At 42.5% G+C, this 60,948-nt stretch overlaps 5 protein-coding genes across 9 annotated transcripts; 4 read left to right on the top strand and 1 right to left on the bottom strand.

Annotated features, from left to right (window-relative positions):
- The first annotated feature begins 3,444 nt into the window (after positions 1 to 3,444).
- LOC132710065 (uncharacterized) lies at positions 3,445 to 9,050 on the top strand. Of its 2 annotated transcripts, none has more exons than XM_087884394.1 (2): positions 3,445 to 3,500; positions 6,150 to 9,050. In XM_087884394.1, exon 2 carries the CDS (start codon positions 6,807 to 6,809, stop codon positions 8,145 to 8,147), a length of 1,341 nt encoding a protein of 446 aa, XP_087740520.1. In that variant the 5' UTR covers positions 3,445 to 3,500; positions 6,150 to 6,806; the 3' UTR covers positions 8,148 to 9,050. The 2 variants fall into 2 exon arrangements, with proteins under 2 accessions (XP_087740520.1, XP_060541462.2); XM_060685479.2 differs by having other exon boundaries at positions 3,499 to 5,588.
- Positions 3,446 to 21,250, top strand: LOC132710067 (uncharacterized). 3 transcript variants are annotated; one of them, XM_087884398.1, is made up of 2 exons: positions 3,446 to 3,500; positions 17,939 to 21,250. In XM_087884398.1, exon 2 carries the CDS (start codon positions 18,596 to 18,598, stop codon positions 19,934 to 19,936), a length of 1,341 nt encoding a protein of 446 aa, XP_087740524.1. In that variant the 5' UTR covers positions 3,446 to 3,500; positions 17,939 to 18,595; the 3' UTR covers positions 19,937 to 21,250. The 3 variants fall into 3 exon arrangements, with proteins under 3 accessions (XP_087740524.1, XP_087740523.1, XP_087740522.1); XM_087884397.1 differs by lacking the exon at positions 3,446 to 3,500 and adding an exon at positions 15,058 to 17,376; XM_087884396.1 differs by lacking the exon at positions 3,446 to 3,500 and adding an exon at positions 15,076 to 15,152.
- Positions 21,251 to 24,212: 2,962 nt separating this feature from the next.
- LOC148115773 (uncharacterized) lies at positions 24,213 to 34,123 on the top strand. 2 transcript variants are annotated; one of them, XM_087884438.1, is made up of 2 exons: positions 24,213 to 24,540; positions 31,093 to 34,123. In XM_087884438.1, exon 2 carries the CDS (start codon positions 32,223 to 32,225, stop codon positions 33,183 to 33,185), a length of 963 nt encoding a protein of 320 aa, XP_087740564.1. In that variant the 5' UTR covers positions 24,213 to 24,540; positions 31,093 to 32,222; the 3' UTR covers positions 33,186 to 34,123. The 2 variants fall into 2 exon arrangements, with proteins under 2 accessions (XP_087740564.1, XP_087740565.1); XM_087884439.1 differs by lacking the exon at positions 24,213 to 24,540 and adding an exon at positions 29,059 to 30,774.
- LOC148115774 (uncharacterized) lies at positions 25,776 to 26,595 on the bottom strand (the record flags this gene model as incomplete). Its single annotated transcript, XM_087885244.1, has 1 exon — positions 25,776 to 26,595. A coding segment is annotated over one exon (603 nt), but the record flags the coding sequence as incomplete, so codon positions are not given.
- Positions 34,124 to 34,220: 97 nt separating the features above from the next.
- On the top strand, positions 34,221 to 56,533 carry LOC148115772 (uncharacterized). The gene is made up of 2 exons (XM_087884252.1): positions 34,221 to 38,905; positions 45,388 to 56,533. Exon 2 carries the CDS (start codon positions 46,050 to 46,052, stop codon positions 48,090 to 48,092), a length of 2,043 nt encoding a protein of 680 aa, XP_087740378.1. The 5' UTR covers positions 34,221 to 38,905; positions 45,388 to 46,049; the 3' UTR covers positions 48,093 to 56,533.
- The last annotated feature ends 4,415 nt before the right edge of the window (positions 56,534 to 60,948 follow it).

Genomic DNA, 60,948 nt, shown 5'->3' with positions numbered 1-60,948 from the left:
AATGTTGAATCTTTTGCAAATGGTATGGACCAGACTCATGCTGTAGCTGTCTCTGCAAGAAGAAGTTCGATGGGCACGTTCCACAATAGCTTGTCCTTGAGAATTATAGGGAATGCCATGGACTAAGGTTATTTCCCATTGCTGACAGAAAAGACTAAAGTCTTTACTGATATATGCAGGACCATTGTCAGTTTTAATTTGAACAGGGCGGCCCATGATTGAAATAGCGGCTAAACAATGAGTGGCGACATCCTGAGCCCGCTCGTGACGGGATGCAGTAACCCAAAGAAAATGAGAATAGGTATCAATCATAACATGTAATTTATCATATGGCTTGAAAGAGGAAAATTGTGTTACATCCATTTGCCAAATTTGATTGGCAGAGGTACCCCTAGGGTTGACCCCACTAGGGAACGGAATGGCTGACTGTTGGCAGGAGGGACATGCTCGTATAATATCCCTGCGCCAAAGGAATATGAAACTGTTTTGCCAAAGATTTTGCATTTTGATGAAAATATGAATGACTGGTCACCGGATCAGAAAATAAAGAAGCAATTTCCTTAAGGGATTCATCTGCAATGCGGTTACCTTTGGTTAGGGCATTTTGGTAATGAATATAAAACTTCTCCAAGATAATTGGAGAAGGCAATCTGATAACTTTCAGATATCATCATAAGATGATCATGCTCAATCTTTGTACGGGTGAAGGCAATGCCTATCAAATCTTGTCCAATCAGTTGCAAAGCACGCTTTCAGCCTTTTATAATCAATTCTTCTAAAGCAAACTGGTAAGGATAAATGTTTCTAGGTGTCACTCAGGCACTCGTCACTTCCCGCCTGGACTACTGCAACGCTCTCTACATGGGGCTCCCCCTGGGGTGCACCCGGAGGCTCCAGCTGGTCAACGCGGCCGCGCGGGGGATTATGGGGGCGACGAGGCGCTCCCATGTGACACCTCTCCTGCGCGAGCTGCACTGGCTCCCGGTGGTCTTCCGGGTGCGCTTCAAGGGGTTGGTGACCACCTTTAAAGCGCTCCATGTCTTAGGGCCGGGGTACTTACGAGACCGCCTTCTGCCACCAATAGCCTCCCACCGGCCAGTACGCTCGCACAGAGTAGGCCTCCTCAGGGTGCCGTCCGCCAGACAATGTCGGCTGGCGACTCCCAGGGGGAGAGCCTTCTCTGTGGTGGCGCCCACCCTCTGGAACAACCTCCCCCCAGAGATACGTACAATAACAGACCTCCGGATTTTTCTTCGGGCCCTGAAAACCCATTTATTTCAACTAGCTGGGCTGGCTTGAGTTAAGTTTTAAATTGATTTTAAATTGGGTTGTTTTAATTTACGGCCAAAATATTTAATTATTTTAAACTGCTTTTAAATTTTGTATGTTCTGTTTTTTACTTTGGCTGTTCACCGCCCTGAGTCCTATTTGGAGAAGGGCGGTATAGAAATAGGAACAAATAAATAAATAAATAAATAAATATTAGTATGAATATATGAAATATAAGGTTGCAGGGCAAAGGACTTACCAGCTGCTGTGGAGAATTGAATATCACGCACACTCTGCCAGGCTGGAGTTGAACCACCTACACCCCATAAAGAAGAAACTGACTTCTTAGGCCATTGGACAGGCCACTGTAAAGACGAAATAACAGTAACATCGGCTCCAATATCAAGCAACCCTTGAAAAGGTTGCTTATTCAAATAGAGAGTTAACAAAGGACGAAAGGAAGTAACAGACTGAAGTAAAGCCACAGAAGGAGAGGTAGAACCAAAACCAGCATCCCCACGTACCCCTGTGCCAGAACAAGGGACTTGATAGGGAAGCAAAAGTAATTGAACAACAGAGGATTGTTCACCCAAGCCTGAATAAAAAAACATTCCAGTGTAATCAGAATCAATAACACCAGGGACTACAAAGCATCCTTTTTTATGAGCTGAAGATCGAGGCAAGATAAGACCCACTAAACCAGAGGGAAGAGGGCCTTTAAATTGAGAAGGAATCAATTTAACCTCCAAAGGAAATTTAAATTCCACAGATTCCTGAGTTATGAGATCGATCCCAGCACTACCTGCTGTGGCTGGGACTGCAGAGGAAAGGCTGTGGGGAGGAGACATTACTAGGGGAAAGGCACTCTTTTGGCTCTGGGTGGGTGCCGCACCCATTGGCAAGTTTCCCGACCGAAAACGGCACTGATTAGCCCAATGAAATCCTTTTTTACAAATTGGGCATTTTTTAGAAGGGCGATTTTGAGAGGCTGCAGGAGTCGAGCAGTTCTAATTATCCTCTGAAGTCTGGGTCTGTCTTGTTGGGTTGCAGGACCAAACCAGTTATAGAAGTGCAGATGACACACTCAATAATTCCTTTTTAGAACTGTATCAGCAGTTCCTTGGGCTGTTTGAGCTTCCTGAGTTGACGCCGAAAGAACATTCTTTGGTGTGCTTTTTTGATGATGTTTTTGATGTCAGGTGAATAATGTTCAAACATTATTTACATCCAAAGTTCTTTGCCCACTGAATCATAAAATGCTGTACATAGTCATCCTCCATGTTCCACTACAGTTTATAAACCTTAAAAATAGCACTCCCTTGGAGTATCTTGACTTGATGGGCCTGGCAGGTCCTAAAATCTTGGGAGCCACAGAAAATCAGTTTTAAACTTTTGGGATGTAGAGAGGCGTTGATCTCTATCGAGAGTCACCCCCTAAGATAGCAAATTCTGTCAAAAAAAAAAAATTCTGTCAATTATTATTTCAGCTTCAAGCACAACAATATATGAGAAAATAAGAGATACAAATGCAAGGTAAACCGCTCCAAACTCAATTGCAGAAAATACGACTTCAGCAACAGAGTGGTCAATCCCTGGAATGCACTATTTGACTCTCTGGTTTCTTCCCCAAACCCCCAGAACTTTAACCTTAGACTGTCTACTGTTGACCTCACCCCATTGCTAAGGGGTCTGTAAGGCCTAAGCGCACCATCGTCCCTGTCCTCATGTCCCTTTTTACTCTTATTCTTTTCATGTATTCCAATTATGTTTATGCTTTTATATGTTTTCTTATATATGCTTTACAAATAAAATAAAATAAAATAAAAATGTCATGAACTTTCAGGGCTCATAACTAATCTTCGTAAGCTTAGTGGTATCACATTTCACTCTTTTGTTTGGGTCAGTTGCCAGAAGTCAAAAATGACGGTAGCATTTAATCAGTGAAAACACATTGCAACCGCCTTAGATAAGAGAGGGGACAAGCGTGTTTTTCTGCCTGTCTGGAGATGGCGCTCAAACAGGCAACACCGGTGGCTAGAAAGCGGACAGTACAGCAGGCGGCGTCTGTGGTTGTGTATAAGGAGTTAAAATCATCAAGTACTGCATTGCTAGAAAGGCTGGGAGGAGAGGAGACGCGCAGAGGAACTTCCTCTTCCGGATGGCTGATGGGAGGAAGTTGGTGTGCAGAGCGGCTTTTGTGCTGTTTCCATGGTGGAAGCAGCAGCTGGCAGGTGAGTGGAGGGCAGCAGGTGGGAGGAGAGTCCGGGAGCAACTTGGGCTGGAAGCGGAGAAGCAACTGGGCTGAAGCCTCTCAGCTGCGGCTGCTGCAGGTTCCTTCCCTCCCCAAATGGAAGCCCACTGGTGCTGCAGGCTGGGAAACTGGGGGCTGCAATTTCTGCTGGTGGGAAGCTTGAAAAAGCCTCCTTCCAATGCAGGTTGAGCCTTTGGGGCTGGTTTCCCTCCAGAGGGAGCTCCGTCACTGGAGGTTTGGAAGAGAGCTGGAAGAAACCTTGGAGGTCTTAATGACGTCTCAGACAAATGGCTGTCCCGTCGGTTTAAAAGCCACCAGCAATGGAGCCCCCACAACCTCTGGAGGGAAGCCATTCCCGAAGAATCAACCTTCACTCAAAAGGGACTTTTTCAGTCTTCCAGGCAGCAGAAAATTGCAGCCATTCCCTTCCACTGGCTAATTGTTCTCACTGATGGGATTTTTCCTTAATTCCAGGTTTTTTCCTCTCCTTGATTAGTTTCCATGCATTGCTTCTTGTCTTCTCCTTCTGGTGCTTTGGAAAAGAAGTTGACCCTCCAAGTATTGGAACACTGCTATCATGTCACCCCTAGTCCTTCCTTTCACTAGACGATTCATTCCCAGTTACTGCAACCCACTAATTATCCCTACTGCTCTTCTCTGCACTCTTTATAGAGTCTCCACGCCTGTTTTATATTGTGGTGATGAAAACTGGTTGCAGTAATCCAAGTGTGATCTTAATCAAAGAATTGGTACTAATACTTCATGTGATCTCGATTCTATCCCCTTGTTTAGGCAGCCAGTTGTTTTCCTGTTTAAGATTTTCATCCATGGAATCCTTCCCAAGCTGTCTCTTGGTTTGTTAAAATCAGCTGCTTTAAAGTCTAAGACATTAGTTTGATTTTGCTCGATTGCTTGTGTCTGCATTATATTGAATTCCAGTATGACATGGTCACTCTTCCCCCTATTTATCTGCAACTTCACCCCCCACCCCCTTATAATTTCCTCTCTGCTAGTAAAAATTTAGATCACTATAGGAGATCCTTAGTTCCCTTTTCTATCTTTTGGATGACAAGTTGTCATCTAGATTCATGAGGAACCTTTTAAGACGGGTGTCAAACTGGCGGCCCATGGGCTGGATGCGTGACATGCAGGCCACACCCACCCCAGCTCCATAAATGGGTAGAATGTCACAAAATGTCACATGACGGCAACATGACATGGCAAGTTTGACACTCGTGCTTTAAGACAAGATTGGCCAGCCATTTGTCTGGAATGTTATAGGGTATCCTACCTGAGAAGGTGATTGGACTAGAAGACCTCCAAGGTCCCTTCCAACTCATAACCTATTCTGTTACGGGCTTGCTATTCTCTTGGTATTTCTACTGACCGTATTTTTCGGACTATAAGACGCACCTGACTATAAGACGCACCTAAATTTAGAAGAGGAAAACAATAAAAAAAGGTTTTGGCCTACCTTTTTTCGGGCCGTTTCCAGCCTTTTTTCGGTCTTTTTCTGGGGCTATTTTCAGCCCATTTTTGAGTGCTTTTTTCAGCTCGTCTTTGAGGCTTTTTTCGGCTTGTTTCTGGGGCTTTTTTCCCTGTTTTTGAGGCTCCCCCCTGTTTTTGAGGTTTTTGGGGGGCTGTTTTTGACGCTTTTTGGCCCGTTTGTGAGGTTTTTGGGGGTATTGAGGCTTTTTTTGGCCTGCTTTTGGGGGGCTGTTTTGACGCTTTTTTGGTCAATTTTTGAGGCTTTTGTGTCCCATTTTTGAGGCTTTTTTTGGCCTGTTTTTCTGAAAAAACGTTCCTGTCGTTATGAAGGTGCAGGAAAAGGAGAGACACCAACTTGGGTTCTGCCAACCGTTGCACATTTATGATGGCTGCAGCATCCCACACTCAGGATCCCCGTTTGTGATCTTCTCAGCTAGATTCTGAAGCAAAATTAGTAGGGATGCCAGCAGGAAATTGCAAGTCGCAGTTTGTGGAACAGATGCAAGTTGGCACTGTCATGTGACATCATGCTTCATGACCGGCTGCTTAGTGACACAGAAGCCAGTCCCAACTGCACTCAGTAAGTCAGGATTGCTTGAATTGGGATGTCACCAGAAGGGGTTGTAGACAGCATTTTCTTCTCTTATTTGCAGCTGAGGACTTTCATGAGCAAAACTGGGGCTTCAAATCTTGCAGAGGCTTTTGGCATCATTTCCTCAGTTCAAACGCCACATCTCTAAATTTAGCTCAGAAGGTTTGACATTAACCATTTTGGGACATTTTGTCAAGCTGAAAACTCATGGAGCTTCCACATATATCATTTGTAGGTGTTTGTATCTGTATTTCTTTCTGTATGCATATATCTGCAATTATATAATCTATCCTCAGTACATCCAGATATATTTGAGGATAACCCTTTGCAGTGCCAAGAATTTATGATTGACCCAAGTCAACAACATAATTTCATGGTTGAATAGATATCTTGGTACTCTTCCATGTGTCAAATGAATCATAATCAATGTAAGAGACTATTCTGGCATTGTGGCATGTTTGCTTTTTTGTTGTAATGTATATTTTTTTTTACATCTTCTGTAACCATTTTATACACAATTAAAGTTACACTTTTCTTTGAAATTTATAGACAAAGAGGATGGCAATAAGAGCACTCTGGACAACTGAGAATAACAAGCAACGTTGAAAAGGAAATAAAATTGAGCCAGAAATCAAAATATATTCCAGTTCCTTCAGAAAACCACACAATTCTCCTTCTCCAGCAGCTAATAGACAAAAGAGAGAAAATTAACATGAGATTTTGAGCTGGAAAAAGTAGAGGATACGAAACTCAAGGATACATTGCATGAAAGATCAAGGAAGAATATTTTTCATTCAGAAAAAGATGGAAATAGTTGGAAGTTAGGGGGAAGGAAAAGGTCTTATTGGGCAGGGCACATACAGGCCTTGCTCTGGGAAGAAGCAAACGGCTTTAATCAAAACACTATTAAACAATAGATCACATATATTTTTGACCTCAAGAATATCAGTTGTGGAAAAGCTCCATAGATCTGCCTATTGTAGAAAAAGCACAGATTGCAAATCATAGCTGATTAAACAAGAAGATCCCAACTGGAGAAAAGCCATACAAATTATCTGAATATGCCAAAAAGTTTGGTCAGAACAGCTTCCTTGTGGTTCATGGAACGACTCACACAGGAGAGAAGCCATACGAGTGCTCCAGATGTGAATACTTTAGTGAGCACGGCAATATGGTGATACATTACAGGACACCCATCACATAAGAATGTCCAAATTGTGTGAAAGTTTCATTGGAAATTACCACCTCATGAGACAACAAAGGACTCACACAGGAGAGAAACCCTTTCAATGCCCTATCTGTGGGAAAGGTTTTAGTCACAATTCCAGCCTGCTGCCACACCAGAGGACTCACACAGGAGAGAAACCCTTTCAATGTCCTGATTGTGGGAAAAGTTTCAGTCAGAATTCCAGCCTGATGAAACACCAGAGGACTCACACAAGAGAGAAACCCTTTCAATGTCCTGATTGTGGGAAAAGGTTCAGTTACAATTACAGCCTGGTGACACACCAGAGGACTCATACAGGAGAGAAACCATTTGAATGTCCAGATTGTGGGAAACATTTCAGGCACCATTATGAGCTGGTGATACATCAGAGGACTCATACAGGAGAGAAACCTTTTGAATGTTCTGATTGTGGGAAAACTTTCAGTCACAATTCCAGTCTGGTGAAACACCAGAGGACTCATACAGGAGAGAAACCATTTGAATGTCCTGATTGTGGGAAAAGTTTCAGTTACAATTCCAGCCTGGTGACACACCAGAGGACTCATACAGGAGAGAAACCATTTGAATGTCCAGATTGTGGGAAACATTTCAGGCACCATTATGAGCTGGTGATACATCAGAGGACTCATACAGGAGAGAAACCTTTTGAATGTTCTGATTGTGGGAAAACTTTCAGTCACAATTCCAGTCTGGTGAAACACCAGAGGACTCATACAGGAGAGAAACCATTTGAATGTCCTGATTGTGGGAAAAGTTTCAGTTGCAATTACAGCCTGGTGATACACCAGAGGACTCACACAGGAGAGAAACCATTTGAATGTCCTGATTGTGGGAAAAGTTTCAGTCAAATTTCCATCCTGGTGACACACCAGAGGACTCACACAGGAGAGAAACCGTTTGAATGTCCTGATTGTGGGAAAAGTTTCAGTCGCAGTTCCAGCCTGGTGACACACCAGAGGACTCACACAGGAGAGAAACCATTTGAATGTCCTGATTGTGGGAAAAGTTTCAGTCACAATTCCAGTCTGTTGAAACACCAGAGGACTCACACAGGAGAGAAACCATTTGAATGTCCTGATTGTGGGAAAAGTTTCAGTCGCAGTTCCAGCCTGGTGACACACCAGAGGACTCACACAGGAGAGAAACCATTTGAATGTCCTGATTGTGGGAAAACTTTCAGTCACAATTCCAGCCTAGTGAAACATCGGAACACTCACACAAGAGTGAAACCATATGAGTGCCCAGACTGTGGGAAAGATTTCAGTACTAAGACTAGCCTTTTGAATCATGTGCTTATACACACGGGAGAAACCATTTAATTGCCCCAAGAGTGGACGGTGCTTCAGGAAACATTCCACCCTTATTGCACACAAGAAAATGTGCATGGATTTTCCAAAGTGATGAGTGATGACCTAAAGCAGTGGTTCCCAAAGTGGGCGGTACCAAAGTGGGGGGCGGTGGGATGACTTAGGGGGGCAGTAAGAGGCATGGGGGGCGGGTGGCAGGAGGGCGGGTGGCAGGAGGGCGCTAAGTGGCAAGGAGGGTGGCGGAGGTTGCCCCCACCCTTTGGCCTGTGCCTCGCAGCAGTTACCTCCTTGCAAGCAAACAGCAAGAAAAAACAGCTCCTTTCAGCTTCAGCATAGGCTAATAACAGACGTTGATTAGATTGCCCTCCTGACTCTCTCAGCTGTTTTGCACAGGGCTCTGCAGCTTGCTGGAAAGAGTGTTGGAGCAGATTTTTTTTTCTCTTGCGCTAATCAAGCTATGCTGAAAATGAAACTGAAAGTAAAGCAGGCTGTTTGCTGTTTGCTGCAAGGAAAAATGAGGCAGAGGCAGAGGGAGATTTCTTTTTCTTCTTTTTCCTCACTAAAAAAGGTAGGTGCAAACCATGGGAAATTTAGGGCAAAAGAGGAGAGGTCAAGATTTTAAAACACAAAAGGAAAAAGAAAAAGGCAAAAATAAAAATGGGAAGTGAGAAAAAGAAAAATGAAAGAGAAAGATGTATACATATTTAGAATTGAAATATGAATAGTAAGAAATAAATGGGAAATCATGATTGTAAAAATGAAATGAATAATAATTGGAATATTTGTCTTTGTATTTTTGAAATCTAGACAATGATAAGTTTTTCTTTTTTTTAGAAATATGAATAAGTATAAACTGTAACAATTGAAATACCTTTAATGGTCTATGGCGGTGAAAGTAAAAAGGATTAAGTTGTAGCTTGGGTAACATTGTTCTATTTTTCATTTAACAGCATTTTCACATATAATTTCTACAACTAGCATCCTTCTCTTTATTAACAAATTAACGTTTTCACTGACTCTTAACCATTTTCTCTTAGTTTCTCCACAGTTCTCTTTCTTTTTTTTTATTGAAAAGTTTTACAAAAAGTTTACATATTTCCCCCCCCCCTTCCCTGCCCCAACCTCCCCCCTCCCCCCTCCTCTTCCCAGAACAAATTACCTGGTATAACCTTCAACAATCATGATCAATCCTAATCTAAATACTTATAACATTCCACATCTCTTGTTCCTTCAATTCCCTAATTACCCCCCTAACTTGATTACTTAAAGACACACCAAATATCTATATAGTCATTCATAACCTATCTGCAATTTCTTATTCCGGTATTTATTTTGAATATAATCTATCCATCTTCTCCAGTCTCTTAAATATCTTTCATTTGAATGATCCTTCAAGTATGCCGAGATTTTTGCCATTTCCGCTAGGTTTGTAACTTTCATTGTCCACTCTTGGATTGTAGGTAAATCTTGCTTCTTCCAATATTGTGCCACCAACAGTCTTGCAGTTATTAAATTCAAAATCAATTTAGTCTCTATAACTGTACAGTCCGTAACTATACCCCACAGTTCTCTTTCTTGATGTTTTTCTCTCTTTCTCCCATTTCTTTACCTTCTTTTTCCTGTTCTTATATCTCCCCTTCAGTGTTTTCCCTTTAATTTTAACTCTATTACTTTTCATTCTCAATTTTTCCCCGTTTCTTTCTCTTTTCTTCATATTTGAGATGTATTTTCCCATATCCATTTTTATTCTATCACTATTGAACCCAGTGTAATCATCTATCTTTTTTTCCCAATTATTTCCTTTTCAATATTAGTGTCTCATATTCATCCTCCCAATTCTCCATATTTTCAATTTTAAAAGGCTAGGATTTTTAAGCTTATTCTTTTCATTTCCATATGTGGGGGAGGGATGCTTTTCAAGGAGCCACAAGGGGGGCTGAGAGAAGAGTCATTCTGACAGTGTCTTTTAAAATTGCTTGGAAGACCCATTTTTCCCTAACAATAATGGTTTGTATACTTTGGAATAAAACATATCCCTGGAAAAAGTACTTGCAAAACTTGAACAGAAGGAAAAGGAAGGCAGGACTGGACTCATAATCAGTGGCTAGTAGTTCATTGTTATCAGTGACTCCCACTGATTCTAAACTCATTTTAAGACTGGGATTGGTGACTACTGAAATATTCAACATTGGTCTCAGAAATCTTTGATTTGAACTATAAAATCTCTGATTTGAACTATCAAATCTTTGATTTGAACTTTGATTTGAACTATCAAATCTTTGATTTAAGCTCTGATTTGAACTATGCCAAGAAAAATCATAAAATGGGGCTAAACTCACTTAACCATAATAATTTCTAGATATTTTAAGTGTAGAGAATTCAAGTGTTGAGAATGACCCATTATTTCATCTCTTTTTGCGCACTAGGTACCACTATTTGATATCTTTTCCTTTTATTCAAATAACAACAGAAAACCCAATACAGTTCAGTATGAATTGGCTTTCCAGTCCTTCCTTGATGCACTTTTTCACATTGGTTATCTAATTTAAATGCCAAAGGAAAATCAATGATATATTTTTCAGACCTTTGGAGGATCAACTGTCAATTGTTCACACTGCTCAAGCAAAATTAACAGGTGTGAATTAAGTTTTAGCTAAAAAATGGAGCTTTAATTCCAGAAGTCCATTCTTTAAACTTGGACTTCTGGAATTCAAAGGCTCTGGATTAAATGGTACTCCAGACAAAAGATGGAGAAGAGTATCTTGCTTTTAGACATGATAATAGCTGTCTAGAAAGGTGAGTTATGAGGTATTTTTACATCATCAGAAATTTAATTTATAACCTGTTAAAAATGCAAAGACAAGGAGTACAAGGAACAAATAAAAGACCTTCATGTTGGGGTTGGTTCTGGACCAAATCTTACTTGTGGGACAGAAACCAGCTCTCAGCCCTCCTTGTGACTTCTTGAAAAGCATCCCCCCCCCACACACGCTCCACCGCCTGAGGAGGCAGGGGAGGGCTGCAGGTTGATCCCAAGGCGGTCTGGGAATGGGTGTGAATTCATCCCACAGCCCTCTCCGTCCCCTCCTCTGTGAAATTGCTTTCTCCCACTCGCTGGTGGTCAGCAAATTCAAAAGGAACCCCCAGCTGAGAATCACTGCTCTAGATCGGTTGATTCAGGGGATTTCTCTAGCGTTAACTAATAGTGTTAGCTATCTTTGTTTCAGGGATAAATTTGTATTGGAGCAGCCTGCAGACCTCCCAAAGGCTCTGAGCACCCTGTTTTTGCAAAAAAACGGGCCAGTTTTTCAGAAAAACAGGACATGCGGGGCAAGGCTTCAGGAGGCCAAAAATGTCTGTATTCCGTGTATTTTATTGTTACTATCTTCCTTAGTGGGTCATGCAATCCGCTATTCCGAACAATGCTATTTATAGGGGGTCGGGGTGGGGGCAGTGCTGGGCAGTAAAACTGGCAGGAGTCCCCGCCCACCAACCCCGACATCACCAAAACGCTTCTGTGCATGTGCAGAAGAGTGCGTGCATGCGTGAGCGAAGTGAGCATTTGAGGCCCCACTGCAAACCGGTAGTAAAGGTAAGTAGAACCCACCCCTGGGTGGGGGGAACTGAGGGTGAGTTTGTAGTACCAAGGGGGCGGTGGACTGAAAAAGTTTGGGAACCTCTGACCTAAAGTGATGAGTGAAAAGGCTTGAATTTTAAGTCCAGCTGAGAAATTAACTTCAATTTGACCAGAAAGAATTCGCTTGATAGAAATGCCACATGCAGAGAACCAGCCTTTCTCTCCCTGGGTATCCTCGAGATTTTCCACCCCAGAATTTCCCAGGCAGCATCTCTTCGGGATAAGAGCACTCAGGCTATAGTTAAGAGGTTGTGAGTCCTCATGGAAGGAGAAAACAAGAGGGAAGAGAAATAGTTTATCTTTTCCTAACAATTCATTGCACCAAGCATGTCTGCTCTGGTGGTGACTGAGGCACGCAAGTGGGAGAAACCATAAGAATATCAAATATATTGGGGGACTTTGGGGCAGTGAGAAAAGCAGTGTAAAATTTCAGATGCAAAGGCTACTCTGCCTTGCATGTGACCTTCATGGAGAAGAGCTGTAGGAATACTGAGTTGAGGAAAGGGATTGTGTTTCTGAGTACAGGATCTCCAGGTTCATTCGCAACTCCTGTTGTGATCTCCTTCGCTTGGAGGTTCCTCCTTTGTTAGTCTTTGATGGCTGGGAGGTGTGAGCAGAACCAAGGGATTGATACTTTGGTGGTTCCCCCCTTGGTAGGGAAATGTGAGGAAAAAAATTGTACAGTAGATGTTTCATTTCTAAAACAGCATTGCATAAGACTCGTGAATAGATTTGGGGGGGGGGAAGGAAAGTGTCAGCATTTCTGTAAACATTGGGACAATGTAATGCAACGCTCTCTTCCCAACACATGGAAGATCTTTCCTGTTCTTTCACTTCTCTCCCAGGACTCCTTAATTTGTTTAAAAAATTCCTTCAATTAAAGAGGAACATTATTTGTAGCAGTGAAAGTGGTATTTTAGCTATGCAGATGGATTATCCTGATTTTGCTGGGATTGGAAGACACCAAAAATTCCAAGATCATTCATTTCACCCACAAGATTCAAAAAGACAGGTTACAATGTTTTTTAGTAGGTCACATTGCATCTGATCCCTTTGAAGGATACTCGGTGACCAGGAGTAGATCAGGACTAGCATGTGGAGAAACCAAGATGTAACTCAATGGTCTGTCTGGATAATCACTGGGGACCTACCATGACTGAGAATAGGATACGATAGGATAGGATTGAATGGAAATGAATTCTTTACTGGCCAAGTGTGATTGGACACAAGGAATTTGTCTTTGGTGCATATGCTCTCACTGTTGATAAAAAGACAAGATACATTTGTCAAGAATCATAAGGTAAAACACTTAATGATAGTCATAGGGTACAAATAAGTAAATCATAATAGGAAACAATATAAATTGTAAGGATACAAGCAACAAAGTAACAGTCATACACGGTGGATTTGATTTAAATCGAGTCGATTTAAATCATGATTTATATCATGATTTAAATCACTAGTAAAAAGACTTGATTTAAATCAACTCGATTTAAATCATAATTTTTAAAGAGCAACTGTCATCTCTGCTACTCCTTTGACCCGCTGTTGACTCACTGATAGTCCCAATGTTGCAGAAAATACAGCCTTGTGCTACATAACTAAGCTCCATTTCATGCTGAATAAACTAAATTATTTATGTATCTTAAATAGAAAACGATGTTACGATAGATTTTTACCCCAAAAGTTTATTAAAATAAATTCAATAAAAATAAAAAAATCTGATTTCAATCAAAAAATCCGATTTAAATTTAAAAAATCCGATTTAAATTTAAAAAATCAAATTTTTTTGATTTTTTTAAAAAAATCATTGATTTTTATCCACCCTGGTCATACAGTCATAAGTGGGAGGAGATGGGTGATAGGAACAATGGGAAGATTAATAGTAATAGTAATTCAGACTTAGGAAATAGTTTGACAGTGTTGAGGGAATTATTTGTTTAGCAGAGTGATGGCATTCAGTAAAAAACTTTTTGTTTTCTAGTTGTTCTGGTGTGCAGTGCTCTATAGCCCCATTTTGAGGGTAGGAGTTGAAACAGTTTAGGGGTCTGTAAATATTTTCACAGCCCTCTTTTTGACTCATGCAGTATGCAGGTCCTCAATGGAAGGCAGGTTGGTAGTAACTGTATATTCTGCAGTTCTAATTATCCTCTGAAGTCTGGGTCTCTCTTGTTGGGTTGCAGAACCAAATCAGACAGTTATAGAAGTGCAGATGACACACTCAATAATTCCTTTTTAGAACTGTATCAGCAGTTCCTTGGGCTGTTTGAGCTTCCTGAGTTGACGCCGAAAGAACATTCTTTGGTGTGCTTTTTTGATGATGTTTTTGATGTCAGGTGAATAATGTTCAAACATTATTTACATCCAAAGTTCTTTGCCCACTGAATCATAAAATGCTGTACATAGTCATCCTCCATGTTCCACTACAGTTTATAAACCTTAAAAATAGCACTCCCTTGGAGTATCTTGACTTGATGGGCCTGGCAGGTCCTAAAATCTTGGGAGCCACAGAAAATCAGTTTTAAACTTTTGGGATGTAGAGAGGCGTTGATCTCTATCAAGAGTCACCCCCTAAGATAGCAAATTCTGTCAAGAAAAAAAAAATTCTGTCAATTATTATTTCAGCTTCAAGCACAACAATATATGAGAAAATAAGAGATACAAATGCAAGGTAAACCGCTCCAAACTCAATTGCAGAAAATACGACTTCAGCAACAGAGTGGTCAATCCCTGGAATGCATTATTTGACTCTCTGGTTTCTTCCCCAAACCCCCAAAACTTTAACCTTAGACTGTCTACTGTTGACCTCACCCCATTGCTAAGGGGTCTGTAAGGCCTAAGCGCACCATCGTCCCTGTCCTCATGTCCCTTTTTACTCTTATTCTTTTCATGTATTCCAATTAAGTTTATGCTTTTATATGTTTTCTTATATATGCTTTACAAATAAAATAAAATAAATGAAAAAATAAAATGTCATGAACTTTCAGGGCTCAGCACGTAGCTAATCTTCGTAAGCTTAGAGGTATCACATTTCACTCTTTTGTTTGGGTCAGTTGCCAGAAGTCAAAAATGACGGTAGCATTTAATCAGTGAAAACCTCTTGCAACCGCCTTAGATAAGAGGGGGGACAAGCGTGTTTTTCTGCCTGTCTGGAGATGGCGCTCAAACAGGCAACACCGGTGGCTAGAAAGCGGACGGTACAGCAGGCGGCGCCTGTGGTTGTGTTTAAGGAGTTAAAATCATCAAGTACTGCATTGCTAGAAAGGCTGGGAGGAGAGGAGACACGCAGAGGAACCTCCTCTTCCGGATGGCTGATGGGAGGAAGTTGGTGTGCAGAGCGGCTTTTGTGCTGTTTCCATGGTGGAAGCAGCAGCTGCCAGGTGAGTGGAGGGCAGCAGGTGGGAGGAGAGTCCGGGAGCAACTTGGGCTGGAAGCGGAGAAGCAACTGGGCTGAAGCCTCTCAGCTGCGGCTGCTGCAGGTTCCTCCCCTCCCCAAATGGAAGCCCACTGGTGCTGCAGGCTGGGAAACTGGGGGCTGCAATTTCTGCTGGTGGGAAGCTTGAAAAAGCCTCCTTCCAATGCAGGTTGAGCCTTTGGGGCTGGTTTCCCTCCAGAGGGAGCTCCGTCACTGGAGGTTTGGAAGAGAGCTGGAAGAAACCTTGGAGGTCTTAATGACGTCTCAGACAAATGGCTGTCCCGTCGGTTTAAAAGCCACCAGCAATGGAGCCCCCACAACCTCTGGAGGGAAGCCATTCCCGAAGAATCAACCTTCACTCAAAAGGGACTTTTTCAGTCTTCCAGGCAGCAGAAAATTGCAGCCATTCCCTTCCACTGGCTAATTGTTCTCACTGATGGGATTTTTCCTTAATTCCAGGTTTTTCTCTCTCCTTGATTAGTTTCCATGCATTGCTTCTTGTCTTGTCCTTCTGGTGCTTTGGAAAAGAAGTTGACCCTCCAAGTATTGGAACACTGCTATCATGTCACCCCTAGTCCTTCCTTTCACTAGGCGATTCATTCCCAATTACTGCAACCCACTAATTATCCCTTCTGCTCTTCTCTGCGCTCTTTATAGAGTCTGGACGCCTTTTTTATATTGTGGTGATGAAAAGTGGTTGCAGTAATCCAAGTGTGATCTTAATCAAAGCATTATAAATTGGTACTAATACTTCATGTGATCTCAATTCTATCCCTCTGTTTAGGCAGCCAGAGTTTCTCAGGCTTCTTGAGTTGTTTTCCCGTTTAAGATTTTCATCCATGGAATCCTTCCCAAGCTGTCTCTTGGTTTGTTAAAATCAGCTGCTTTAAAGTCTAAGACATTAGTTTGATTTTGCTCGATTGCTTGTGTCTGCATTATATTGAATTCCAGTATGACATGGTCACTCTTCCCCCTATTTATCTGCAACTTCACCCCCCACCCCCTTATAATTTCCTCTCTGCTAGTAAAAATTTAGATCGCTATAGGAGATCCTTAGTTCCCTTTTCTACCTTTTGGATGACAAGTTGTCACCTAGATTCATGAGGAACCTTTTAAGACAGGGGTGACAAACTGGCGGCCCATGGGCTGGATGCGTGACATGCAGGCCACACCCACCCCAGCTCCATAAATGGGTAGAATGTCACAAAATGTCACGTGACGGCAACATGACATGGCAAGTTTGACACTCGTGCTTTAAGACAAGATTGGCCAGCCATTTGTCTGGAATGTTATAGGGTATCCTGCCTGAGAAGGAGATTGGACTAGAAGACCTCCAAGGTCCCTTTCAACTCATAACCTATTCTGTTACGGGCTTGCTATTCTCTTGGCAACCAAATTGCACTGATTCTGCCACTAGTTTTTTTCTAGGGTTTATGTTTTTTAATTTCCAGGTCTTGCCAAAAGCACGGTATTTCTACTGACCGTATTTTTCGGACTATAAGACGCACCTGACTATAAGACGCACCTAAATTTGGAAGAGGAAAACAATAAAAAAAGGTTTTGGCCTACCTTTTTTCGGGCCGTTTCCAGCCTTTTCTCGGTCTTTTTCTGGGGCTATTTTCAGCCCATTTTTGAGTGCTTTTTTCAGCTCGTCTTTGAGGCTTTTTTCGGCTTGTTTCTGGGGCTTTTTTCCCTGTTTTTGAGGCTCCCCCCCCGTTTTTGAGGTTTTGGGGGGGCTGTTTTTGACGCTTTTTGGCCCGTTTGTGAGGTTTTTGGGGGTATTGAGGCTTTTTTTGGCCTGCTTTTTGGGGGTTATTTTGACGTTTTTTTGGTCAATTTTTGAGGCTTTTCTGTCCCGTTTTTGAGGCTTTTTTTCTGGCTCGTTTTTGAAGCTTTTTTTGGCCTGTTTTTCTGAAAAAACATTCCTGTGGTTATGAAGGTGCAGGAAAAGGAGAGACACCAAGTTGGGTTCTGCCAACCATTGCACATTTATGATGGCTGCAGCATCCCACACTCAGGATCCCCGTTTGTGACCTTCTCAGCTAGATTCTGAAGCAAAATTAGTAGGGATGCCAGCAGGAAATTGCAAGTCGCAGTTTGTGGAACAGATGCAAGTTGGCACTGTCATGTGACATCATGCTTCATGACCGGCTGCTTAGTGACACAGAAGCCAGTCCCAACTGCACTCAGTAAGTCAGGATTGCTTGAATTGGGATGTCACCAGAAGGGGTTGTAGACAGCATTTTCTTCTCTTATTTGCAGCTGAGGACTTTCATGAGCAAAACTGGTGCTTCAAATCTTGCAGAGGCTTTTGGCATCATTTCCTCAGTTAAAGCCCCACATCTCTAAATTTAGCTCAGAAGGTTTGACATTAACTATTTTGGGACATTTTGTCAGGCTGAAAACTCATGGAGCTTCCACATATATTCATTTGTAGGTGTTTGTATCTGTATTTCTTTCTATATGCATATATCTGCAATTATATAATATATCCTCAGTACATAAAGATATATTTGAGGATAAGCCTTTTCAGTGCCAAGAATTTATGATTGACCCAAGTCAACAACATAATTTCATGGTTGAATAGATATCTTGGTACTCTTCCATGTGTCAAATGAATCATAATCAATGTAAGAGACTATTCTGGCATTGTGGCATGTTTGCTTTTTTGTTGTAATGTATACTTTTTTTTACATCTTCTGTAACCATTTTATACACAATTAAAGTTACACTTTTCTTTGAAACTTATAGACAAAGAGGATGGCAATAAGAGCACTCTGAACAACTGAGAATAACAAGCAACCTTGAAAAGGAAATAAAATTGAGCCAGAAATCAAAATATATTCCAGCTCCTTCAGAAAACCACACAATTCTCCTTCTCCAGCAGCTAATAGACAAAAGAGAGAAAATTAACATGAGATTTTGAGCTGGAAAAAGTAGAGGATACGAAACTCAAGGATACATTGCATGAAAGATCAAGGAAGAATATTTTTCATTCAGAAAAAGATGGAAATAGTTGGAAGTTAGGGGGAAGGAAAAGGTCTTATTGGGCAGGGCACATACAGGCCTTGCTCTGGGAAGAAGCAAACGGCTTTAATCAAAACACTATTAAACAATAGATCACACATATTTTTGACCTCAAGAATATCAGTTGTGGAAAAGCTCCATAGATCTGCCTATTGTAGAAAAAGCACAGATTGCAAATCATAGCTGATTAAACAAGAAGATCCCAACTGGAGAAAAGCCATACAAATTATCTGAATATGCCAAAAAGTTTGGTCAGAACAGCTTCCTTGTGGTTCATGGAATGACCCACACAGGAGAGAAGCCATACGAGTGCTCCCGATGTGAATACTTTAGTGAGCATGGCAATATGGTGATACATTACAGGACACCCATCACATAAGAATGTCCAAATTGTGTGAAAGTTTCATTGGAAATTACCACCTCATGAGACAACAAAGTACTCACATAGGAGAGAAACCCTTTGAATGCCCTATCTGTGGGAAAGGTTTCAGTCGCAATTCCAGCCTGGTGACACACCAGAGGACTCACACAGGAGAGAAACCGTTTGAATGTCCTGATTGTGGGAAAAACTTCAGTCTCAATTCCAGTCTGGTGAAACACCAGAGGACTCACACAGGAGAGAAACCGTTTGAATGTCCTGATTGTGAGAAAAGTTTCAATCACAATTACAGTCTGGTGATACACCAGAGGACTCACACAGGAGAGAAACCCTTTCAATGTCCTGAGTGTGGGAAAAGTTTCAGTCAGAATTCCAGTCTAGTGAAACACCAGAAGACTCACACAAGAGAGAAACCCTTTCAATGTCCTGATTGTGGGAAAAGGTTCAGTTACAATTACAGCCTGGTGACACACCAGAGGACTCATACAGGAGAGAAACCATTTGAATGTCCAGATTGTGGGAAACGTTTCAGGCACCATTATGAGCTGGTGATACATCAGAGGACTCATACAGGAGAGAAACCCTTTGAATGTTCTGATTGTGGGAAAAGTTTCAATAAAAATTCCAATCTGGTGAAACACCAGAGAACTCACACAGGAGAGAAACCATTTGAATGTCCTGATTGTAGGAAATGTTTCAGTCATAAATTCAGCCTGGTGTCACACCAGAGGACCCACACAGGAGAGAAACCGTTTGAATGTCCTGATTGTGGGAAAAGTTTCAGTTGCAATTACAGCCTGGTGATACACCAGAGGACTCACACAGGAGAGAATCCATTTGAATGTCCTGATTGTGGGAAAAAGTTCAGTCGCCATTCCATCCTGGTGACACACCAGAGGACTCACACAGGAGAGAAACCATTTGAATGTCCTGATTGTGGGAAAAGGTTCAATCACAATTCCAGCCTGTTGACACACCAGAGGACTCACACAGGAGATAAACCATTTGAATGTCCTGATTGTGGGAAAAGTTTCAGTCACAATTCCAGCCTGGTGACACACCAAAGGACTCACACAGGAGAGAAACCGTTTGAATGTCCTGATTGTGGGAAAAAGTTCAGTCGCCATTCCAGCCTGGTGACACACCAAAGGACTCACACAGGAGAGAAACCGTTTGAATGTCCTGATTGTGGGAAAAGTTTCAGTTGCAATTCCAGCCTGGTGAAACACCAGAGGACTCACACAGGAGAGAAACCATATGAGTGCCCAGACTGTGGGAAAGATTTCAGTACTAAGACTAGCCTTTTAAATCATGTGCTTATACACACGGGAGAAACCATTTAAGTGCCCCAAGAGTGGATGGTGCTTCAGGAAACATTCCACCCTTATTGCATACAAGAAAATGCAGATGGATTTTCCAAAGTGATAAGTGATGACCTAAAGCAGTGGTTCCCAAAGTGGGCGGTACCAAAGTGGGGGGCGGTGGGATGACTTAGGGGGGCAGTAAGAGGCAAGGGGGGCAGCAGGGGACGCTAGAGGCAAAAGGAGGCAGCAGGGGGGCGCTAAGTGGCAAGGAGGGTGGCGGAAGGTGGCCCCCACCCTTTGGCCTGTGCCTTGCAGCAGTTACCTCCTTGCCAGCAAACAGCAAGAAAAAACAGCTCCTTTCAGCTTCAGCATAGGCTAATTAGCACAAGTTGATTACATTGGCCTCCCGACTCTGTCAGCTGTTTTGCGCAGGGCTCTGCTGCTTGCAAAGAGTGTCGGAGCAGATTTTTTTTTCCCGTTGTAGTCAAGCTATGCTGAAAATGATAAGTTTTTCTTTCTTTTTTTTTTTTTTTAGAAATATGAATAAGTATAAACTGTAACAATCGAAATACCTTTAATGATATATGGTACTGAAAGTAAAAAGGATTAAGTTGTAGCTTGGATAACATTTTTCTTTTTTTCATTTAACAGCATTTTCGCAAATAATTTCTACAACTAGCATCCTTCTCTTTATTAACTAATTAACGTTTTCACTGACTCTTAACCATTTTCTCTTAGTCTCTCCACAGTTCTCTTTCTTGATGTTTTCCTCCCTTTCTCCCATTTCTTTACCTTCTTCTTTTTCCTGTTCTTATATCTCCCTTTCAGCCTTTTTCCTTTAATTTTAACTCTATTACTTTTCATTCTCCATCTTACCCCATTTATTTCTCTTTTCTTCATATTTGAGATGAATTTTCCCATATCCATTTTTATTCTATCACTATTGGACCCAGTGTAATCATCTTTATCTTTTTTCCCCAATTATTTCCTTTTCAATATTATCTCCTTGTTTCTCTTGCTTCTCATTCATGTTTTCTCTTTCTTTCTTTTTTGCAAGCTAACCAATTCTCTGCTTCTTTATTTCCCTTAAATGCCTCCCTTACTTTTTAAAACATCTCCCTTAGTGTCTCATATTCATCCTCCCAATTCTCCATATTTTCCATGTTAAAAGGCTAGGATTTTTAAGCTTATTCTTTTCATTTACATATGTGGGGGGGATGCTTTTCAAGGAGCCACAAGGGGGGCTGAGAGTAGAGTCATTCTGACAGTGTCTTTTAAAATTGCTTGGAAGACCCATTTTTCCCTAACAATAATGGTTTGTATACTTTGGAATAAAACATATACCTGGAAAAAGTACTTGCAAAACTTGGACAGAAGGAAAAGAAAGGCAGGACTGGACTCATTATCAGTAGCTAGTAGTTCATTGTTATCAGTGACTCCCACTGATTCTAAACTCATTTTAAGACTGGGATTGGTGACTACTGAAATATTCAACATTGGTCTCAGAAATCTTTGATTTGAACTATCAAATCTCTGATTTAAACTATCAAATCTTTGATTTGAACTCTGATTTGAACTATGCCAAGAAAAATCGTAAAATGGGGCAAAACTCACTTAACCATAATAATTTCTAGATATTTTAAGTGTAGAGAATTCAAGTGTTGAGAATGACCCATTATTTCATCTCTTTTTTCGCACTAGGTACCACTATTTGATTTCTTTTCCTTTTATTCAAATAACAACAGAAAACCCAATACAGTTCAGTATGAATTGGCTTTCCAGTCCTTCCTTGATGCACTTTTTCACATTGGTTATCTAGTTTAAATGCCAAAAGAAAATCAATGATATATTTTTCAGACCTTTGGAGGATCACACTGCTCAAGCAAAACTAACGGGTGTGAATTAAATTTTAGCTAAAAAATGGAGCTTTAATTCCAGAAGTCCATTCTTTAAACTTGGACTTCTGGAATTCAAAGGCTCTGGATTAAATGGTACTCCCGACAAAAGATGGAGAAGAGTATCTTGCTTTTAGACATGATAATAGCTGTCTAGAAAGGTGAGTTATGAGCTATTTTTACATCATCAGAAATTTAATTTATTACCTGTTAAAAATGCAAAGACAAGGAGTACAAGGAGCAAATAAAAGACCTTCATGTTGGGGTTGGTTCTGGACCAAATCTTACTTGTGGGGCGGAAACCAGCCCTCAGCCCTCCTTGTGACTTCTTGAAAAGCATCCCCCCCCACACACGCTCCACCGCCTGAGGAGGCAGGGGAGGGCTGCAGGTTGATCCCAAGAGGGTCTGGGAATGGGTGTGAATTCATCCCACAGCCCTCTCCATCCCCTCCTCTGTGAAATTGCTTTCTCCCACTCGCTGGTGGTCAGCAAATTCAAAAGGAACCCCCAGCTGAGAATCACTGGTCTAGATTGGTTGATTCAGGGGATTTCTCTAGCGTTAACTAATAGTGTTAGTTATCTTTGTTTCAGGGATAAATTTGTATTGGAGCAGCCTGCAGACCTCCCAAAGGGTCTCTGCACACTGTTTTTGCCAAAAACGGGCCCGTTTTTCACAAAAATGGGACATGCGGGGCAAGGCTTCAGGAGGCCAAAAATGTCTGTATTCCGTGTATTTTATTGTTACTATCTTCCTTAGTGGGTCATGCAAACCGCTATTCCGAACAATGCTATTTATAGGGGGTGGGGGTGGGGGCAGTGGTGGGCAGTAAAACTGGCAGGAGGCCCCGCCCACCAACCCCAACATCACCAAAACGCTTCTGTGCATGTGCAGAAGAGTGCGTGCATGCGTGAGCGAAGTGAGCATTTGAGGCCCCACTGCTAACCGGTAGTAAAGGTAAGTAGAACCCACCCCTGGGTGGGGGGAACTGAGGGTGAGTTTGTAGTACCAAGGGGGCGGTGGACTGAAAAAGTTTGGGAACCTCTGACCTAAAGTGATGAGTGAAAAGGCTTGAATTTTAAGTCCAGCTGAGAAATTAACTTCAATTTGACCAGAAAGAATTCGCTTGATAGAAATGCCACATGCAGAGAACCAGCCTTTCTCTCCCTGGGTATCCTCGAGATTTTCCGCCCCAGAATTTCCCAGGCAGCATCTCTTCGGGATAAGAGAGCTCAGGCTATAGTTAAGAGATTGTGGGTCCTCATGGAAGCAGAAAACAAGAGGAAAGAGAAATAGTTTATCTTTTCCTAACAATTCATTGCACCAAGCATGTCTGCTCAGGTGGTGAATGAGGCACGCAAGTGGAAGAAACCAGATTAATAGCAAATATATTGGGGGAGTTTGGGGCAGTGACAAAAGCAGTGTAAAATTTCAGATGCAAAGGCTACTCTGCCTTGCATGTGACCTTCATGGAGAAGAGCTGTAGGAATACTGAGTTGAGGAAAGGGATTGTGTTTCTGAGTACAGGATCTCCAGGTTCATTCGCAACTCCTGTTGTGATCTCCTTCGCTTGGAGGTTCCTCCTTGTTAGTCTTTGATGGCTGGGAGGTGTGAGCAGAACCAAGGGATTGATACTTTTGTGTTTCCCCCCTTGATAGGGAAATGTGACAAACAAAATTGTACAGTAGATGTTTCATTTCTAAAACAGCATTGCATAAGACTCGTGAATAGATTTGGGGGGGGGGAAAGGTGGGTGGGATGCGGGGAAGGGGTGGGGGGTGGGGGAAGGGAAAAAGGGTGGGGGGAATATTGGGGGAAAAATCTTTTTTTTTGTAAAACTTCAATAATAAAAAAAAAGAGTGCAGACTTAGTAAATAGTTTGACAGTGTTGAAGGAATTAAATACATGGCAGAGTGATGGCATTCAGTAAAAAACTGTTCTTGTTTTCTAGTTGTTCTGGTGTGCAGTGCTCTATAGCCTCATTTTGAGGGTAGGAGTTGAAACAGTTTAGGGGTCTGTAAATATTTTCACAGCCTCTTTTTGACTCGTGCAGTATGCAGGTCCTCAATGGAAGGCAGGTTGGTAGCAATTGTTTTTTCTGCAGTTCTAATTATCCTAGCAGACTCTCTGATTTCTTCCCCAAACCCCCAAAACTTTAACCTTAGACTGTCTACTGTTGACCTCACCCCATTGCTAAGGGGTCTGTAAGGCCTAAGCGCACCATCGTCCCTGGCCTCATGTCCCTTTTTACTCTTATTCTTTTCATGTATTCCAATTACGTTTATGCTTTTATATGTTTTCTGATATATGCTTTACAAATAAAATAAAATAAATGAAAAAATAAAATGTCATGAACTTTCAGGGCTCATAACTAATCTTCGTAAGCTTAGAGGTATCACATTTCACTCTTTTGTTTGGGTCAATTGCCAGAAGTCAAAAATGACGGTAGCATTTAATCAGTGAAAACCTCTTGCAACCGCCTTAGATAAGAGAGGGGACAAGCGCGTTTTTCTGCCTGTCTGGAGATGGCGCTCAAACAGGCAACACCTGTGGCTAGAAAGCGGACGATACAGCAGGCGGCGTCTGTGGTTGTGTTTAAGGAGTTAAAATCATCAAGTACTGCATTGCTAGAAAGGCTGGGAGGAGAGGAGACGCGCAGAGGAACTTCCTCTTCCGGATGGCTGATGGGAGGAAGTTGGTGTGCAGAGCGGCTTTTGTGCTGTTTCCATGGCGGAAGCAGCAGCTGGCAGGTGAGTGGAGGGCTGCAGGTGGGAGGAGAGTCCGGGAGCAACTTGGGCTGGAAGCGGAGAAGCAACTGGGCTGAAGCCTCTCAGCTGCGGCTGCTGCAGGTTCCTTCCCTCCCCAAATGGAAGCCCACTGGTGCTGCAGGCTGGGAAACTGGGGGCTGCAATTTCTGCTGGTGGGAAGCTTGAAAAAGCCTCCTTCCAATGCAGGTTGAGTCTTTGGGGCTGGTTTCCCTCCAGAGGGAGCTCCGTCACTGGAGGTTTGGAAGAGAGCTGGAAGAAACCTTGGAGGTCTTAATGACGTCTCAGACAAATGGCTGTCCCGTCGGTTTAAAAGCCACCAGCAATGGAGCCCCCACAACCTCTGGAGGGAAGCCATTCCCGAAGAATCAACCTTCACTCAAAAGAGGCTTTTTCAATCTTCCAGGCAGTAGAAAATTGCAGCCATTCCCTTCCACTGGCTAATTGTTCTCACTGATGGGATTTTTCCTTAATTCCAGGTTTTTTTCTCTCCTTGATTAGTTTCCATGCATTGCTTCTTGTCTTGTCCTTCTGGTGCTTTGGAAAAGAAGTTGACCCTTCAAGTATTGGAACACTGCTATCATGTCACCCCTAGTCCTTCCTTTCACTAGACGATTCATTCCCAATTACTGCAACCCACTAATTATCCCTTCTGCTCTTCTCTGCACTCTTTATAGAGTCTGGACGCCTTTTTTATATTGTGGTGATGAAAAGTGGTTGCAGTAATCCAAGTGTGATCTTAATCAAAGCATTATCAATTGGTACTAATACTTCATGTGATCTCGATTCTATCCCCCTGTTTAGGCAGCCAGAGTTTCTCAGGCTTCTTGAGTTGTTTTCCCGTTTAAGATTTTCATCCATGGAATCCTTCCCAAGCTGTCTCTTGGTTTGTTAAAATCGGCTGCTTTAAAGTCTAAGACCTTAGTTTGATTTTGCTCTATTGCTTGTGTCTGCATTATATTGAATTCCAGTATGACATGGTCACTCTTCCCCCAATTTACTTGCAACCCCCCCTATAATTTCCTCTCTGCTAGTAAAAATTTAGATTGCTATAGGAGATCCTTAGTTCCCTTTTCTACCTTTTGGATGACAAGTTGTCATCTAGATTCATGAGGAACCTTTTAAGACAGGGGTGACAAACTGGCGGCCCATGGGCTGGATGCGTGACATGCAGGCCACACCCACCCCAGCTCCATAAATGGGTAGAATGTCACGAAATGTCACTTATTTATTTATTTATTTATTTATTTATTCGATTTGTATACCGCCCTACTCCCGAAGGACTCAGGGCGGTGAACAGCCAAACAATAAAATAACATAGACATAAAAAATTTAAAAACCAGATAAAATCAAATTAAATTATTTTGGCCCAGACAGATTAAAACACCCCAATAATTTAAAAACAGATTAAAATTTACATATTTAAAAGGGAAGAGATTAGGCCAAGCCCGCCTGCTGGAATAAAAAGGTCTTCACAGCGCGGCGGAAGGTGCGCAGATCCGGGATCCTCCGTATCTCCAGGGGGAGCTCATTCCAGACGGTAGGTGCCCCCACAGAGAAGGCTCTCCCCCTAGGGGTCGCCAGCCGACATTGTTTGGCTGACGGCACCCGGAGGAGTCCCTCTCTATGAGAGCGTACTGGCCGGTGGGAGGCTATTGGTGGTAGTAGGCGGTCCCGTAAATAACCAGGTCCTAAGCCATGGAGCGCTTTAAAGGTGGTAACCAAAACCTTGAAGCGCACCCGGAAGACCACCGGGAGCCAGTGCAGCTCGCGCAGGAGAGGTGTCACATGGGAGCGCCACGTCGCTCCCATTACCACCCGCGCGGCCGCACTCTGCGCCAGTTGGAGCCTCCGGGTGCTCCTCAAGGGGAGCCCCATGTAGAAAGCATTACAATAGTCCAGGCGGGAGGTGACGAGGGCATGAGTGACCGTGTGTAACGAGTCCCGATCCAGAAAGGGACGCAACTGGCGAATCAGGCGAACCTGATGAAAAATCCTCCCGGTCACGGCCGTCAAGTGCTCTTCTAAAGACAGCCGTGAATCCAGGAGGACGCCCAAGTTGCGAGCCCTCTCCGTGGGGGCCAATGATTTGCCCCCAATAGTCAGTGATGGCGTCAACTGCCTATATCGGGACGTCGGAAACCACAGCTACTCGGTCTTGGATGGGTTGAGCCTGAGCCTGTTCCTCCCCATCCAGATCCGTATGGCCTCCAGGCACCGGGACATCACTTCAAGGGCATCGTTGGGGTGATCCGGGGTGGAGATGTACAGCTGGGTGTCGTCAGCGTACTGATGGTACTCCACCCCGAAACCACGGATGATCTCGCCCAGCGGCTTCACATAAATGTTGAACAGGAGAGGCGAGAGGACCGACCCTTGCGGCACCCCACATATGAGGGGCCTCGGGGTCGACCTCTGTCCCCCTGTCAACACAGACTGCGACCGGTCAGAGAGAAAGGAGGAGAACCACCGCAACACAGTGCCTCCCACCCCCAACTCTTCCAACCGGTGCAGCATGATACCATGGTCGATGGTATCAAAAGCCGCTGAGAGATCTAACAGGACCAGGACAGAGGAGCACCCCTTGTCCCGAGCCCTCCAGAGATCATCAACCAACGCGACCAATGCCGTTTCCGTGCTGTACCCGGGCCTGAAGCCCGACTGGAACGGATCCAGATACGTCGTTTCATCCTGGTGCTGGGGGAGCTGTTGCGCAACCACACTCTCAACAACCTTCGCCACAAAACGAAGGTTGGAGACCGGACGATAATTTACCAACATTGCCGGGTCCAGGGAAGGCTTCTTGAGGAGAGGCCTCACCACCGCCTCTTTCAAGGCGGCAGGAAAGACACCCTCACCCAACGAAGCATTTATAATCCCCTGGAACCAGCCTCGTGTCACCTCCCGAGAAGCCAGCACTAACCAGGAGGGACACGGGTCCAATAAACAGGTGGTCGCGTTCAGTCTACCCAGAATCCTGTCCATGTCCTCAGGGGTCACAGGATCAAACTCATCCCAGATAACATTCTCAAGACCTGCCCCTGTCCCTCCCCCTGAGACTACCCAGTCGGAGTCCAGATCTTCCCGAATCTGAGTGATTTTGTCATACAGATACTGAACAAAATCCTCGGCTCTACCCTCCAAGGGGTCCTCCCGCGCTTCCTGGTGGAGCAGGGAGCGGGTCACCCTAAACAGGGCGGCCGGGCGATTATCTGATGACGCAATAAGAGCAGCAAAATAGTTACATTTCGCTGCTTTTATTGCCACTAGGTAATTCCTAATATGAGATCTTACCAGTGTCCGGTCAGATTCAGAAAGACTGGCCCTCCAACTGCTCTCTAGGCATCTTTTCCGGCGCTTCAACTCCCTCAGCTCCTCAGTGAACCAAGGAGCTAAATGAGATCGGCGCCGGGTCAGAGGCCGCAAAGGCACGACTCTGTCCAGAGCTCCAGCAGCCGCCCTATCCCAGGCGGCCACTAGGTCTCCAGTCGAGGCGTGTGCCAGAGCCTCAGGGAATGGCCCAAGCTCCATCTGGAACCTGTCAGGTTCCATCAGGCGCCTGGGGCGGAACCATCTTACCGGCTCCGCCTCCCTGCGGCGGGGTGTAGCGGTTCGAAGGTCGAGACAAAGGAGAGAGTGATCAGACCATGACAAGGGCTTGATGACTATATCCCCTATCTCGAGATCACTCAACCACTGTCCAGAGACAAAAACCAGATCCAGCGTGTTTCCCCCCGTGTGGGTAGGGTCATGAATTAACTGGGTCAGGTCCATGGCTGTCATGGAAGCCATGAACTCCTGAGCCACCTCTGACGCCTCACCCACGGACGGCAGGTTGAAATCCCCCATGACCATAAGCCTAGGGGTATCAACCGCCACCGCGGCGATGACGTTGAGTAGCTCAGGCAGGGCTGCTGCCACGTGGCAGGGAGCCAGGTACGTGATCAGCAAACCCCTCTGAACCCCGTGACCCCATTTTACAAGGAGGGATTCACAGCCGGCCGTCTGAGGAACAGTGGCCTCCCTCGGTCTCAGGCCTTCTTTAATGATAACCGCTACCCCCCCTCCCCTCCCCTGTGACCTTGGCTGATGGAATGCGTGGAAACCTGGTGGGCACATTTCAACGAGGGGAACCCCCCCTCCTGGCCCAACCAGGTCTCCGTAATACCTGCCAGGTCCGCACCCCCCTCCTGAATAAGATCACAAATGAGGGGGGCTTTATTTACTACGGACCTGGCATTGCACAGCATCAGCCGAAGGCCTGGGCCCTGAGGGTCTATGCAACCTGGAGAACGGGTGGAGCCTAGGGGGCCGGAGCATGCCACCGCTCGTAGACAGCGGGTGCGCGCTCCCCTAACATGATATGGCCCCCTGCTCCCGCCATATCTACCCCTCCCACTCACAGTACTGATGTTTGAAACACTATCCGGATGAGCTCTAACACCCCCCTCGACCCCAGGTCCCCCACCCCCCCCGCCGCACTTCGAGGCCAGACCAAACCCTCCCCCTTGTGGGTTTTCCCCCAAACCCACAACCCGAGTTCTAATTCGACCCTCCCCCTCCCTGGGACCCCTTAAAAGTTTAATTAAAAAATTTGATAAAAAACCCCACAACCCCCTGGTTTTCACATGCCACCTCTCTGGGTCCCAAAACCCATCCTTGAGGTAGGCTCTTGATAATGTGGAGGGCCAGATCTGCGAGAGGGGGGAATCTCGCAGCGCAAGAAGTTCATAGGTAGTATACATCTTAGGTTACAGCGAGGGAGGCGGAGATCATAATCAGGGGTCCATTTGGTAATCCCAAAATCAGATGTAACACACAGCCATGCGGCTCCACCGGTAAATACACTGTCCTCTCACGACAGTTTGAGGGGTCTTTCACAGTTTCAGCCAACGGAGAATGACATCCAGCCCGCCCTCTCACGGCGGGAGGCCCTTAAATAGCCCAAGAGATAGAAATGCTCCATCCAACCGGTGGTGAATTCATGATGTAAAAAGACGACCCCCTCAGTGGTTGCCACAATGGATTGTCCCAAGGTTGGAGAGAATGATTTATAGTTTAGTCAGTCAGTTCATCCGGGGGTTAAGATGACAGTCCCTGCTCTTTATAGTCGCACCAATAGAATAGTTCCAGTAGGAGACACAAAAACATACGGGGGAAGGGGAGGGGAGGGGGGGAGAAACCCCTTTCCCTGGGGCCCTTGACGGCAACATGACATGGCAAGTTTGACACTCGTGCTTTAAGACAAGATTGGTCAGCCATTTGTCTGGAATGTTATAGGGTATCCTGCCTGAGAAGGAGATTGGACTAGAAGACCTCCAAGGTCCCTTCTGACTCATAACCTATTCTGTTACGGGCTTGCTATTCCCTTGGCAACCAAATTGCACTGATTCTGCCACTAGTCTTTTTCTGGGGTTTATGTTTTTTAACTTCCAGGTCTTGCCAAAAGCACGGTATTTCTACTGACCGTATTTTTCGGACTATAAGACGCACCTGACTATAAGACGCACCTAAATTTAGAAGAGGAAAACAATAAAAAAAGGTTTTGGCCTACCTTTTTTCAGGCCGTTTCCAGCCTTTTTTCGGTCTTTTTCTGGGGCTATTTTCAGCCCATTTTTGAGTGCTTTTTTCAGCTCGTCTTTGAGGCTTTTTTCGGCTTGTTTCTGGGGCTTTTTTCCCTGTTTTTGAGGCTCCCCCCCCCGTTTTTGAGGTTTTTGGGGGGCTGTTTTTGACGCTTTTTTGGTCAATTTTTGAGGCTTTTTTGTCCCGTTTTTGAGGCTTTTTTTCTGGCTCGTTTTTGAAGCTTTTTTTGGCCTGTTTTTCTGAAAAAACGTTCCTGTGGTTATGAAGGTGCAGGAAAAGGAGAGACACCAACTTGGGTTCTGCCAACCGTTGTACATTTTTGATGACTGCAGCATCCCAAACTCAGGATCACCGTTTGTGACCTTCTCAGCTAGATTCTGAAGCAAAATTAGTAGGGATGCCAGCAGGAAATTGCAAGTCGCAGTTTGTGGGGTTGTAGACAGCATTTTCTTCTCTTATTTGCAGCTGAGGACTTTCATGAGCAAAACTGGTGCTTCAAATCTTGCAGAGGCTTTCGGCATCATTTCCTCAGTTCAAGCCCCACATCTCTAAATTTAACTCAGAAGGTTTGACATTAACCAGTTTGGGACATTTTCGCAGGCTGAAAACTCATGGAGCTTCCACATATATTCATTTGTAGGTGTTTGTATCTGTATTTCTTTCTATATGCATATATCTGCAATTATATAATCTATCCTCAGTACATAAAGATATATTTGAGGATAACCCTTTTCAGTGCCAAGAATTTATGATTGACCCAAGTCAACAACATAATTTCATGGTTGAATAGATATCTTGGTACTCTTCCATGTGTCAAATGAATCATAATTAATGTAAGAGACTATTCTAGCATTGTGGCATGTTTGCTTTTTTGTTGTAATGTATACTTTTTTTTACATCTTCTGTAACCATTTTATGCACAATTAAAGTTACACTTTTCTTTGAAATTTATAGACAAAGAGGATGGCAAAAAGAGCACTCTGAACAACTGAGAATAACAAGCAACCTTGAAAAGGAAATAAAATTGAGCCAGAAATCAAAATATATTCCAGCTCCTTCAGAAAACCACACAATTCTCCTTCTCCAGCAGCTAATAGACAAAAGAGAGAAAATTAACATGAGATTTTGAGCTGGAAAAAGTAGAGGATACGAAACTCAAGGATACATTGCATGAAAGATCAAGGAAGAATATTTTTCATTCAGAAAAAGATGGAAATAGTTGGAAGTTAGGGGGAAGGAAAAGGTCTTATTGGGCAGGGCACATAGGACAGACAATGATACAGGCCTTGCTCTGGGAAGAAGCAAATGGTTTTAATCAAAACACTATTAAACAATAGATCACACATATTTTTGACCTCAAGAATATCAGTTGTGGAAAAGCTCCATAGATCTGCCTATTGTAGAAAAAACACAGATTGCAAATCATAGCTGATTAAACAAGAAGATCCCAACTGGAGAAAAGCCATACAATTATCTGAATATGGCAAAAGGTTGGTCAGAACAGCTTCCTTGTGGTTCATGGAACGACCCACACAGGAGAGAAGCCATGAGAGTGCTCCATATGTGAACACTTTAGTGAGCATAGCAACATGGTAATACATCACAGGACACCCATCACATAAGAATGTCCAAATTGTGTGAAAGTTTCATTGGAAATTACCACCTCATGAGACAACAAAGTACTCACATAGGAGAGAAACCCTTTGAATGCCCTATCTGTGGGAAAGGTTTCAGTCGCAATTCCAGCCTGGTGACACACCAGAGGACTCACAGGAGAGAAACCCTTTGAATGTCCTGATTGTGGGAAAAGGTTCAGTAACAATTCCAATCTGGTGACACACCAGAGGACTCACACAGGAGAGAAACCGTTTGAATGTCCTGATTGTGGGAAAAACTTCAGTCTCAATTCCAGTCTGGTGAAACACCAGAGGACTCACACAGGAGAGAAACCATTTGAATGTCCTGATTGTGAGAAAAGTTTCAATCAGAATTCCAGTCTGGTGATACACCAGAGGACTCACACAGGAGAAAAACCCTTTCAATGTCCTGAGTGTGGGAAAAGTTTCAGTCAGAATTCCAGCCTGATGAAACACCAGAGGACTCACACAAGAGAGAAACCCTTTCAATGTCCTGATTGTGGGAAAAGGTTCAGTTACAATTACAGCCTGGTGACACACCAGAGGACTCATACAGGAGAGAAACCATTTGAATGTCCAGATTGTGGGAAACGTTTCAGGCACCATTATGAGCTGGTGATACATCAGAGGACTCATACAGGAGAGAAACCCTTTGAATGTTCTGATTGTGGGAAAAGTTTCAATAAACATTCCAATCTGGTGAAACACCAAAGGACTCACACAGGAGAGAAACCATTTGAATGTCCTGATTGTGGGAAAAGTTTCAGTCACAATTCCCATCTGGTGACACACCAGAGGACTCACACAGGAGAGAAACCGTTTGAATGTCCTGATTGTGGGAAAAGTTTCAGTTGCAATTACAGCCTGGTGATACACCAGAGGTCTCACACAGGAGAGAAACCATTTGAATGTCCTGATTGTGGGAAAAAGTTCAGTCGCCATTCCAGCCTGGTGACACACCAGAGGACTCACACAGGAGAGAAACCATTTGAATGTCCTGATTGTGGGAAAAGTTTCAGTCAGAATTCCCACCTGGTGACACACCAGAGGACTCACACAGGAGAGAAACCATTTGAATGTCCTGATTGTGGGAAAAGTTTCAGTCACAATTGCAGCCTGGTGACACACCAAAGGACTCACACAGGAGAGAAACCGTTTGAATGTCCTGATTGTGGGAAAAAGTTCAGTCGCCATTCCAGCCTGGTGACACACCAGAGGACTCACACAGGGGAGAAACCATTTGAATGTCCTGATTGTGAGAAAAGGTTCAGTCACAATTCCAGCCTGGTGGAACACCAGAGGACTCACACAGGAGAGAAACCATATGAGTGCCCCGACTGTGGGAAAGATTTCAGTACTAAGACTAGCCTTTTAAATTGTTTGCTTATACACACGGGAGAAACCATTTAAGTGCCCCAAGAGTGGACGGTGCTTCAGGAAGCATTCCACCCTTATTGCACACAAGAAAATGCACATGGATTTTCCAAAGTGATGAGTGATGACCTAAAGCAGTGGTTCCCAAAGTGAGCGGTTCCAAAATGGGGGGCGGTGGGATGACTTAGGGGGGCAGTAAGAGGCATGGGGGGCGGCAGGGGGGCACTGTAGGCAAAAGGGGATGGCAGGGGGGCGCTAAGTGGCAAGGAGGGTGGCGGAGGGTGGCCCCCACCCTTTGGCCTGTGCCTTGCAGCAGCTACCTCCTTGCAAGCAAGGAGGTAGCAAACAGCAAGAAAAAACAGCTCCTTTCAGCTTCAGCATAGGCTAATAACAGACGTTGATTAGATTGCCCTCCCGACTCTCTTAGCTGTTTTGCACAGGGCTCTGCAGCTTGCTGGAAAGAGTGTTGGAGCAGATTTTTTTTTCTCTTGCGCTAATCAAGCTATGCTGAAAACGAAACAAAGTAAAGCAGGCTGTTTGCTGTTTGCTGCAAGGAAAAAGGAGGCAGAGGCAGAGGGAGATTTCTTTTTCTTCTTTTTCCTCACTAAAAAAGGTAGGTGCAAACCATGGGAAATTCAGGGCAAAAGCGGAGAGGTCAAGATTTTAAAACACAAAAGGAGAAAGAAAAAGGCAAAAATAAAAATGGGAAGTGAGAAAAAGAAAAATGAAAGAGAAAAATGTTATACATATTTAGAATTGAAATATGAATAGTAGTAAGAAATAAATGGGAAATCATGATTGTAAAAATGAAATGAATAATAATTGGAATATTTGTCTTTGTATTTTTGAAATTTGGACAACGATAAGTTTTTCTTTTTTTTAGAAATATGAATAAGTATAAACTGTAACAATTGAAATACCTTTAATGGTCTATGGCGGTGAAAGTAAAAAGGATTAAGTTGTAGCTTGGATAACATTGTTCTATTTTTCATTTAACAGCATTTTCACATATAATTTCTACAACTAGCATCCTTCTCTTTATTAACAAATTAACGTTTTCACTGACTCTTAACCATTTTCTCTTAGTTTCTCCACAGTTCTCTTTCTTTCTTTTTTTTTTATTGAAAAGTTTTACAAAAAGTTTACATATTTCCCCCCCTTCCCTGCCCCAACCTCCCCCCTCCCCCCTCCTCTTCCCAGAACAAATTACCTGGTATAACCTTCAACAATCATGATCAATCCTAATCTAAATACTTATAACATTCCACATCTCTTGTTCCTTCAATTCCCTAATTACCCCCCTAACTTGATTACTTAAAGACACACCAAATATCTATATAGTCATTCATAACCTATCTGCAATTTCTTATTCCGGTATTTATTTTGAATATAATCTATCCATCTTCTCCAGTCTCTTAAATATCTTTCATTTGAATGATCCTTCAAGTACGCCGAGATTTTTGCCATTTCCCCTAGGTTTGTAACTTTCATTGTCCACTCTTGGATTGTAGGTAAATCTTGCTTCTTCCAATATTGTGCCACCAACAGTCTTGCTGCAGTTATTAAATTCAAAATCAATTTAGTCTCTATAACTGTACAGTCCGTAACTATACCCCACAGTTCTCTTTCTTGATGTTTTTCTCCCTTTCTCCCATTTCTTTACCTTCTTCTTTTTCCTGTTCTTATATCTCCCCTTCAGTCTTTTCCCTTTAATTTTAACTCTATTACTTTTCATTCTCAATTTTTCCCCGTTTCTTTCTCTTTTCTTCATATTTGAGATGTATTTTCCCATATCCATTTTTATTCTATCACTATTGAACCCAGTGTAATCATCTATCTTTTTTTCCCAATTATTTCCTTTTCAATATTATCTCCTTGTTTCTCTTGCTTCTCATTCATCTTCTCTCTTTCATTTTTTTGCAAGCTAACCAATTCTCTGCTTCTTTATTTCCCTTAAATGCCTCCCTTACTTTTTGAAACATCTCCCTTAGTGTCTCATATTCATCCTCCCAATTCTCCATATTTTCAATTTTAAAAGGCTAGGATTTTTAAGCTTATTCTTTTCAGTTACATATGTGGGGGGGGGATGCTTTTCAAGGAGCCACAAGGGGGGCTGAGAGTAGAGTTATTCTGACAGTGTCTTCTAAAATTGCTTGGAAGACCCATTTTTCCCTAACAATAATGGTTTGTATACTTTGGAATAAAACGTATACCTGGAAAAAGTACTTGCAAAACTTGGACAGAAGGAAAAGAAAGGCAGGACTGGACTCATTATCAGTAGCTAGTAGTTCATTGTTATCAGTGACTCCCACTGATTCTAAACTCATTTTAAGACTGGGATTGGTGACTACTGAAATATTCAACATTGGTCTCAGAAATCTTTGATTTGAACTATCAAATCTCTGATTTAAACTATCAAATCTCTGATTTGAACTTTGATTTTAACTATCAAATCTTTGATTTGAACTCTGATTTGAACTATGCCAAGAAAAATCATAAATGGGGCAAAACTCACTTAACCATAATAATTTCTGGATATTTTAAATATAGAGAATTCAAGTGTTGAGAATGATCCATCATTTCATCTCTTTTTTCGCACTAGGTACCACTATTTGATTTCTTTTCCTTTTATTCAAATAACAACAGAAAACCCAATACAGTTCAGTATGAATTGGCTTTCCAGTCCTTCCTTGATGCACTTTTTCACATTGGTTATCTAGTTTAAATGCCAAAGGAAAATCAATGATATATTTTTCAGACCATTGGAGGATCACACTGTCAATTGTTCACACTGCTCAAGCAAAACTAACAGGTGTGAATTAAGTTTTAGCTAAAAAATGGAGCTTTAATTCCAGAAGTCCATTCTTTAAACTTGGACTTCTGGAATTCAGAGGCTCTGGATTAAATGGTACTCCAGACAAAAGATGGAGAAGAGTATCTTGCTTTTAGACATGATAATAGCTGTCTAGAAAGGTGAGTTATGAGCTATTTTTACATCATCAGAAATTTAATTTATTACCTGTTAAAAATGCAAAGACAAGGAGTACAAGGAGCAAATAAAAGACCTTTATGTTGGGGTTGGTTCTGGACCAAATCTTGTGGGACAGAAACCAGCCCTCAGACCTCCTTGTGACTTCTTGAAAAGCACCCCCCCACACACACTCCACCGCCTGAGGAGGCAGGGGAGGGCTGCAGGTTGATCCCAAGAGGGTCTGGGAATGGGTGTGAATTCATCCCACAGCCCTCTCCATCCCCTCCTCTGTGAAATTGCTTTCTCCCACTCGCTGGTGGTCAGCAAATTCAAAAGGAACCCCCAGCTGAGAATCACTGCTCCAGATTGGTTGATTGAGGGGATTTCTCTAGCGTTAACTAATAGTGTTAGCTATCTTTGTTTCAGGGATAAATTTGTATTGGAGCAGCCTGCAGACCTCCCAAAAGGTCTCTGCACAATGTTTTTGCCAAAAACGGGCCCGTTTTTCACAAAAACGGGACATACGGGGCAAGGCTTCAGGAGGCCAAAAATGTCTGTATTCCGTGTATTTTATTGTTACTATCTTCCTTAGTGGGTCATGCAATCCGCTATTCCGAACAATGCTATTTATAGGGGGTGGGGGTGGGGGCAGTGGTGGGCAGTAAAACTGGCAGGAGGCCCCGCCCACCGACCCCAACATCACCAAAACGCTTCTGTGCATGTGCAGAAGAGCGCGTGCATGCGTGAGCGAAGTGAGCATTCGAGGCCCCACTGCAAACCGGTAGTAAAGATAAGTAGAACCCACCCCTGGGTGGGGGGCACTGAGGATGAGTTTGTAGTACCAAGGGGGCGGTGGACTGAAAAAGTTTGGGAACCTCTGACCTAAAGTGATGAGTGTAAAGGCTTGAATTTTAAGTCCAGCTGAGAAATTAACTCTTCAATTTGACCAGAAAGAATTTGCTTGATTGTTTTTGTCATCAAGTATGTCATAGTATTAGATGGGAAGGAGGAAAGAAAAAATTGGAACATGTTAGTTCGATAATGGCTGTCTGGCTGCCCATCAGCAGCAGAAGTTGCTGGGTATTTATTTCTGCAGAAATTGTGCAATTCTGCAAAAATCATTTTAGGAGTGTTCTCTGCATTTTTATCATAATCAATGATAGAAATGCCACATGCAGAGAACCAGCCTTTCTCTCCCTGGGTATCCTCGAGATTTTCCACCCCAGAATTTCCCAGGCAGCATCTCTTCGGGATAAGAGCGCTCAGGCTGTAGTTAAGAGATTGTGGGTCCTCATGGAAGCAGAAAACAAGAGGAAAGAGAAATAGTTTATCTTTTCCTAACAATTCAATGCACCAAGCATGTCTCCTCAGGTGGTGAATGAGGCACGCAAGTGGAAGAAACCAGATTAATAACAAATATATTGGGGGAATTTGGGGCAGTGACAAAAGCAGTGTAAAATTTCAGACGCAAAGGCTACTCTGCCTTGCATGTGACCTTCATGGAGAAGAGCTGTAGGAATACTGAGTTGAGGAAAGGGATTGTGTTTTTCAGTACAGGATCTCCAGGTTCATTCGCAACTCCTGTTGTGATCTCCTTCGCTTGGAGGTTCCTCCTTGTTAGTCTTTGATGGCTGGGAGGTGTGAGCAGAACCAAGGGATTGATACTTTGGTGGTTCCCCCCTTGATAGGGAAATGTGACAAACAAAATTGTACAGTAGATGTTTCATTTCTAAAACAGCATTGCATAAGACTCGTGAATAGATTTGGGGGGGGGGAAGGAGGGTGGGATGCGGGGAAGGGGTGGGTGAGTGGCGGAAGGGAAAAAGGGTGGGGGGAATATTGGGGGAAAAATCTTTTTTTTTGTAAAACTTTTCAATAATAAAAAAAAAGAGTGCAGACTTAGTAAATAGTTTGAGTGTTGAAGGAATTAAATACATGGCAGAGTGATGGCATTCAGTAAAAAACTGTTCTTGTTTTCTAGTTGTTCTGGTGTGCAGTGCTCTATAGCCTCATTTTGAGGGTAGGAGTTGAAACAGTTTAGGGGTCTGTAAATATTTTCACAGCCTCTTTTTGACTCGTGCAGTATGCAGGTCCTCAATGGAAGGCAGGTTGGTAGCAATTGTTTTTTCTGCAGTTCTAATTATCCTAGCAGACTCTCTGATTTCTTCCCCAAACCCCCAAAACTTTAACCTTAGACTGTCTACTGTTGACCTCACCCCATTGCTAAGGGGTCTGTAAGGCCTAAGCGCACCATCGTCCCTGGCCTCATGTCCCTTTTTACTCTTATTCTTTTCATGTATTCCAATTACGTTTATGCTTTTATATGTTTTCTTATATATGCTTTACAAATAAAATAAAATAAATGAAAAAATAAAATGTCATGAACTTTCAGGGCTCAGCACGTAGCTAATCTTCGTAAGCTTAGAGGTATCACATTTCACTCTTTTGTTTGGGTCAGTTGCCAGAAGTCAAAAATGACGGTAGCATTTAATCAGTGAAAACCTCTTGCAACCGCCTTAGATAAGAGAGGGGACAAGCGCGTTTTTCTGCCTGCCTGGAGATGGCGCTCAAACAGGCAACACCGGTGGCTAGAAAGCGGACGGTACAGCAGGCGGCGCCTGTGGTTGTGTTTAAGGAGTTAAAATCATCAAGTACTGCATTGCTAGAAAGGCTGGGAGGAGAGGAGACGCGCAGAGGAACTTCCTCTTCCGGATGGCTGATGGGAGGAAGTTGGTGTGCAGAGCGGCTTTTGTGCTGTTTCCATGGCGGAAGCAGCAGCTGCCAGGTGAGTGGAGGGCAGCAGGTGGGAGGAGAGTCCGGGAGCAACTTGGGCTGGAAGCGGAGAAGCAACTGGGCTGAAGCCTCTCAGCTGCGGCTGCTGCAGGTTCCTTCCCTCCCCAAATGGAAGCCCACTGGTGCTGCAGGCTGGGAAACTGGGGGCTGCAATTTCTGCTGGTGGGAAGCTTGAAAAAGCCTCCTTTCAAGGGGAGGTTGAGCCTTTGGGGCTGGTTTCCCTCCAGAGGGAGCTCCGTCACTGGAGGTTTGGAAGAGAGCTGGAAGAAACCTTGGAGGTCTTAATGACGTCTCAGACAAATGGCTGTCCCGTCGGTTTAAAAGCCACCAGCAATGGAGCCCCCACAACCTCTGGAGGGAAGCCATTCCCGAAGAATCAACCTTCACTCAAAAGAGGCTTTTTCAATCTTCCAGGCAGCAGAAAATTGCAGCCATTCCCTTCCACTGGCTAATTGTTCTCACTGATGGGATTTTTCCTTAATTCCAGGTTTTTTTCTCTCCTTGATTAGTTTCCATGCATTGCTTCTTGTCTTGTCCTTCTGGTGCTTTGGAAAAGAAGTTGACCCTTCAAGTATTGGAACACTGCTATCATGTCACCCCTAGTCCTTCCTTTCACTAGACGATTCATTCCCAATTACTGCAACCCACTAATTATCCCTTCTGCTCTTCTCTGCACTCTTTATAGAGTCTGGACGCCTTTTTTATATTGTGGTGATGAAAAGTGGTTGCAGTAATCCAAGTGTGATCTTAATCAAAGCATTATAAATTGGTACTAATACTTCATGTGATCTCAATTCTATCCCTCTGTTTAGGCAGCCAGAGTTTCTCAGGCTTCTTGAGTTGTTTTCCCATTGATTGATTGATTGATTGATTGGTTCGATTCAGATGCCGCCCTTCTCCGGAGACTCAGGCCGGCTTACAATGCGTTAAGCAATAGCCTTCATGCTTTTGTATATATAGGGCTTTCGGGGGCCCCCCAAGCGGTGTTCTTTTTTATACAAAGTTAGCTTATTGCCCCCACAATCCAGGTCCTCATTTTACTTACCTCGAAAGGATGGAAGGCTGAGTCAACCTTGAGCCTGGTGAGATTTGAATTTTCAGTAATTGCAGGCAGCTGGTGCCACTTAACAGCACTTTAGTCTGCTGCGCCACCAAGGCTCTTGTATAAGATTTTCATCCATGGAATCCTTCCCAAGCTGTCTCTTGGTTTGTTAAAATCAGCTGCTTTAAAGTCTAAGACATTAGTTTGATTTTGCTCTATTGCTTGTGTCTGCATTATATTGAATTCCAGCATGACATGGTCACTCTTCCCCCAATTTACCTGCAACTTCAAACCCGCCCCCCTTATAATTTTCTCTCTGCTACTAAAAATTTAGATCACTATAGGAGATCCTTAATTCCCTTTTCTATCTTTTGGATGACAAGTTGTCATTTAGATTCATGAGGAACCTTTTAAGACAGGGGTGTCAAACCTGTGGCCCATGGGCTGGATGCGTGACATGCAGGCCACACCCACCCCAGCTCCACAAATGGGTAGAATGTCACGTGACGGCAACATGACATGGCAAGTTTGACACCTGTGCTTTAAGACAAGATTGGGCAGCAAGGTGGATAAAAATCAATGATTTTTTTAAAAAAATCAAAACAAACAGATTTTTTTAATTTAAATCGGATTTTTTTGATTTAAATTGGATTTTTTTGATTTTTATCAAATTTATTTTAATAAAAAACTTTTGCGGTAAAAATCTATCGTAAGATAGTTTTCTATTTAAAATACATAAATAGTTTATTCAGCATGAAATGGAGCTTAGTTATGTAGCATGAGGCTGTATATTCTGCAACACTGGGACTATCGGTGGGTCAACAGTGGGACAAAGGAGTAGCAGAGATGACAGCTGCTCTTTAAAAATTATGATTTAAATCGAGTTGATTTAAATCAAGCCTTTTTACTAGTGATTTAAATCAACTTGATTTAAATCAAATCCACCCTGTTGGCCAGCCATTTGTCTGGAATGTTATAGGGTATCCTGCCTGAGAAGGAGATTGAACTAGAAGACCTCCAAGGTCCCTTCCAACTCATAACCTATTCTCTCTTTTTTTGTAAATATTTTTTATTTATTTTTTCCAAATTTAAACATAAAAAATAACTTTCAACAGCAAAAATCTTGATCCGGTCATAGATGGTTACCACGCTTACATTCCTTTCACAAGCTCAATTCACAATTTCCATTACAAAAAACAAAACAAAAAACAAAAAAGAGAAGAACAGAAGATAAAAAAGAAATTCAAAACTTAAAAAAAAACAATTTTAACTCAAATTTCACATTTTCATCTATATAAATCCATTATATCTATCCAAAATTAATTTCAAATTCACTTTCACTCATTTTTACATCTGCATAACAATTCTAAACATATCTTTATTCTTCTTTACTTTATATCTTATACAAGTCATATCAAAATAATTTTTACAATATTCTAACCACTTGTTAAGTGTTTACCTTACAATTTTATCACCATTTATTCTTAATTTCAATTCAATACCACTCCGTTTTTATTATATTTTATAAAACAACATTTTGTCTAATTTTAATCCTTTGACCCTTATCCTCAAATCAGTTTACCTTAGTTTTTTTTTGTCCCAGTTTACATATTACACAGATTTCTCACAAAGACATATTTTATTTACTCCAATTTCTAATATATTTTCCACTATATCTCCCTCTAATATTTAACTATCTGCCAGCTTATTCTATTTGATTAATTCTCAGCTTGATCCCCTCCAAAACACCAACTATTTAGTTAATTTCAGAATAGTTCCTCAATCTCCTCCAACTCTCCTCCAACTCTCCTCCTATTTGTTTGGCTGTTTCCAGCATTTTGTGGGCTGATTTCCAGCATAGTCTCCTCCTTAACTCCCTCCATTGTTTGGCTGATTTCCAGCATAGTCTCCTCCAACTTTCCTCCTATTTGTTTGGCTGTTTCCAGCATTTTATGGGCTGATTTCCAGCATAATCTCCTCCTTAACTCCCTCCATTGTTTGGCTGATTTCCAGCATAATCTCCTCTAATCTCCCTCCATTGTTTCGCTGGTATCCAGCATAATTCCCTCCAGCACTCCTCCTATTTGTTTAGCTGATTTCCAGCACTTCTAATTAATTTCCAACATATTTCCACCGAGTCTCAAACTCTTATCTAGTTGGTATCCATCCCACACATTTTAACTGTAATATAATTATCTGTTTTATATCATTTTTCCATCCTACTCTTTCAATTTAAATCTCAGTATATTTCATAATAGTCATCATTTCCAACATGTATTACCTTAATTCAAGACTAACCACTAGCATCTGTGTATCTTGTATTTTATTCAATCAATCCTTATTCATCAGTTTAACATTTGTTTGCAAATTAAAATTAAAACATATTACATCAAACAGTACATTTTCTTAAAATTTTCCTGCCTCAAAATATATTCTTCTTTATTATTTTTATCCCCTTGATAATCATCCACTATTTTAATAGCCACCTCTTATTTTCTATTTTTATTATTTCACAACCCTTCCTGTTTTTTTTATCCATATATTATATATACCTAGGCTTTTAAACTTCATCATATATACATAGGCTTTTAAACTTTACATTTCAGTTAGTCACATTTAAATTTATCCACTTTAATTCTTCCTTTTCTTCCTTTTCCTCTCTGTCCAAAGTGCTCTATTTCAAGGTTCATCAGTTCAAAGTAAAGAATTTCTGTATGTCCCTTTAAAACTTTTAAAATGTCTGTTCCAAGCGTAGTGCATCAGCTTCATGTCTTTGTTAACTACACCACACCTAGCTTTTGTTTACAGTTTTGTCAGTCACCATTGTTAAAATCCAAAATGTTCTTTCTTTCTTCTTTCTTCTTTCTTAAGATCATCTGGGACAGAGTAGGAATCTCCAAAATCCTTATATCCAATATTAATTTCAAGTAATCCAAGGTAAAAAGCCAATTAACATGTTTTTTTTCCACCCAGAAAGGGAAATCTCTTCAATCCACTTCCCTGCTTAGTCACTGCAGACTCCATGGCTATTTTGTAGCCATCCATCTGTCTATCTTCATTAGCTTCATTTTCTTTTAGAGGCATTAATTCTCAGGAATATCCATTTCTCCTATCCACTCCAGTTAAAGGCACAGTCAAATTTCAGAACTTTATTAATGCCAAATCATCCAATTTAAGTTTACTGCAACAAAATTCAATTTGGGTCTTTTACCCATTTTTTTTTCTTATCAATCTTTAAGCCCCGCAGTCCAGCAGCCGCTTTTAAATTTGGGGTCTTATTTTCCAATAATTCCAGATAGGTACGTTATATTGCCTGGGTTGGTGTCACTCACCCGGCTTCTTGATCTTTGCTCTTTCTTCATCTTCTTCCTCCAGCACAATCCTTGTTCCCGATTGCCACGGTTTCAGGGCAGCCGCCATGGCTGCCGTTCCGCTGCCACCGACATGAAGGAGAAGCCTCCAGCCCTGAGGAACCTGCCCGTTCCTCTCGGCCGACCAAGGCGTTCCTTCTTGTCCCCCTGCCCCTACAAGACAGGAGAGGTCCGCAGACCTATCGGCGGCAGCTTAGCAGAGGGGATTTGGCAGGGCTCAGCGGAGCTCGCCATTTCCCCGTCTGTTTCCCCGCGGCGCCAACTGGAAGTCCGCCAACTCATAACCTATTCTCTTATGGGCTTGCTATTCTCTTGGCAACCAAATTGCATGGATTCTGCCACTAGTCTTTTTCTAGGGTTTATGTTTTTTAACTTCCAGGTCTTGCCAAAAGCATGTTATTTCCTATTGGTGCCGCATCCGGGTATTAACCAGGTTCAACTCTACTGACCGTATTTTTCAGACTATAAGACTCACCTGACTAGAAGGCACATCTAAATTTAGAAGAAGAAAAAAACAAAAAAAAAAGGTTTTGGCCGACCTTTTTTGGGGCCTTTTCCAGTCTTTTTTCGGCCTGTTTCTGGGGCTATTTTCGGCCCATTTTTAGGTGCTTTTTTCAGCTCGTCTTTGAGGCTTTTTTCGACTTGTTTCTGGGGCTTTTTTCCCCATTTTTGAGGCTCCCCCTCCCCCGTTTTTCAGGCTTTTAGGGGGCTGTTTTTGAGGCTTTTTGGCCCATTTTTGAGGTTTTTGGGGGGCATTGTTGAGGCTATTTTTGGCCTGCTTTTGGGGGGCTGTTTTGACGCTTTTTTGGTCAATTTTTGAGGCTTTTGGGGGCCATTTTTGAGGCTTTTGTGTCCCGATTTTGAGGCTTTTTTTTTGGCCTGTTTTTCCGAAAAAACGTTCCTGTGGTTATGAAGGTGCAGGAAAAGGAGAGAAACCAACTTGGGTTCTGCCAACCGTTGCACATTTTTGATGGCTGCAGCATCCCACACTCAGGATCCCCGTTTGTGACCTTCTCAGCTAGATTCTGAAGCAAAATTAGTAGGGATGCCAGCAGGAAATTGCAAGTCGCAGTTTGTGGAACAGATGCAAGTTGGCACTGTCATGTGACATCATGCTTCCTGACCGGCTGCTTAGTGACACAGAAGCCAGTCCCAACTGCACTCAGTAAGTCAGGATTGCTTGAATTGGGATGTCACCAGAAGGGGTTGTAGACAGCATTTTCTTCTCTTATTTGCAGCTGAGGACTTTCATGAGCAAAACTGGTGCTTCAAATCTTGCAGAGGCTTTCGGCATCATTTCCTCAGTTCAAGCCCCACATCTCTAAATTTAACTCAGAAGGTTTGACATTAACCAGTTTGGGACATTTTCGCAGGCTGAAAACTCATGGAGCTTCCACATATATTCATTTGTAGGTGTTTGTATCTGTATTTCTTTCTATATGCATATATCTGCAATTATATTAATTAATGAGCCTTGGTGGCACAGCAGACTAAAGCACTATTAAGTAACACCAGCTGCCTGCAATTACTGCAAGTTCAAATCTCACCAGGTTCAAGGTTGATTCAGCCTTCCATCCTTTCGAGGTAGGTAAAATGAGGACCGGATTGTGGGGGCAATAAGCTGACTTTGTATAAAAAAGAACACTGCTTAGGGGGGCCCAAAAGCCCTACTAAGCAGGTATATATAAAAGTATGAAGGCTATTGTTTAACGTATTGTAAGCCGCCCTGAGTCTCCGGAGAAGGGCGGCATAAAAATCGAACCAATAAATAAATAAATAAATAAATAAATAAATAAATAAATAAATAAATAAATATATAATCTACCGTCAGTACATCCAGATATATTTGAGGATAATTCTTAGTGCCAAGAATTTATGATTGACCCAAATCAACAACATAATTTCATGGTTGAATAGATATCTTGGTACTCTTCCATGTGTCAAATGAATTATAATTAATGTAAGAGATTATTCTAGCATTGTGGAATGTTTGCTTTTTTGTTGTAATGTATACTTTACTGGTTACACAATTAAAGTTACACTTTTCTTTAAAACTTATAGACAAAGAGGATGGCAATAAGAGCACTCTGGACAACTGAGAATAACAAGCAACGTTGAAAAGGAAATAAAATTGAGCCAGAAATCAAAATATATTCCATTTCCTTCAGAAAACCACACAATTCTCCTTCTCCAGCAGCTAATAGACAACAGAGAGAAAATTAACATGAGATTTTGAGCTGGAAAAAGTAGAGGATACGAAACTCAAGGATACATTGCATGAAAGATCAAGGAAGATTATTTTTCATTCAGAAAAAGATGGAAATATCTGGAAGTTAGGGGGAAGGAAAAGGTCTTATTGAGCAGGGCACATAGGACAGACAATGATACAGGCCTTGCTCTGGGAAGAAGCAAATGGTTTTAATCAAAACACTACTAAACAATAGATCACACATATTTTTGACCTCAACAATATCAGTTGTGGAAAATCTCCATAGATTTACTTATCTTATAGATCTGCCATACAAATTATCTGAATATGCCAAAAAGTTTGGTCAGAACAGCCTCCTTGTGGTTCATGGAACGACTCACACAGGAGAGAAGCCATACGAGTGCTCCCGATGTGAATACTTTACTGAGCATGGCAATATGGTAATACATCACAGGACACCCATCACATAAGAGTGTCCAAATTGTGTGAAAGTTTCATTGGAAATTACCATCTCATGAGACCACAAAGGACTCAGACAGGAGAGAAACCATTTGAATGTCCCGATTGTGGGAAAAGTTTCAGTCACATTTCCAGCTTGGTGGCACACCAGAAAACTCACACAGGAGAGAAACCATTTGAATGTCCTGATTGTGGGAAAAGTTTCAGTCAGAATTGCAGCCTGGTGACACACCAGAGGACTCACACAGGAGAGAAACCATTTGAATGTCCTGATTGTGGGAAACGTTTCAGTCGCAATTCCAGCCTGGTGATACACCAGTGCACTCACAAAGAAGAGCAACCATTTGAATGTCCTGATTGTGGGAACAGTTTCTGTAACAATTCCGGCCTGGTGATACACCAAAGGACTCACACAAGAGAGAAACCATTTGAATGTCCTGATTGTGGGAAAAGTTTCAGTCGCAATTCCCACCTGGTGACACACCAGCGGACTCATACAGGAGAGAAACCATTTGAATGTCCTGATTGTGGGAAAAGTTTCAGTCGCAATTTCAACCTGGTGACACACCAGAGGACTCATACAGGAGAGAAACCATTTGAATGTCCAGATTGTGGGAAAAGTTTCAGTCACAATTCCAGGCTGGTGACACACCAGAGGACTCACACAGGAGAGAAACCATTTGAATGTCCTGACTGTGGGAAAGGTTTCAGTCGCAATTCCAGCCTGGTGATACACCAGTGGACTCACACAGAAGAGCAACCATTTGAATGTCCTGATTGTGGGAACGGTTTCTGTAACAATTCCAGCCTGGTGATACATCAAAGGACTCACACAGGAGAGAAACCATTTGAATGTCCTGATTGTGGGAAAAGTTTCAGTCAAAATTCCCACCTGGTGACACATCAGAGGACTCACACAGGAGAGAAACCATTTGAATGTCCTGATTGTGGGAAAAGTTTCAGTCAGAATTCCAGCCTGGTGACACACCAGAGGACTCACACAGGAGAGAAACCATTTGAATGTCCTGATTGTGGGAAAGGTTTCAGTAGCAATTCCAGCCTGGTGACACACCAGAAGACTCACACAGGAGAGAAACCATTTGAATGTCCTGATTGTGGGAAAAGTTTCAGTCACAATTACAGCCTGGTGATACACCAGAGGACTCACACAGGAGAGAAACCATTTGAATGTCCAGATTGTGGGAAAAGTTTCAGTTACAATTCCAGCCTGTTGAAACACCAGAAGACTCACACAGGAGAGAAACCATTTGAATGTTCTGATTGTGGTAAATGTTTCAGTCAGAATTCCCACCTATTGACACACCAGAGGACTCACACAGGAGAGAAACCATTTGAATGTCCTGATTGTGGGAAAAGGTTCAGTAACAATTCCAGCCTGGTGACACACCAGAAGACTCACACAGGAGAGAAACCATTTGAATGTTCTGATTGTGGGAAAAGTTTCAGTCACAATTCCATCCTGGTGACACACCAGAGGACTCACACAAGAGAAAAACCATTTGAATGTCCAGATTGTTGGAAAAGTTTCAGTCACAATTCCAGCCTGGTGAAACACCAGAAGACTCACACAGGAGAGAAACCATTTGAATGTCCTGATTGTGGGAAAAGTTTCAGTCAGAATTCCCACCTGGTGACACACCAGAGGACTCACACAGGAGAGAAACCATTTGAATGTCCTGATTGTGGGAAAAGGTTCAGTCAGAATTCCCACCTGGTGACACACCAGAGGTCTCACACAGGAGAGAAACCATTTGAATGTCCAGATTGTGGGAAAAGTTTCAGTTACAATTCCAGCCTGGTGAAACACCAGAGGACTCACACAGGAGAGAAACCATTTGAATGTTCTGATTGTGGTAAATGTTTCAGTCAGAATTCCCACCTATTGACACACCAGAGGACTCACACAGGAGAGAAACCATTTGAATGTCCTGATTGTGGGAAAAGGTTCAGTAACAATTCCAGCCTGGTGACACACCAGAAGACTCACACAGGAGAGAAACCATTTGAATGTCCTGATTGTGGGAAAAGGTTCAGTCAGAATTCCCACCTGGTGACACACCAGAGGTCTCACACATGAGAGAAACCATTTGAATGTCCTGATTGTGGGAAAAGGTTCAGTAAGAATTCCCACCTGGTGAAACATCGGAACACTCACACAGGACAGAAACCATACGAGTGCCCAGATTGTGGGAAAGGTTTCAGTACTAAGACTAGCCTTTTAAGTCATGTGCTTATACACACGGGAGAAACCATTTAAGTGCCCCAAGAGTGGACGGTGCTTCAGGAAACATTCCACCCATATTGCACACAAGAAAATGCACATGGATTTTCCAAAGTGATGAGTGATGACCTAAAGCAGTGGTTCCCAAAGTGGGCGGTACCAAAGTGGGGGGCGGTGGGATGATTTAGGGGGGCAGTAAGAGGCATGGGGGGCAGCAGGGTAGTGCTAGAGGCAAAAGGGCGGCAGGGGGCGCTAAGTGGCAAGGAGGGTGGCAGAGGGTGCCCCCCCCTTTGGCCTGTGCTTCGCAGCAGTTACCTCCTTGCAATCAAACAGCAAGAAAAAACAGCTCCTTTCAGCTTCAGCATAGGCTAATTAGCACAAGTTGATTAGATTGGCCTCCCGACTCTCTCAGTTTTTTTGCGCAGGGCTCTGCTGCTTGCTGCTTTTCCTCCCTTTCTCCCATTTCTTTACCTTCTTATTTTTCCTGTTCTTATATCTCCCCTTTAGCCTTTTTCCTTTAATTTTAACTCTATTACTTTTCATTCTCAATCTTACCCCATTTATTTCTCTTTTCTTGATATTTGAGATGTATTTTCCCATATCCATTTTTATTCTATTTCTATTGAACCCAGTGTAATCATCTTTCTTTTTCCCCCAATTATTTCCTTTTCCATATTATCTCCTTGTTTCTCTTGCTTCTCATTCATCTTTTCTCTTTCTTTTTTTTGCAAGTTAACCAATTCTCTGCTTCTTTATTTCCCTTAAATGCCTCCCTTACTTTTTGAAACATCTCCCTTAGTGTCTCATATTCATCCTCCCAATTCTCCATATTTTCAATTTTAAAAGGCTAGGATTTTTAAGTTTATTCTTCTCATTTACATATGTGGGGGGGATGCTTTTCAAGTAGCCACAAGGGGGCCTGAGAGCAGAGTCATTCTGACAGTGTCTTTTAAAATTGCTTGGAAGACCCATTTTTTCCCTAACAATAATGGTTTGTATACTTTGGAATAAAACGTATACTTGGAAAAAGTACTTGCAAAACTTGGACAGAAGGAAAAGAAAGGTAGGACTGGACTCATTATCAGTAGCTAGTAGTTCATTGTTATCAGTGACTCCCACTGATTCTAAACTCATTTTAAGACTGGGATTGGTGACTACTGAAATATTCAACATTGGTCTCAGAAATCTTTGATTTGAACTATCAAATCTCTGATTTGAACTATCAAATCTCTGATTTGAACTTTGATTTTAACTATCAAATCTTTGATTTGAACTCTGATTTGAACTATGCCAAGAAAAATCATAAATGGGGCAAAACTCACTTAACCATAATAATTTCTGGATATTTTAAATGTAGAGAATTCAAGTGTTGAGAATGACCCATTATTTCATCTCTTTTTTCGCACTAGGTACCACTATTTGATTTCTTTTCCTTTTATTCAAATAACAACAGAAAACCCAATACAGTTCAGTATGAATTGGCTTTCCAGTCCTTCCTTGATGCACTTTTTCACATTGGTTATCTAGTTTAAATGCCAAAGGAAAATCAATGATATATTTTTCACACCTTTGGAGGATCACACTGTCAATTGTTCACACTGCTCAAGCAAAACTAACAGGTGTGAATTAAGTTTTAGCTAAAAAATGGAGCTTTAATTCCAGAAGTCCATTCTTTAAACTTGGACTTCTGGAGTTAAAAGGCTCTGGATTAAATGGTACTCCAGACAAAAGATGGAGAAGAGTATCTTGCTTTTAGACATGATAATAGCTGTCTAGAAAGGTGAGTTATAAGCTATTTTTACATCATCAGAAATTTAATTTATTACCTGTTAAAAATGCAAAGACAAGGAGTACAAGGAGCAAATAAAAGACCTTCATGTTGGGGTTGGTTCTGGACCAAATCTTACTTGTGGGACAGAAACCAGCTCTCAGCCCTCCTTGAGACTTCTTGAAAAGCATCCCCCCCCCCACGCTCCACCGCCTGAGGAGGCAGGGGAGGGCTGCAGGTTGATCCCAAGAGGGTCTGGGAATGGGTGTGAATTCATCCCACAGCCCTCTCCATCCCCTCCTCTGTGAAATTGCTTTCTCCCACTCGCTGGTGGTCAGCAATTTCAAAAGGAACCCCCAGCTGAGAATCACTGCTCTAGATTGGTTGATTCAGGGGATTTCTCTAGCGTTAACTAATAGTGTTAGCTATCTTTGTTACAGGGATAAATTTGTATTGGAGCAGCCTGCGGACCTCCCAAAGGGTCTCTGCCCACCCTGTTTTTGCAAAAAAAACGGGCCAGTTTTTTTCACAAATATTTTCACAAAAATGGGACGTGCGGGGCAAGGCTTCAGGAGGCCAAATATGGCTGTATTCTGTGTATTTTATTGTTACTATCTTCCTTAGTGGGTCGTGCAAACTGCTATTCCGAACAATGCTATTTATAGGGGGTGGGGCAGTGGTGGGATTCAATTTTTTTAACAACCGGTTCTGTGGGTGTGGCTTAGTTGGTGGTGTGGCCTGGTGGTCATGTGACCGGGTGGGTGTGGCTAACTGGTCATGTGACCGGGTGGGCGTGGCTATCTGCATAGGGACTACTCAAAGGGCTGAAAAAATTAATTTCTGACTGGTCCTCGCACTTTTGACTGGTCTTCGCACTTATTTCTAGTCATCATTTATGCCCATTGTAGCATTCTTAACAACCGTATCATTCATTTCACAACTGCTTCTCTTCACCATGGTGACAAGATCGGGCAAAAACATAAAATGTGAGGACAGTCGTAAGTTCGAGGACTGGTCAAAAGTGGGAGGACCAGTCAAAAATAACTTTTTCAGCCCTCTGAGTAGTCCATATGCATAAAAGGATACGGCAATAGAGAGGGATGAAGGAAGAGAAGGGAAATTGGAGTAGGAGTGAGGGTAAGAGAGGGAGGAAGAGAGGAGGAGAAGGAAAAAGGTAGGAGAAGAAGAGGGGGGAAGAGAAAGTAAGAAGGAAAGAAAAGAGAGAGGTGGTAGGTTTGAGGAGAAAGATTGCTGTACAATAAAAAAGATGAAAGGGAAGAAAGCCAACCCCAAACAAATATAAAGATATTAAGATATTAAGATAAAGAATGAATTGTTAAACTTTAAAGATTAAAAGAGAACAAATATGAATAAATAGCAATAATTAGAAACACACATACAAACATATAATGTATTTTCTTTGAACAGAGTATTTGGCCGGTTCACAAATTTAAACAGTGTTTAGTCATTTCAATTAAATTTACAATTTCTATATTTCCTTTTTGCCATATTTATTCCTCATTTATTTTTAAAAAAACCAATATTACCCTTCATCCTCCTCTCTAATCTTTTTTTTTTTTATTGAAAAAGTTTTACAAATACAAATTTTCCCCCTTCCCCCCCTTTCCCTCCCTAACCCTCCCTTACCCTCCCCTCCCCCCATGGCTTCCCCAGGATGAAATCCAAATCCAAATCACATTATATAATACTTTGCCGCCCATCTACTCTACCCCCTGTGTAGTATACATTTCTTCCTGACATTCTAGTATTCTATCCCCTATATACTATACATTTCTACACAACATTCAACTAAAAGTTATCTGATACTTCCTAGTTTAATATTTATTCTGCACATAATCTATCCATTTCCTCTACTCCCGTGCATAGATTTCTTGGGTCCAGTCTTTTATGTATGCTGATATCCTCGCCATATCTGCAAAACTGGTCACCTTCAGAGTCCATTCTTCTATAATAAACATAACATCCCTTTTCCAATATTGAACAATCAGTAACCTAGCCTATCACCATATACCATATCAATTTTGTTTCATCCACTTCCCCGCAGGTCCACCATATGTAATAATTTATAGCATCTAAACAATTACATCAAATCCTTCTTCCAACAGTGTATTTAATTAGTCTTTAGTTGCCATCTGCCCCCATCATTGAAGAGTACTTCTATATATAACCCCCCCCCGAGTGACTTTATATTTATATTTATATTCCGTATGATATCTTCTGTAAAGTCTTTCATCTAGATTATTAGTTCCATTGACCATGTTAGGGTAACAACCAGATCAACTGCAAGTGCCCTTATTCCATAATCCTCTTGCCTCATAGCTATTCCCTTCAACGTACACATAATCCATCTTTCTTAAAGTCTGTAATAGAAAGTTCCAATTCACTCGATTACAGGCCTTCTCCGCATCCTAAAACACCAGCACTACAGGGATCTGTTTATTCTTCTCAAGATAGTCCAATAAATCTATAATTTGCCTCACATTATCTTTCATATATCTGTCTTCTATAAATCCTGCTTAATCATGAATCAGCTCTTAGATAACTGGCAATAATCTGTTGGCTAATAGTTTTGCAAAAAATTTATAATCCATATTCAAAAGAGATATTGGTCTAAATTTTTTTAGTTTTGTAGAACCTGCTTCTTTTCTTGCCTTGTGCTGGCTTAGACCTCTGCTGTTGTTGTTTTTCTGGAATTCGTTTGTAGGCTGATCGGGTTATACGCTGATCTTTAACTTTATAGGACATCAGATCAAGATCCAAAGCCACTTCTCTTGTATTTTTAGGTGGTTCACCTTTAACCTTTAAAGGAAGATCCGGGAACGGCTCATCCAAAAAGCCCCCTGTAGATCCTTGTATTTCCATTGGCTCCATCTCCATCTGCTTCCACTGGACTTCAATCTCTTGTTCAGTTTGCTTTTCTTTATCACCCTCCTGTATTAACACTGAAGATGTACGTGGAAATGCTGGACCAGTTTTAAAAACATTGAGATAAAATTCTTCCGCTTTTTTAACAGTATTTAATCGATACCTTTCTCCTTGATACCTCAATATTATACCAACTGGAGCATCCCATCTAAATGGAATTTGTTGTTTCTTTAGTTCAGTCACCAAAAATCCAAAATCCTTTCTATCTTTTAGCATCTTAGGCGGCAGCTCTTTATAAATCCCAATCTCCCTTCCATCCACTTGTAAGATGGAAACAAAAGACTTTTGCAAGATGTCATTTCTTATTCTTCTGTCTGTAAAGTATATCACTACATCTCTGGGCAATTGCCTTTGCCTTGCCACCCAAGAATTCACTCTGTAAATCTTGTCAATCTTGGACAGGACCTCTTCAGAGCTAACCTTTAGCATCTCAGCCAAAGCATCAGCACAAATCCTTCTCAAATCTCTGTTGTTTTCCTTTATCCCCCTCAGTCTTACAGCAAACTCCATAAATTTGAATTGCATCATTGTCACTTCATTTTCAATCCTTTGCGTTTTATTATCCACATTATAAATCTTATAATCAGCTTCCTTCATTTTAGACTCTACTTCTAAATTAATTTCTTCCACTTTTTTTATCAATCTGGACAATTACTTCTGACAAGCCAGTCAAAACTGTCAGAATATCTCGCTTCATCTTATCATACTTTTCTTGAACCACCTCCTTAGTTTCCTGTTGAAATTTTTCAAACTTCTGGTCCATAACCTCATCTTGTTTCATCAGAGCCGCAATAATAAATTCCTTCAAATCTTTAAAATCAATCTCCTGTCTCTGGCTCTGAGTCTGCAAGCTTAAAAACTGTGCTTGTGACTTATGAGTGGGGGAACACCCCCCCTACAGCTTTGTTGTCTGGCTTTGAAGCCATTCTGCCACGCAGACAAACTCTTTTTAAGAAGGAAGTCTTCTCTCCCTTTTCACCTGCACAAAAACCTCTCAGAATTAATCAAGTCTCTAAGGGAGAAGGAACATAAAGACACTTTGGAAAAAAAACCTTTTCCCTTCTCTTCTAGCCAGCGCTGTTGCTTTAGATACTTTGTAGTGTACTGAGACAGTCAGGCAAATCCACTTTCGCTTTCAGCTTTTTTCAAGCCTCTAAAGCCGGACGCCATTTTAAACTTTCACTCTTTCTCCGTTCTTAAATTCAATCACAGGGTTATTATAAATACTTGCAGTTTTAAGTTCCAGATCCAGATTTCACCCTGTTTATTTTTAATAAATCTTTTGACTTTCGCTGGTTATGTTGGTCGCGTCGTCTGGCTCTGCTACATGCAGAGTTCCCCTGGAGTCCGGAGCCACGGCGAGCTGGATAGGGAGCCTCATCCTGCTTCCTCCCCAGAAGCAAAAAAGACAATCTGGGGACTTCACAGGGGGCTCTACCTGATCTCGCCGGCTCTGCTCACATTTCCTCAAAGAAACGGAGTTTTTCAAGCTGCCTCTCAGCTGTGGAGGCGGCTCTTTACGGGCGGCGGGGCTGGCGGTCTTGAAAGACCGTCTAGCGACGACGGCGGCACCAACCGGAAGCCACCTCCTCTCTAATCTTAATCAAATTCAATTTTCACTTCTATTCTGTATTATACCCCTTCCCATTGCAATCTATTTTTATATCCACCCTCACGTTGGTTAATTATGTAATATTACAGTTGTTTAATACAAATTCAACATTTTAATATAATCAATTAGTTATATAACTATCTTTTTTGTATATTAATCAATATGAACAAGAATATTCCAATTATTTCCATGCAATCCAATTTCTTACAAATCAATTAATTATATTTACCAATAATAATAAACCAAATAATTTCTCCCATATATTCCTCCAAACCACAACTTAACCATTTCTGCTTTCAACACAATATACAATTAATAGTATCTCAATTATTACAATTCCCTAGTTAAATAGAGCTTTTTTTCTTTTGTGTTTTAAAATCTTGAACTCTCCTCTTTTGCCCTAAATTTCCCATTGTTTGCAGATTTGCACCTACCTTTTTTGGTGAGGAAAAAAAAGAAATCTCTCTCTGCTTCATTTTGACCCTGCTTTACTTTCAGTTTCGCTTTTTCAGCATAGCTAGGGGGAAAAAAAATCTGCTCCAGCACTCTTTACAGATAGCAACAGAGCCCTGGCAAAACAGCTGAGAGCAAATCAGCTGAGAGTCGGGAGGCCGATCTAATCAACTTGTGCTAATTAATGGATGCTGAAGCTGAAGGGGCTGTTTTTTCTTGCTGTTTGCTTGCAAGGAGGTAAGTGCTGCGAGGCACAGGTCAAAGGGTGGGGGCCACCCTCCTTGCCACTTAGCCCCACCTGCCGCCCCCCTTGCCTCTTACCGCCCCCTAAGGCATTCCACCGCCACCCAGGGGGCGGTACCGCCCACTTTGGCAACCACTGGCTTAACTACTTAACTACTTAACAACCGGTTCTACCAAAGTAGAATCCCACCACTGGGTCTACCCATTTATTTTTGCAGGCGTCGGTCTACTCATTTGTTTTCTTTTAACACTGATCAGCTGTAGGGCGGCCCTTTGAAGCCCCGCAGCAGCTGTGAGGCCAATAAAATTATAAAAAAACACCAAACCGTTTGTTAAATTGCTGGCTCGCCCACCCCTCGCCCAGTGGTGTTCAGTCTAAGCTGAACAGTAACAGGATTTATCACTATTGGGAAAGGCACTCTGAACTTAGGACCTAATTTTCTCCTGGGCAGTTTGAGTTTTATTTATTTATTTATTTATTTTTCCAATTTGATTTATATGCCGCTCTTCTCCGGAGACTCAGGGCGGCTTACAATGCGTTAAGCAATAGCCTTCATACTTTTGTATATTTATATAAAGTCAGCTTATTGCCAACACAAACTGGGTCCTTAATTTACCTGCCTTAGAAAGGACGGAAGGCTGAGTCAACCTTGAGCCTTGGAGAGATTCGAACCAGCAGTAACTGCAGGCAGCTGTGTTAATAACAGGGTGCTTAGACCACTGTGCTATCAAGGCTCATAGATACTTTGTATCTAAAAGCTTTTAGATACAAAGTATCTAAAGCTCAAAGGCTTTAGATACTTTGTTGGCAAGTACACTTTGGCTCTGATCTGCAGCTCCTCAGTGAACTGTTACTTCAGCATTTCGAATGCTGGGCCACAAGTTGGGCCACCCACTTGGCCGCTTTGCCCTCCATGTTGTCAGCAATGGCTGAGATCATTTTGTCAGCCCTGGAGCCCATCTTTTATTTTGGATCTTCAGGGCTGCCACATTTAGTGCTGTGGGAAAACAGGAGGGGGGGTTGCATGGAGTTGGTGGAGATATATAGTCATAACAACATTCTTTGCTCTGGGAGTCAAGGACATTCAGCCTGCACTTGAAGAGGTGTACCTGGGGAACATCAGGACGGTGGATTGATTGGGCCATGTGACTGACATGTGGGTGCAGGGGAAGGGACTGACTTTCCTTTGGGTGGGGAAAATGTGGGGGCTTTCAGATTTGGGTTTTCCCAGATGTGCCAATATGACATTTCTAATAAAATGAAACTTTGAGGAACTGCTGGCCTTGGAGTCTTACTTGGGTGGGGGATGTTCCTTGGAACCTTGACATATTTCTTGATCAGATTGGTACTGGGCTCCATAGTGATTGAGGTGGGACCAAATCCGGTTCATGTTCCATTGGCACTGGATCCACTCCTGTCCAGTGTAGTATGCCCAGCCCAGAGGGATCTGGTCCACCGGAGGTAGACTAAGGAGAGGCTGGCAAGGTGGACTACCTGGTGTTCGTAGACCATGGCCCCTTGTTGTAGGCCTGGGCTGGATTGGTCTAGGCTAGGGGCCCTGGCTGTTGGCTGTCAACTGTCACTGGTTAAGCTGTCAGTTCGGTAGATCAGGCCCAACAAGGGAGGCTTAGGAGCAATCTGCTCAGCACTGAGTGAAAGGAGGAGGAAATCCCACTCTGAGTGGTCACACTCCCGTGGCCAGAGAAGGTGAAGGTCAGCTGGGCCAGGACCATGACAGGCTGGCTGGCTGGGGGTTGCTGGCCCAAGCAGCTGATGCTCAGCTGGCCAAATCTCTCTGGCAGCCTCTCCAGGGTTTGGCTCTTTTTAAAAAAAGTTTTATTGGATTTTAATTTTTAAACATATATCAACATGTTAATATAAATAGCAACAGTCAATTGTTACATTAATCAAACTTATATACTCCTAATATTAATGTACATGATTATTTTAAAGTAGTTATTCAATATTTCAATGTTCCATTCTAATGCTAATAATCTTAAACATACATAGTAATACCATCTTTCAACCGCTCATCTTCCCATATAATTATTACTTATATTCAATTTATATAGAAATTTTATCTACTTAATATTCCCCCTATTTATTATTTCTACCTCTATTCTTCTAGTCAGGTCACTCTTACTAATCCTTGTTTGTTTGGATCCGGCTATGCCATGAAATGTTAGTTTTAGAAGTAGTTTGTCATGTACCACTGAATCAAAGGCTTTACTGAAGTCCATATAAATTGCGTCTATTGCTTTACCCTAGTCGAGTTGTGAAGTCCATATATTTTTGCAGTGTAAGAGTTGCAAATTGCTAATGTTAATACACATGTTTATGTTAATACACATGTTTATGTTAAGACATAGTCCTTTATATAAAGGTGTATATTCTTATTTCTACCTCTATTCTAGTTTTTAATCAGGCCATCATTATATTAGAAAAAAGAAGAAAGGAAAAAAATATTTTCTATCCATCATCTCTTGCCCGTTTTAATACTTCAATTCTTATTCGTTTTTTTGGCTTTCCTCCATACTCCTCTCTTGGATCTTTGACTCTGTCAACATTTGTATCTTCATTATTCTATCTAAACATTTCTCCCATCTCTATCCTTCTATGCTGCCAGATCTCCAGAGTATCCACCCATTCCCCTATCTCTCTTTCAAAGACATCTTCCAGGCTATCCAATTCCATTTTTGTATCTCTCTTCTCATCATCTTGTTTTGTTTGGTGATTTGTCTGTTCTATCTTTTTCTCCATTCTTTCTGCCGCCTCCTCTGTTTCCTGGACTCTTTGATCTTCATTCATTGTCAGTTGTATCATATTTTCTATTTTGCCACTTATGCCTTGGATTAAATTTTTTATCTTTCTGTGGTTCTTTGTCACGGTGTCCCTAATGCTTTGAAACATCCATGCCATTTCTCTTGAAATCTCACTCATTTCCCCCTGATAGAGCATCTTGTCTTAGTTTAATAAGTCCGCTTTTAGTCAAGGCCAAAAACAATATATTCAGTTCCAATTTTGCTCATCAGAGAGTTCAATAATCATAACTTTTTACATCTCAGGGTTATTAATCAATTCCATTTAAGTAGTCCAGGCAGTTTCTGCAAAACAAAAGTTGCTTTACTTTATTTAAGAGTCTTCCTTATTCTCACAATAGTAATTAATTATAGAACAGTTAGTATCGCCACAATCCTTCAAAAGAATGTTGCTTGTTTCTTCTGTCAGAATTTTCCTAGATTTGTAGGGGTGTAGTGTATTCCATTCACCAGTAGATGGCAGCATCAATAGGTTTCAGCTGTTTCAAGCGTGATAGATTAATTAATCCAAATTTAATTCAATTTATAGAGACAAAATTGAGTTCTTGATTTAATTGAGGTATATAGTTCCAGCATTTTATAATGCCTTTCCATAACAACACCTACTTAGTTTAAAATCCAATTTTCTATGGTTAAAAGGTCTTTAGCTTTTCTCCCCTTAGTTCCTTTCATTTAGGTCTAGGATTTTTCTCTCTATGGTTGTTCACTGCTTTAAAAAAGATAATTCTAAGAGTCTCTTCCTGGTTTTTCTTCTTTTTTCCTTTAAGTTTAGGGACTAAATACAGAAAAAAGAATTATCTCACCCAGCTCCAATCCCTGTTCATTTATATCGCTCCTGCACATTTCTTAGTTGTTCCTCGGCTGCCCCAGCTTTGCTGCAGCCATCTTTAGGTTGCCTCTTCTCGTTGTGGCTGAGAGGGGGATAAAAACCCGAGTCAAACAGGAGAGTTGCGACTTTCTGCGACCTTGCAGGGCACCCCTCTTTACTTCGCCTCCCTTACAGGATGGTTTTGACTCCTCTCGGAGCCCACCAATGGGGAGAACTTGGCACGGGAGCGCAGAGACCCACTCCTCGTGTCTGATCTTGCCACAAAGTCAGCCGGAGGTTTGGCTCCTTGATAGCGTTGGATTCCCCATTCCCTGGACTCACTAATGTTCAATGGACTCGTAGCCCTCCACTCAAAAACAGTGATGCACTCTGCTTGAGCTGAGGAAATCTGCGGGTCCTAGAACACCAGATGGCTCTTCAGGTCCTCTCCAGCCCGGTATAATTCTTTGGCTGCTGGCAACTTCAAGGAATCTGGGTTCGCTGGGATTCTGAGGCTGCTCCCTGAGCCATTTCCCCACTGGGGAAGCTCCTGGGTGGATGGCCAGGGCGCATACTCCTTGGGCTGGGCAGCCAGTTGGCACTCAATCTCTGCCGCTGCGGCTTCCGCTTGTTCCACCACAGTGGGGTATCCAAGGCTTCCGGAGCTGTCCCCACAGTCTCCTCCAGTCCCCACAGCTCCGATGGTACCGGTGGATGTCTCCATCTTCCCTAAGTCTACCCACTGCCCGGTTTCCCAGATAAACATCCAGAGTTTAGGACCCTGGACAGCTGCCCTGCAAGCGTAGGGAGCTTCTTTATTGTTTTTATTCGGAGAGTCGGGTTAGTGTCAGGGTTCCAAATAACGCACCCAACGAAATCAAAACTCTGAGGCCTGAAGTTTACGCAGAATAAACATTTATTAGGAATCCCATATTGGCACAGCTGATGAAAAACCGATTCTGAAGGACCTGAGGTCCTCCCCACGCAAATCAAATCCAAAAGTTCTTGCCCCTAGGTCACACGTCCATCACATGGTCCAATCAGGTCACAATCCTTCGGTTGTCTTTGGTCCACACCTTCCAAACACCTGGTGGGGACGTCCTTGGCTCGCGATTGACATTTAAAGAAAATGATGTTTTTGGCACATGGAGTTGCAGCCCCATGAGACACGAGGGGCAGGGCCTCCCGGCCTTCAAATAAGGTTCCTTTTAAACTGAAGCCCTTTTTCCTCAAATGTTGCTTCCCATGCTTGTCCTTCCTACAACCTGGCCCGCCTCTCGGTTTCACTCACATTCAAGTGCCCATTGCTCCCAGTACTGCTGTGGGAGCTTCCTGCTTCTTGGTCTCTGGTGGCATGCTCCACAGTGGTCTGAAGTCCGCCGCCATTGCCTCCTCCCTTGCAGAGAGGCTGAGAGGCGGTGGGCAGAGGGTGACATTGTGCGCGTTTCCCCCCCAACGCCATGGGTAGACAATGAAGTTGCTGAAGCCAGGGCTGGTAGGGATGGGTGATGGTCGTTCTGTTCACTGTGACTGCCTGCAAAGATAAGGCTGATGGAAGGGGAGGGAGACCCACCTTGGGCCCATCGTGCTTGGCTGAAGGGTGCAGGCTGCGTTGGGGGAGAGGGGGAGGCTTGACCACCTTTTGAGCCCAGCTCTTGGCTTCCGTGGGGCCCCCGGGTGGCTGCCGCCCGCTCGCCCTCCCCTCTGCCTCGGGTCTCACCTCCAGCCTGCAATGGGGATGCACTGCTTCCGGGCCAGTCCACCCAGCGGATAGGGAAGCAGGTGGAGAGAGCGCTGCGCTGGGGTCGAGTCCACTGCAGTGCGATGAGGTATGCATGTCCAGCCCTGGGACATTCACCTGCCTGCCAGGAGCACCACCGCCAGGCACTGTTGGGATCTGAAGAGCAGGGTGCTCAGCCTGGCAGAGGCTGATATTTACATATTGTAATATTTATATTATGTAATATAATTTTTATTTTTTCACGTCATCTCTAAGCACTTTATAAACAATTAAAGTTACATTTTTCTTTGAATCTTACAGGCAAAGAAGATGGCAATAAGA

Source organism: Pantherophis guttatus, chromosome 2 (genome assembly GCF_059756535.1).
Source record: "Pantherophis guttatus breed Tessera chromosome 2, ASM5975653v1, whole genome shotgun sequence".
NCBI lineage: Eukaryota > Metazoa > Chordata > Lepidosauria > Squamata > Colubridae > Pantherophis > Pantherophis guttatus.
The sequence above is the reverse complement of the archived record's forward strand: the minus strand, read 5'-3'. Positions and strand labels throughout refer to the sequence as shown.

Excerpts from the sequence above, each read along its gene's own strand:
- LOC132710065 (XM_087884394.1), top strand. The coding sequence starts at position 6,807 with ATGTCCAAATTGTGTGAAAGTTTCATTGGAAATTACCACCTCATGAGA.
- LOC132710067 (XM_087884398.1), top strand. The coding sequence starts at position 18,596 with ATGTCCAAATTGTGTGAAAGTTTCATTGGAAATTACCACCTCATGAGA.
- LOC148115773 (XM_087884438.1), top strand. The coding sequence starts at position 32,223 with ATGAAACACCAGAGGACTCACACAAGAGAGAAACCCTTTCAATGTCCT.
- LOC148115772 (XM_087884252.1), top strand. The coding sequence starts at position 46,050 with ATGAGACCACAAAGGACTCAGACAGGAGAGAAACCATTTGAATGTCCC.